The sequence below is a fragment of the Canis lupus genome, chromosome X (assembly GCF_048164855.1).
Source record: "Canis lupus baileyi chromosome X, mCanLup2.hap1, whole genome shotgun sequence".
NCBI classification, from domain to species: Eukaryota; Metazoa; Chordata; class Mammalia; order Carnivora; family Canidae; genus Canis; species Canis lupus.
This window is the reverse complement of record NC_132876.1, coordinates 106,325,242-106,397,330: the sequence shown is the minus strand read 5'-3', so window position 1 is coordinate 106,397,330 and position 72,089 is coordinate 106,325,242. Positions and strand designations below refer to the sequence as shown.

General features: G+C 39.3%; 1 protein-coding gene across 1 annotated transcript; it reads left to right on the top strand.

Moving 5' to 3' along the window:
* Positions 1-41,077: 41,077 nt before the first annotated feature.
* On the top strand, positions 41,078-43,297 carry DDX53 (DEAD-box helicase 53). Its single transcript, XM_072815822.1, is given in 1 exon segment — positions 41,078-43,297. A coding segment is annotated over 1 exon segment (1,917 nt). The 5' UTR covers positions 41,078-41,218; the 3' UTR covers positions 43,136-43,297.
* The last annotated feature ends 28,792 nt before the right edge of the window (positions 43,298-72,089 follow it).

Genomic DNA, 72,089 nt, shown 5'->3' with positions numbered 1-72,089 from the left:
AGAACAAAACAATCTACTATTTCCTCAAGTTTAACAGCCCCTTGATAAGATGTACCATCTTACACAACTGTGGGACCCAGGAAATTGAACAAAATCCCCTACCCCTGGACAAGCAGAGCAGGACTGACTCTATTTTGGGCTGCACCCGCCTTGTGCTGACCTGCTTATTACTTAGGGCACTGCCCTGCCCTAGTCAAAGACCAGGGCACACCTTAACCGGAAATCTGGCTCAGCAGACCAGCATGACTGTGCAACTTTCTGCATATCCCATTGGCCACTGGCCCCTATAAAGTTGCTAAGCCTCCTAGTCTTGGGGTCCAAGTCCCTGCTCCACTGTGTCGGGTATACTTCGACCCAGGCTTGAGCTTGTAAATAAACCCTCGTGTGTTTGCATCAGTGTCGGCTCCTTGGCGGTTTCTCGGATTCGCGATCTTGGGCACAACAATAACAATATCCATTCTTTAAAATATTCAAAAAAAAACCCCAGATATTCCCAAGATACAAAAACTGCTCCTAATGAGAACAAAAAGATGGAGAGCTACCCAGTTCGTTTTGTGAATGTTATACTTAAACCTGACAAAAGCAACACAAAAAGAAAATTATAGCCCAATCCAACTTAGGAAAATCATCACAAAAACTGTGAAGTACTAGCAAAAACTTCAGTAAAAACTTTAATGAATACACAATATAACATGCAACATTTTCACTAGAATGAATTATGATGTAAAACAAATATTTAAAATATATCACATCAAGAAGTCAAAGGAAAAGCTATATATGTCAGAGAGGCACTTAATAAAATTCAGCATCTATTTCTGAGCTATTTCTTGTTAAATAAAAATGAGAAGAATCTGACCTCATTTAAATTATCAAAGAACACAAACTGTCCCATTTATTCTTAAATAAAACTGTCTCTTTTAATCATATTCTCACTTTTATCAATGATCTAGAATTGTTGTACAAGGCAATAACACAGGAAAAACCACAATCATATTTAGAAGAGACAAAAATTTCCTTATAAAATTTAAGATACTCCCCTAAAAAGTTCTTTAAAAACAATGAAAATTCAGTGAAGTCACAAAAGGCAGAATACAGAAAATATAAAATATTATATTTATCTAAAAGTAATAGCTATATGATGATAACAACAAAATACATAAATACCTCAGGTAACCTTTGGTATATGTACTTTGGAGAGCCAGAAAAGATTATTTGCAAATATGGAAATACATATTATGATCTATCTATAAAGGGTGAATCATGAAAATAAAGCAACTGCTTTAACTTAATGAGTAAATATAAGTAATCACAATATAGACTATATTATTACCAAAATAAAGCTCAAATGGAAGACTATCCTAATAAGTAATTGAATACCTAATTTTTTTTAAATTTTTACTTATTTATGATAGTCACAGAGAGAGAGAGAGGCAGAGACACAGGCAGAGGGAGGAGCAGGCTCCATGCACCGGGAGCCCGACGTGGGATTTGATCCCGGGTCTCCAGGATCACGCCCTGGGCCAAAGGCAGGCGCTAAACTGCTGTGCCACCCAGGGATCCCTGAATAGCTAATTTTTTAATGAAAGAATGCTTTGGAAAGCACTGAACTTGCCCTGTTAAACACATTATAAAACTACAATGGTGGGAGCACCTGGGTGGCTCAGTGGTTGCGTATCTGCCTTTAGCTCAAGTTGTGATCCCAGTGTCCTGGGATCAAGTCCTGAATCAGGCTCCCAGCAGGGAGCCAGCTTCTTCCTCTGCCTCTGTCTCTGTGTCTCTTGTAAATAAATAAATAAAATAAAAATAAAAATAAAACTACAATGGGGCGACTGGATTGCTCAGTCATTTGAACAACCAACACTTGGTTTTGGCTCAGGCATGATCTCAGGGTCATGGGATGGAGCCCTGGGTTAAGCTCTGTGCTCAGTGGGCAGTCTGCTTTGGATTCTATTACCCTCCTTTCTGCCCCTCACCCAACTCACACGGGCACACATACACTCTCTCTCTCTCAAACAAATAAATAAATCTTTGAAACTATAACTATTACAACTATGTATGCAACTATTAATAGGCATTCCATAATTTAAAAAAAACAAAACATGAATATGTGAATCAATATAATGGAAGAATTTGTTTTAAAACGGACTCTAAAGCATATGAAAATGCAGCATCTAATAAAAAGGAAAATTACCGGGCAGTGAAAAGGAATACATGTACAAAAGTTTGTGAAATATATCAATATGTATTTACATATATACAGTGGATATATAAAGCAAATATGAACAGAACAAAACTTATAGGAGACATAAAGAGCAATACACCAATTCCTGGAAACTTTAATACCTCACTCTCAACAATGGATAGATCATCCAAACAGAATCAATAAGGAAACAGGAGATTTGAACAACACTATAGACCAAACAGACATAGATGAAACATTCCATCCAACAGCAGGAATATACACATTCGTCTCAGGTACACATGGAACATTTTCTAGGACAGATCATATGTTAGGCCACTAATCAAGTCACAACAAATTCAAGAAGACAGAAATTATGTCAAGTATCTTTTCCAACCACAGTGGTATGAATTAGAAATCAGTAACAGGAGGAAAACTGGAAAATTCACAAATATGTGAAGTTAACTCAATCTGAGTAATAAGTAGGACCAGAAAGGCATCAAAAAGGAAATGAGGAAAAAAATAAAATTAAAAAAATAAAATAAAAAAAGGAAATGAAAAAATATCTTGAGGCAAATAAAAATGGAAACACAACATATCAAAACTTAGGGATACAGTGAAAGCAACATAGTTTATACCATAAATGCATATATAGAGAAAAATCTCAAATAAAAACCTAGCATTACATGTAAAGAAACTAGAAAAAAACCAACAAAGGGAAATGTTAACACAAGGAAGAAATAATAAAGATTAGAACAGAAATAAATGAAATAGAGAATAGACAATTAAAAATTAAAACCTAGAGTTGGTTCTTGGAAAAGACTAACAAAATTGAGAAATCTTTAGCCAGACTAATGAAAAAAAGAGAGGACTCACATAAAAAGATAAACTAAAGAGATGACATCACAACTGATACCACGGAAATACAAAGGATAATAAGACCATTATGAATAATTTTATGTCAACAGACTGAACAACCTAGAAGAAATGTGTAAATTCCTTGAAACATACAACTTATGAAGACTGAATCATGAAGAAACAGATCATCTGAACAGACCAATAATGAGTAAGGATATTGAATCAGTAATCCAAAAACTCCCAACAAATACAAGCACAAACCCAAATGGTTTCACAGGTGAATTCTACCAAATATTTAAAGAACTATAATACCAATAATTCTCAAACTCCTCCAAAAAAATAACAGAGGAAGGAACACTTCCAAAGTTATTTTATGAGATCTTTTTTTTTATAAATTTATTTTTATTGGTGTTCAATTTGCCAACATATAGCAAAACACCCAGTGCTCATCCCGTCAAGTGCCCACCTCATTGCCCGTCATCCAGTCACCCCCACCCCCTGCCTACCTCCCCTTCCACCACTCCTAGTTCGTTTCCCAGAGTTAGGAGTCTCTCATGTTCTGTCTCCCTTTCTGATATTTCCCACTCATTTTCTTGCCTTTCCCCTTTATTCCCTTTCACTATTTTTTATATTCCCCAAATGAATGAAACTATATAATGATTGTCCTTCTCCAATTGACTTACTTCACTCAGCATAATACCCTCCAGTTCCATCCACGTGGAAGCAAATGGTGGGTATTCGTCGTTTCTAATGGCTGAGGAATATCCCATTGTATACATAGACCACATCTGGTGTCCCGGCGTTTCATTCCATCTGAATCTTTGGGGTAAATCCCCAACAGTGCAATTGCTGGGTCGTAGGGCAGATCTATTTTTAACTCTTTGAGGAACCTCCACACAGTTTTCCAGAGTGGCTGCACCAGTTCACATTCCCACCAACAGTGCAAGAGGGTTCCCCTTTCTCCACATCCTCTCCAACATTTGTTGTTTCCTGCCTTGTTAATTTTCCCCATTCTCACTGGTGTGAGGTGGTATCTCATTGTGGTTTTGATTTGTATTTCCCTGATGGCAAGTGATGCGGAGCATTTTCTATGAGATCTTTCTTTATTAAAAACACCAATTCTCAAACTCTTCCAAAATTTAAAGAGGCGAGAATACTCTAAAACTCCTATTACAAGGCCAGCATTACTCTGGGAACAGCCAGGTAAGAACAAAACAAAACTACAGGCCACTATCCTTGATAAATATAGGTGCAAACAATCTCAACAGAATATTATTATTCTTTCTTAAAGATTTTATTTATTTGTTCATGAGAGACACAGAGAGAGAGGCAGAGGCATAGGCAGAGGGAGGGGCAGGCTCCTTGTGGGGAGCCCAATACAGGACTCAATGCCAGGACTCCGGGATCATGCCCTGAGCCAAAGGCAGACACTCAACCACTGAGCCACCCAGGTGTCCCTCAACAGAATATTATTAAATTGAGTTCAATAGAGGATAAAAAGGATGATACACCATCATCAAGTGGAATTCATCTTTGGGATACAAGAGTAGTTTAACATGTGCAAATCAATAAGAATGATACATCACATTAATAGCATGAAAGATAAATATCATATAATTATCTCAATAGATGTAGAAAAAGCATTTGACAAAATTCAGCATTTATTCATAATTAAAAACGCTCAACAAAATGGGTTTAGAAGAAATGTGGGTAGTCTGGGTGGCTCAGCAGTTTAGCGCTGCTTTCAGCCCAGGGTGTGATCCTGGAGTCCTGGGATTGAGTCCCACATTGGGCTCCCCTGCGAGGATCCTGCTTCTCCCTCTGCCTGTGTCTCTGCCTCTCTTTCTCTCTGTGTCTCTCATGAATAAATAAATTAAATCTTTAAAAAAAAAAGAAGAAATGTACCTCAATGTAATAAAGGCATTATTTGACAAGTTCATAGCTCATATCATACTCAATGGTAAAAGGCTGAAACAATTTCCTCTAAAATTAAGAACAATATGGGGTACCCACTGTCACCACCCCTATTCAGGATAATATCAGAAGTCCTAGCCAGAGACATCAGGCAAGAAAAATAATTAAAAGTATCTAAATTGGAAAGGAAGAAGTTAAATTTTGTTTGCTGATGATATATTTTGTATATAAAAAAACCCTAAAAACTCAACAAAAAATTGTTAGGAACCAGTGAAAAAAATTCAGTAAAGCTACAGGATACAAAATCAACATGTGAAAAGTCAATCACATTTCTACACAGTAATAACAAACTGAAAAAGAAAGAAAACAATCCCACTTACAATAGCACTTAGTAATACTTTAACCAAGGAAGAGATCTGTATACCAAAAACAGAAAGATTACTAATACAAGTAAATGAAAAAGATTCAAATAAATGGAAAAATATCCCGTGTTCATGCATCAGGAGAATTACTATTGTTAATATATCCACACTATCCAAAGCCATTTATAGGTTCAATGTAATCTCCATCAAGATTCCAACAGCATTTTTTGCAGAAACAGAAACAAAATTCTAAAATTTGCATGGAACAACAAAAACCTTGAATAGCCTAAGCAATCCTGGGAAAAAAAGTTGGAGTATCACACTTCCTGATTTTGAATTACACTACAAAGCTGTATAATCAAAACACTGTGGTATGGGCATAAAAAGAGACACAAACAGTATCAAGAGCTCAGAAATAAAGCCGTGCATACATGGTCGACTAATATTTGATAAGGGAGCCAGAACAGTTCATGGAAACAGATACTTGCCTCAACAAACTGTGTTGTAGGGAGAGGGGCTAAGATGGTCGTTCAGTAGTGATGAGGAGAAGGAAAGCAAGAGACATGTTGCTTAAATTCAATTTCCTTACAATCTGCAGCCCACTGCTAAGTACCTGAGACACGCAAAGTGTGCCATTCCTTACGGAACTCATGGTTGCCTTAATGCTGATGTTTTATTAGAAACTAAAAGCAACCTTATCTTGACAATAGCCAGACCTCCAAGGCCCTGTAGACCCTGCTTTCAGCATACAAAATTCCTTAAAAACTTACCTTGCCTTCCTTTCCTTCCTTTACAAACTTAAAAGTATATCATCAGTCACTCCTCACAATCACAAGTGCAGCTCTTTCTGCCCATTCGTCCTATCCCCGTGCTACAACCAAAACACCTTTTTGTACCATAAAATGTCTCAAGAATTCCTCCCTAACCATTGGGCTCTATGGTCCTGCAACAGGAGGAGGATCCTAGGCTCAACTCTAGATGACTAGGTAACTCTCAAATCATTCTGAATACCCAAGAAATCGACCTCAGTATTGACAGAACAAACTCCACAACTAAAGGGAGAGAAGAAGCCATGTCAAAGAAGATAGGAAGTGTGGAGATGTGGGTTGGGGGACAAACGGGACCATGGGTGCTGTGGAGGTGAGGAAGCCAGAGTTCCGGAGAAAGGAGAAAGCAGAGTGCAGCAGGGCACAAGAGAACGAGAGAGAACAAGAGAATGAGGAGCACACAGGGGAACACATAAGAACACTTTCCCAAAGGGAAACTCACTTTCATAGCTTTTGCAACCATCAGGCTTAATGACTGGAGTTTTAAAGGTTGGGGGGCTTGGCTGGGACGGGGCCCTGAAGGCACTACCCTACTCCTGAAGCGAAGGCAGGCAAACAACCTGGGAGCAGATGACAGTGTGGAGGCAGAGATCTGGGGAACATCTGGGGCACAGGGTGGAGATACTGTTCTCTCTTCTTGGAGAGCGTCACTGAAAGGTGGCATTCACAGAAAAGCCTCTCCAGGGAAAAGGGAGCTGGCGGATGCTGTTTCCATCCCCCATCCCTCGGCATAAACACCATAAACACAGAGCCACAGGCGGAAGGCCGCTCGGCCTCCACACCGGCTGCCTCGTCTGTTCGCACCGAGTCCCACCTCCGCGCACTCTGGTGGGACTGCCCTTCGCCATCAAGCCTCTCTCAGTCCCAGTGTGGCAAGACCTTCCCCGAGAACATCAGCACAGCCCCTTGCCCACACAACTCCAGGTTGCCTGGAGGCAGACAGTGTGGAAACTGTGACCTGAAAAATGCCTGAGGCACACAGTGGAGAGATTATTTGCTCTTCTGGGAGTGCTTCCTTGGGAGCAGCAAGCACAGAGACCCCTCTCTGGGGACAAAGGAGCTGGCTGGTACCATTTTCCTCCCCTGTCCCTCAGCATCAACATGGAGGCGCCCAGCTGTGGGAAGCAGCACACCCCTGTGCTCTGCTGGTACTTTTCTTCCCAGTCAGGTTTCCCTCAGTCTCAGCTGAATGGGCCCCTTTCCCAGGAGACTAGCGGAAGCCCCTGCCCACACCACGTCTCCTGACCAGAGAGCTCTGAAAGGCTTCAGTTCTAATGGAAGTAGTATCAGGTCTCATTTAACAAGCAGATAAGAGCACACCTGGTTAACTCCCCACGCTGTGGCTAACGGACCAAACACTGCCCACCGCGGGCAAGGGGAGCCTCTGCGGGTGACTGGCCTGACAGGGCAGCTAAAACACAGCAGCGGAGCCCATGCACCACACACCAGAGACACTTCCTGAAGGGTCAGGCCCTGGGCACCACGTGACCTCTTCTTCATAAAGCCATAGTCTCAGGAGCAAGAAACACAAAAGGCTTCTCTGACACAGAGAAGAAGGCAGAGACTTAGACAAAAAGCAAAGACAGAGGAATTCATCCCAAATGAAAGAACAAGATTAGGCCACAGCCAGAGATCTAAGCAAAATAGATGTTAAATAATATGACTGATGGAGAATTTAAAGCAACACTCCTAAGGATATTCGCTGGGCTTGAGAAAAGCATGGAGGATTTCAGGGAGGCAAAAAACAGAAATGAAAAATACAATGAGATTCGAAACAGACTGGATGCAATGAACACAAGGATGGAAGAAGCAGAAGAACAAATACGTGGATATAGAAGATACAATAATGGAAAATAATGAAACTGAACAAAAGAGAGAAAAAAGAACTACGGAATAGACTTAGGAAACTCAGTGCCTCCATCAAAAACATAATAAACTGTGTTGTGGAAACTGGATATTCACATGCAAAAGAATGAAACTGGACCCCTATCTTACAATACTTGCAAAAATAAACTTGAAAGGTGGATTAAAGACATGTATGTAACACGTGAAATCATAAACTTGAAAAAAACTGGGGGGGGGGGAAGCTCCTTGGCACTGGTCTTGGTAATGATTTTTTGGCTATGACAACCAAAAAGCACAAGCATGAAAAGCAAAAATCCAGCGGGACTACATCAAACAAAAAAGCTTCTGTACAGCAAAAAGATATGCTCAATGAAATGAAAAGGCACTTTATTTATTTTTTTAATGATAAATTTATTTTTTATTGGTGTTCAATTTGCCAACATACAGAATAACACCCAGTGCTCATCCCGTCAAGTGCCCCCCTTCAGTGCCCGTCACTTTAAAGAATGGGAGAAAGGGGCAGCCCGGGTGGCGCAGCGGTTTAGCGCCGCCTGCAGCCCGGGGTGTGATCCTGGAGACCTGCGATCGAGTCCCACGTGGGGCTTCCTGCATGGAGCCTGCTTCTTCCTCTGTGTCTCTGCCTCTCTCTCTCTGAATAAATAAATAAATAAATCTTAAAAAAAAAAAGAATGGGAGAAAATATTTGCCATCTATCTATCTAATAAGGAATTAATATCCATAACATATAAGGAACTCAGAGAACTCAACAGCAAAAAATTAAATAATCTGATTTAAAAAGTGGGCGGAGGACCTGAATAGACACTTTCCCAAATAATAGTTACCAACAGCCAACAGATACATGAAAAGGTGCTCATGACTAGTCAGCAGGAAAATGCAAATCAAAACCACAGTGAAATATATCCAATCTATTAGAATGGCTGTTAAAAGGGGCACCTGGATGGCTCAGTCAGTTACGAGTCTGCCTTCGGCTCAGGTCATGATCCCAGGGTCCTGGGATTGAGCCCCAGGTCCGGCTCCCTGCTCAGCACTGCGTCTGCTTCTCCCTCTGCCTCTGTCACTCCCCCTACTTGTGCTCTCTCTCTCTCCCCTCCCCCACTCTCTTTGTCAAATAATAAAACCTTAAAAAAAAGAATGGCTGTTTATAAAAAAGACAAGAGATAACAAGTGCTGATGAGGATGAGAAAAGGGAACTCTGTGGCACAGCTGGTAGGAACAGAAATTGATGCAGCCACTCTGGACAACAGTATGGAGGTTCCTCAAAAAATAAAATACAGAACCACCACAGGATCCAGCAATCTCACTTCTGGGTATATATATCTAAAGGAGATGAAATTCCCAACTGAAGGGATTTTTTTTAAAAGATTTTATTTATTTATTTGAGAGAGAGAGACAGAGACAGACACAGAGAATGCACAAGCAGGGGATGAGGCAGAGGGGGAGGGAGAAGCAGGCTCCCCACTGAGCAGAGAGCCGAGCAGGGCTCAATCCCAGGACCCTGGGATCATGACCTGAGCAGAAGGCAGATGCTTAACTGACTGAGCCACCCAGGCACCCTGAAGGGATATTTATATCCCCTGCTTATTAAAGCATTATTTATATAAGCCAAGACATGCAATCATGTCTGTCAACACATGAACAGATAAATTATACACACACACACACACACACACACACACACACACACACAGAGTAATATTATTTTTGCTGAGGACAATACTGTGTGATGAAGATACTAAGTAACTGCCCAAAGTCACACAGTTATTAGATAACTAAAAATGGTATAATGCCATTAGATGGGCTCCAAAATTTGCAGCTTTGTTGTGTGGTGACTGTAGAGAAAGAAGCTGGGGAGAGGGAAGGGGCAATTAAATGTCAAGACTGGTAAGCTTGGTGATCATTTCACTGGTTATTTTCTTCTTTATTCTTTTGTGTATGTCTAAAATTTTTAATTGATGCCTATCTACTTTAAGAATAAGAATGATTTTTAAAAATTCAAGTGTTACCAGCAAGTACTATATCAACTCATGTTGCAGAGTAAGATTTGACTTGTTTATAATTCTGCACTTATGCATAATTTATTGCGCATTATCTAAAGAAATGTTAGCTGTTCTATGGTTGCTCCTGGGAAAGGGGGAAAATATATCTCCCACTTCATTGTTAAGTTATGCTCCTGATTTTCTCATCAGAATGCTTGACAGATAATAACTGTGGCTATTCATAGACACATGCATTTACTACACTAATACCCAATGTCCTGAATGTAGGACATTTGTGGTGTAAGATGAATGACAAGTTAATGAGTTTTTCTCCTGTTTTGCTGGCATCAGGTCCAGTAAACATTATCTTCTTCTGCACAATGCAGAACACACAGTAGGCATAGGATACCTGAATGCTGAAGAAAAGAAATAAAGCCCTTCAAATTTCAACTGAAGATTTCTGTCACACTCCATAATTTTACAGTGGCAATACTGTTTCATTCCAGAAGTACTTTTGAGCAGAAGCTCTATGCCAAGGTTAGAGAAGCAATAGTGAAAGCAAGACAAGGTTTCTGCCCTCACAAGGCTTATCAGCAATACAAACCCTAGAGTAGGATTCAGTAAGCTATGGCAGACAGGCCATATCCAGCACCCTGTTTTTGAACATCCTGTTGAGCTAAGGATTTTTATGTGATTAGACTACTTGAAAAAGTATCAAAATAAAAAAGAGTTATTTTATGAAACTTGAAAAATATATGAAATTCAAATTGTTCCATAAATATTTTTTTGGAGCACAGACATACTAATTTGTTTATATATTGTCCATGACTGTTTTCACTCTATAAAGAGAGCACTGAGTAGTTGTGGCAAGGCCATGTGGCCCAGAAAGCCTCAAATATTTGGGATGTGGCCCTGCAGAGAAAAGGTAGGACTGTGACCCCTGATGCTATTTTAATTGAACACCCATGAGGACTGAGTTCTTTGTTTACCCAAGTAGCAAATGCAGGGCTAATCCTGCTTCTCAAACTTTGCTATATAATGAATCCCTGGGGGATCTTGTTAAAATGCAGATTCACAGGTAGTTGTGGCTGGAGCACAGGTTCACAGATACTTCATTTCTAACCAGATTCCAAATAGGAATTTCTACTAAGATTTCATTTAAATTCAAGTTAGTTAACATATAGTGTAGTATTAGTTTCAGGAGTACAATTTGGTCATTTATCACTTATATACAACACCCCAGGGCTCATCACAAGCGCCTTCCTTAATGCCCATCACCTATTTAGTGCATCCCCTTACCCACCTCCCATCCATCAACCCTTGACTATGTTCTCATAGTCAAGAATCTCTTATCATTTGCCTCTCTCTGTTTTTATCTTACTTTATTTTTCCTTCCCTTCCCCCATGTTCATCTGTTTTGTTTCTTAAATTCTACATATGAGTGAAATCATGTGGTATTTTGTCTTTCTGTGACTTATTGCACTTAACATCATACACTCTAGCTCCATCCACGTCATTGCAGATGGCAAGATTTCATTCTTTTTGATGGCTGAGTAATATTGCATTGTGTGTGTACACGCACCCCACATGTCCTTCATCCATCCATCAGTCAATGGACATCTGGGCTATTTCCATAATTCAGTTATTGTGGACAATACTACTATAAAGAAGGTGCATGCTCTCCTTTGAATCAGTATTTTTGAATCCTCTGGGTAAATACCTAGTAGTACAATTGCTGGATCGTGGGGGTAGTTTTATTTTTAACTTTTGAGGAATCCTCCACACTGTTTTCCAGAATAGTGGTACCAGTTCGCATTCCCACCAACAGTGTATGAGGGTTCCCCTTTCTCTGCATCCTTACCAACATCTGTTGTTTCCTGTATTGTTAATTTGAACCATTCTGACAGGTGTGAAATAGTATCTCATTGTAGTTCTGATTTATATTTCCCTGATGATGAATGATTTATAGCATTTTTTCCCACATGTCTGTTAGCCATTTGTACATTTCTCCTTTGGAGAAATGTCTGTTCATGTCCCAGGTAGGGATTTCTAGCTAAATCTAGAGACTGGGCTCTTTAAATCTCATCAGGAACTTAAAAAAAAATTCTCTTCAAGAACTTAAGTCAAAAAGATATCAAAGCAGGAAAATAAAAGTAGGTTTGAAACCTAGCTTAACGGAATTGTTTTTTTTCTGTCATAGGTTTATTGTTGTGACAAAGATAAATGATAGAGACATTAAAGTTAATTTCTCAATTGTCTTTTCACTGCACTTTCTTAGCAGAGCTAAGGTGAATTATTTTCCAGAGTAAAAAGGAATTGCAGCTGTTTGCTACTATTAGCTATCTGTTAAGTGAGTTTTGGGGAAAACTAATATTTGTGCACAAATTCTGTTCAGAGGACAGGGAAGAAGACAAACTCATAAAAACACTTAATTTCTGAAATAACTTCTTTGCATCTTTAATAAGAATGGAATAATAAAGTATCCAGTTTTATGTCCTCTGATTAAACATTATTAATAAAAAGATGAGTAAAGGCTCTCTGAAGATACTGGCCAAAATTTTGCAACTTGATTATTTCCTGTAAATACTGTGATTAAAAAACAAAAACAAAACCTATATGCTCAGTATCAAGCATTGGCAAGGACATGAAGCAAGTAGCATTCCCATGTACTTCTGGTGGGTGTGTGACTTGGTACAACCACTTTGGAAAACAGTATCTACCAAAGCTTAACATGTGCATTCCCGATGGCTAATTCTGCTCCCAGTATATACTCAACAAAAATGCATGCATATCGTATATCACAGGATTCTACAAGCATATTTATTGCAGCATTATTCTTAAGACATCAAAAACTAAAGTCAATCCTAAATGTTTATCAAGAGTAGAATGGAAAAAAAAATTGTGGTATATTCATTATAATGCAATATAGACAGCAGTGCAAGTGAAGAAAATGAAACTGCACTAAAAAATATGAATGAATCTCATCAGCATAATACTGGGCAAAACAATCTGGACACAAAGAAGAGCTAATTCTATAAAGCTGTTAAAAATCAGATAGTGGGGATGCCTGGGTGGCTCAGTGGTTGAGCGTCTGCCTTTGGCTCAGGTCATGATCCCGGGGGTCCTGGGATCGAATCCCACATCAGGCTCCCCATAGGGAGCCTGCTTCTCCCTCTGCCTATGTCTCTACCTCTTTCTTTGTGACTCTCATGAATAAATAAATAAAATCTTAAAAAAATTCGGATAGTAGTTATCTGGGGAGAGAGGATTAGTGACTGGAAGTGGGGAGGACAGGGGCTTCTGGGGTACTCATAATTATTTAGACTTACTTATCAGAGAAAACCTTTGCTACCTTGGAAAAAGGCAATGTATTTTAATGTATTTTAATACATTTATCTATACAACCATAAAGCCCTCACGTAGACACTTCCTGACGTCGTAAATGAAGTATATCTGTATGTAAGGACTTCTCCTCCCCAAACCCACCTTATAAACTGAGGAAGGTGTGGAGTACTTGAGTAGTGCAGTCAGTGAAACCTCCAACTCTCAGTTTCAGCTTAGGTCATGATCTCAGGGATCCAGCCCCTCGTCAGTCAGCTCCGTGCTGAGTGTAGGACTCTGCTTCCTCTCTCTCTCCCTCTTCCTCTTCCTCTGCCCTTCCTGGCCCACTCTCACTCACTCTCTAAAATAAACAAATTAATCTTTAAACTGAGGAAGACTTGGGTTAAAAGGGCAACTCTCTTTGAACAGGAATTTTGGAAGAAGGAGTGGTATTACCATCACAACATTAAGATTAGAAAGAACCTTGGTTATTCCTCGATGTGGAGTTTTTCCTGCCCACTGTTATCAGAAAGTTAGCATGGCCTCTCTCTGGGTTATTTCTGTTTACAGTGAAGTTTAAGAACAGGTCAGCACCAAACTGAGAACTTTGAGGACCTTAGAAGTACTGATGTATTTCTCCGTATGCACGAGCATTTATGTGAAGGCATCTAAATCACAAACAATGCTTGCCTCAAGCTTGATGGCACAATCAATGAGACATCACTGAGAACCTCTAATCCCAATACTTGAGACTGCATCCTAACGTCCCCATCATCAAGAAAGCTGGAGTCGGCTCAGTTCCATTTGCATCTGTAACTTCAGCATCTAGTGAAGTGCCAAACACACAGCAAATGGCTAAGAAAGATGGGCATTTTGTCCATTAGAGAAATTATGCTTTTAGAAACGAATGATATAGGGAAAATACAACATAAAGTTATGTGGAACAAATCAAGGTACAAATATTCCTATTTCATGGTGTCACTGTTATTAAAATCCACAAAAGTATATGCAAATACCCAAGAAGAAAAACAGAAACAACAAATCTTAAAATTTTAGAAATGACTGGTGGTTTGTTTACTTGTTTTCATGCATCCATATTTAGCCAATTTTTAATATTTAAAACAGATTACTTTTAAAAATAGTTAAAAAAAGATCAAAGTGTAAAAGTTTGAAGGGTTCATGGAAACACCAACTGTAAAAAAGAATAAAAAGTGAAACACTTCAGGGATCTGATACATGTACTAACTCAACAGTGATCTTTGAGCCACCATCCCGTGTTCCTCCTCTCTCGTGGATACAAGCTCTTTTTCTCCTCTATTTGAGCCAACAGCCTGAAGCTAGGTCTCCATCTGGACATCCACTTCTTTTCTCTCCCATTCTAGAAGAGCAGGCAGGTCACAGGTACCCTCTTCCTCCCATGTTGGAGGCCATGAGTTAGCCCCCTGGTAGACTCCCAGGGCACTGTGTTACCTACTCGCTTACAAGACTACATATATATTCTTTTTGTCTCTTCACTTTATGTTTTGGAAGCTCAATTTACCATGTGAGGACAAGTGGTCAAGCCTCAGAATGACTCTAGTTTGGGGCCTTTGCTGAATCCATGTAGTCAGCCTCCTTTGTACCTTCCAGAGCAACAGGCCTCTGCTTAGATCTTCTCTGCCTCAAGTTCCCTTCTCTTCTGTAACTGACTTCTGAGCACTAGCTCCTTGGGCTGTATGTCTCACCCCACTGTTAACCAACTCAGCCAGTCTCTACCAAATGATTCTGATACATGATTTGAAGATGCTAGAATTATTCCACATTAAATAAATTCTCCCTCCCCTCCATATCACAGATTAAGGATGATTAAGAGATGTTTCATGCCCTCAGAAAGGCTATGTTGTATAATGGAAAACAATGGACTGGGGTGGGTTTATGGCAGGCCTTAGAGAAGCAAAGAAGGGTGAAAAAGGAGAGATGAAAAGCCACCAAAGAGAACATTTGTAGTTTTACAGTCTGAGAGGTCCTGCAGCGCGACAACTCAAAGATTGTTAGATCTTAGAAGCTGGTGAGGTCAGTGACACACTTGCTTCACTCAAAAGGGTTTAATGGATTTCCTCACAGATGTGTAGCCAGCAATCACAAAAATATCTATATACTTTCTATGTCTTGCATCTTCCATGACAACTGTATTCCAAGACTTTTGGATTTTCACAGACAGGTTCAATTCTAAAAAAGAAAATTGCTTGTCGCTGGGAATATTATATGGTTGCCAACCTATCATTCGTGGAGTAATTTTATTTTTAAAAAGGAGAGGGGAAAAAACCCCAAATACCATGTACTGCAACCATCATTTTATAAAAGACATAACCTCAGAGAAAAGAACGTTCATTTAAATTGTCAAAGTGGGGACTATAGAGGAGTTGGGGAACCACCAGCTGTCTGTATTTTGCCCTAGTTTATCAATGAATTGCTATGCATTATGGGTTCTATCTGAATACTAAGACCTAGGTATACTGCTTCTACCTCTATGGGCACATCTTAATATCCAGTAGCAAATTATATTGACTATTCATGTCTGTTTCTCGTGTCTTAATTTAGGTTCCCCAAAAGCAAGGATATGCTTGGATATGAATATAAATAATTTATTTGGGAGGTGAACCCAGAGAGCACTGGTAGCTGAGTGGGTAGATAAAGTAAGGAAGGGAAATAAGCAACTACAGTGTGTACTGTGGCCAACTGGGCTCAAGAAGGAACTGCTGGGGACTTCTAGGCAATATCTCAGATATGTATACATCAACTCTTTACCTATAGATGGCTCACAGAAGCATTAAGTCCCTAGCAATATTGTTCTCCTCTTACCACTGATTCAGACTGCTTCTGTAACCAGAGAAGTCCTCAAGCAGAGAGATCCAGGCACCAATAGCAGCTTCCACACCAGTTTATTAAGGGTTCTCAAGCATACTGGTTAATTACCTTCACATTGAGACTATTTCTTTTTTTAATGTTGTTGTTTTGGGGGGTTTTTTGAGACTATTTCTTTATTTAATGCTGGAATTAAAGCAATATAAAAGAGAATTTAGGTTTCAAACTAAGAGCATTTACTGTATTCTCTGGAGTTTCCAAAAGGCACTCTGGACACTTTGTGATCTCTTTTTTAGTAAGGGATTGATATATCCAGGAGAAGACAAGATTAAGAACTAAGGAGGCTTCTAGAACACAGAAGGTGATAGGATAGACTTATGTCAGCTTTTGCCTCTTCAGGCAGTTAGGTAATAGGAAAAAATTAGTACATGAGAGATTTAGGGCCTATTACAGTTTGTAAAAAAAAAAAAAAGTGAAATTTATTTCGTCTTCTCAATAGCTAAAATAGTCACCACTGAATAAGTCACAAAAGTCACTAGAAGCCCTTTCCAGAAGCTTGCCAAGATATGATTTGTGTTTTAACTTTGGATTCTGATTTGCTTACAACATGGCTTTACCCATGTTGTCTTTTTATATAGCCATCTATAACTATACAGAGGGCTGTATTAAAACATAAGGAACAAGAGGGTCACGATGTAATTATTCTCTCACTCCAAAGATATTTACTGAACCTCTAGGATGTCTGACACAGAGTATAGGCTCAAGATTCAAAGATCAAGAAGATGTTTTCCTCTCCTCAAGGACTTCACAGTGAACTAGTCATAAGATCTGGATACAACATAGAAGGAAGAACTAGAGTACCCAGTGTTGCCAAATCAAACCAAAGGTGTGGGAACTAGAAATCTAACTTAGTCATTGGAAGAGACTTATAAGTCTTGATGTCCAAGGAAAGAACTTGGGTAAAGTTAGATAACAACAAGCATTGATGAGAGTATGGGAGTGACCCTCCAACCAGGCCAGATATTAGGCCCTTGTCTTCACCAGTCTTCATTAATGTTTTTCTCTTGGAAATCACTCCCCTTACCAGGTCCTAAACAGACTCCACATGCATCAGTCAAAAACATCAGTCTCACCATTTGGTCTTAAATTTAGTCCTACTGGGGACTTGATAGCAGGCATGCATGACGTGAGTCTTGAGTACCCAACTATCTCATCCTCACTCTTGCAATGTTTGTTCATCAGGATTAAGTTTGTACCTCAGTACCATGGTGGTATTGAGCAACCTCAGCCCACATGATCAGAGCCTGAATTCATTTCCCGAAGTCTAAGTATCTCCTTCTTCCCTAGATAGACAGATTATCTTGCCACACATCTCCCTCTATGTGTCCCACAACCTCTGTCAACGTTCCTGGATCCTTTCCTGATTAATCATCTTACCTGCACTTTGATGACTTTGAGTACCAAACACTGCCTGCCTGCTCCTGCGCCCCATCTAACATCCTGGACATATTGGGATATTAGCATTGGCAAGAATAAGAATGATATCAACTGACATTAATTTCCAGGTAGTGGATTACACACTATCTCATTTAAACCTCAACCTATGAGAAAAGTACTCTTATTATCCCCATTTTGCATAAGAGGAAATAAATCTTAGAGGACTTGAACTGACAGCTCAGAAGGGGAATAACCAAGTTTAGGATCCAGTCCCGCTGAAGCCCCTCATCAGGCTCTAAGCTGTTAACCCCCGCTATGGTGAGTCCTATCCAGGCACTGTGGGCAGGGATGTTAACCTCCTTGGTGATATATCCCTTAAGAACTACCAGCTCCCCAGGCCCAGGTTCACAAGGCCCCTGCTTTCTCTTTCCTTCCTTAAATCTGTGTACTATTAAAGTCCCAGAAGCCTCACAGCAGAACTCCACTGATGTATGACATTGGACTTAACTGCTAGGTTGTTTCTTCCCAACTACATAGGAAGTGCTTTCAGGATATTACAATATGGGGGCCTACTTGTATATGAGAAATTAAAACAGTTGACTACAAGAAGGGTAAAGGAGGTGGTGGCTGCAGAAGTGCCTCCATAAAGAGAAAGATAAATCTCTACAAGAAAGAAAAAACCGCTTTCTCAGGAATTTGACTAAGGACTGACACTCACTTACTTGAAGTTAAAATAACCAAAGGTGCTAAGTTTTCTATCTTCTGGTAGTTCTATTATTAGTGATTTTTCAAAAAGATTTTATTTATCCATGAGAGACACAGAAAGCAAGGCAGACACACAAGTAGAGGGAAAAGCAGGCTCCCTGCAGAGAGCCCAATGTGGGACTCGATCCCAGGACCCCGGGATCACTACCTGAGCCAAAGGTAGATGCTCAACTACTGAGCCACCCAGGTGGCCCTATTATTAGTGATTTTAAACAAACATCCAATATTGACACTGGGCATGCTTTGAATTTAGGTCACAATATATCTTTGAGCAGCACAAATCATTGGCAAGAACAAGCGCAAAGCTCACAGTTCAGGTTGTCGCCAGCTCTACCACTTTCTCCCCAGTCACCTTCTAGCAGAAGTGACAGAGAATAGATGGAATCTATAGAGTTTTGGGAGCTATTGACAGACAAATGCCATGTTATTATTTTGAAACTTTAGCTGCGGATCCACAGCACTATAAATCTAAGACAGTCCTCCTGGATCAGCTGGCTGCATTGCCTTGAAGCCTGCTGGTAGGGCATTAGTGGGATTTGCTGCTCCTAGGATTTTCCGAGTGCTATACAATCTCCTTCATCCCAAATGACCCATCTTAGTTTCCCATCCCTGGTTTTATCAATAAATAAGATTTGGCACCACTGTCCATTATAAAGGATGATGGACAAACAGAAACTCCATCTAAAGTTTAAGTGAAAACACTGGTACTTCCCAGGATCATGATCTGAATCATCAGACCAGAATTTTTTCTAGGCTTTCTTGCTATTGATCTTGTGTCTTATTCTTAAATTGTAACCTTTCTTTCTGAAAAATAAGTAGCATGAAGTAGTAACTAAAATCCTGATATTGATACTCCAAGCTCTAAATACAACCGTCAAAGATAATTTATACAATTACTCTCGATTATTCAGTGTGGGATGATGAAATTGGTGTATGCAATAATCTGCATAATTCTATTCTGCTAATACTTTCCTCTTCCCTGGGTCTTATAATCCTCTGCCTCTAAAAAGATGAGAGCAACTCATCCTTCCCAGCACAACAGGGGAAAACAGCAACACACAAAGTAAACCACCACTAGATTCTGGGAGCTAAGGAAAGTAACAGGAAATGGAAAAACAAGCATTTGAACATGAGGGCAAGATGACTTTGCTTTGTGATGCATATGTATCCTCTGCCCATCTCCCTTCCCCAGCCCCCTGCACAAACACACACTCTGAAAACACCTGTCAGAGCAGATTTTAGGGCAAAATCCTACTTCCCTACAGGGAAATACAGAGAACAAAGTGATTTTCTGTTCTTACCTAACTGCAAAGACAACACTTAGATTATAGTGCAGATCTCAACCCTGTTGCTACATATGTTTCAACTTATAATTTAATAACACAAACAAGATTGTGTTTCCTTTTCATCACTAATCGTTCTCAGCTCCAAGCAAGTTAAAAGCATTAAAAGAAGTGTACCACCCTTCCAGTGAATACCTAACATTTTAATTTTTAAATCCTTTTAAAATGACTTCCCTACAATTTCTCCTTCACATGTTATTGATACATGACATGTATAAACATACATATTCATCCATTCCCATCCCCTTGAACACACACACACACACACACACACACACACACAAACAGTAAATACACACACACTCACAGCTACCCTCTTCCCTGCCCCCCTACTCAAATACAATGTACTTGGAGGCAAGGAAGGGAGTCCCAGAGAAGCAGCAGTTTATCTGATAGAATCTGATCTTTTTAAGCTTTGGATTCTCAACAGTATCAGAAAGAAAATGTGATTTAGTAAGTAAAGGAGTGTTTAGAACTAAGGAAATACTACTGTAAAAATTAGATATGTGCATATGTTTTAGTTGGGGCTCCCCCAAAAGCAGTATTTGAGCTAAGGATTCAAACGGAGGTAGTAGATGTGGGAAGAAAACAGAGATGAGTGGGGAAGGGAAGATATCCAATAAAGAGTATGTGAATAAGCAGGTTTATCCCATAAGAAACTGGAGCTTGAGCTCTCTGGAAAAACTGGGGAGTTGGTGCAGGATGGGCAACTCAGAATTCTCACCCTTAACCCCAGAGTGAAGGAGCTGGGTATTTATACACCAACTTCCTTCAGTCACTGAATAAGGGTTAGGGACAAGGAGTGAATTATTCTATGACACTTTTTAAATAACCTGCTGCGGGTGAGCAGTAAGACCCTAGGGGCCAGAGAGAACCCTCAGGCCAACAGATGTGGTTGCTGGCACGTTACACAAAATGGTGAGGGACACGAATGCTATCTACTATAGAAAAAATTTCGTATGTTCTAGTGTGTGTGCTTTAGTATGTAGCTATGTGAGGAAAAAGGCTTCTATAAATGTGGCACAAGACACACGGTGCCACAGGAAAAAAACAGTTGGCCAACAGTGAAGTGAAAAAGACTCTCCAAATGGCAAGGGGAAAACCTATTGCAAAGAAAAACAGAGTGACTAAAACTGTACAGCATGTACACCAGGTGTTGGCTTAAAAATGCCACAATGATAAAATGCTTCTGCAGCAGACAGAAATAGCATTAGTTCGTTCCAACCAGGAAAATTATGAAGAAAAACGTGTGCCAGAGTCACCTAAAAGTGACACTTATCCGAATCTAAAATATCTTACATGTTTCAAAATTAATCTACATAAAAAGCAGGGTAAAACAATATCAGAGCAATCGGTGACACCCAGCAGTTTTATGGAGAGACAGAAACTTCCAGAGCATAGTATAAAAAGTCTGTACTAGATAATACTCAAATGGAGGAAAACAGTTTACTGGCTGCTCTAGAAATCGGCATGTGGCTCAATAAAAGAGAGACCGTCGGATTAGACACGGAAGAACAAAGCACTATGGCAGATTGCAAAGAGAGCCCCAAATCTTCCCTTCCCATCACTATGCTCTCGCGGTCCAGGTGTCTTTGTATGTTCACCTAGCAAGGGGTAGAATTGAGTTCTCCATCACTAGAACCTGGGCCGGTTCTTGGAGTCTTGCCCAGAACCTGACAGGATGAAGAGCAGTACGGAACCCAGGTCCCTTTCCACTTGTCCCCTTTCTCCAAACTGCCGGCAAACTGCCAGACATGGCACACGTATGCCCCAGGCCCAAGAGATGCTGAGCCTGACCCAGCCCAAAGGGACTGCCTGGCAGATGATTGATGATTTGGGATAGGTTTGTCACGTAGCAAAGGGTTATCATCACCACTGGCTCAGTGGTTGAGCATCTGCCTTCAGCTCAGGGCATGATCCCCGGGGTCCTGGGATCGAGTCCCACATCAGGCTCTCTGCAGGGAGCTCTCCCTCTTCCTATGTCTCTTCTCTGCCTCTCTCTCTGTATTTCCCATGACTAAATAAATAAAATCTTAAAAAAAAAAGACCCTGACAGACCTTCAAGATCATCATGTGATTCACGCTTTACAAATATCTGCTGAAGTGCTTACCATGGCCCATCACTGTTCTGGGTTTAGGGAATACATACATGATTTCAAAAAGAGTCAAAGCATCCACTTTCATGAAGTTTATATTCAGATGTGAAGAAATATGTAAGCAAATAATAAGCAGAGAACATGCCAGATAGGAGCAGTGCTGAAGGAAAGTAAAGGGGGTGAGAGAGTTAGCCAGTGACAGAGGTTGGGGATGCTGTTTTGGATAAGAAATGGGAACACCTCCCTGTGTACCTGGCATTTGCTCTGGCCTCTAGCTACCTTCCCACTTCACCCTGACCTCTCTCTCCCTGCAGCTCCCCTCACTTTAGTCACAAAGGCCTTCTAGTGTAACCAGCCAGGTATATATACTGTTGCCTCAGGGCCTCTGTACTCAGTACTGCCTCTACTTCATTTATGGAGGTATCTTCAAGAAGAACTTCAGGAAAGGAAGCAACAGAGAGTGGAGTTGCTATTACCTGAAATGGGAAAACTAGGAGGAGTCACACTAAAAATGGTTTCCATTGTTCTTTCCTCCAGACTCTAAGCTAAAAGGCTCTGGCAAGCATGGGGAATGATTCCACAGAGACACTCAACACTGAAGAACAATTGAGTAGCATCCACCTCGCCCCACAGGGAATAAAGATGCCATGAAATGATTCTATTTCTGAACGTGAATGTAGGGATGCTTCTCAAAATAAAGGAACCTTGAACCAGGAATAGATTCTCTTGATCAAAGGAATCTGATCTGCAATATATATTATGCATCTGGGCTCTATTTAAACAAAGGAAAAGAATTCTCCCTTCTCAAGGAAAGACAGGCTGCACTGTGGCCTAATTTCAACAGAATATGCATTCCAATTAGTCAAGGAACTCCACAAAGAGGGATCATTACTGAGGTAAGCCTAGGAGGAAAAACCTCTGTTATCCCTTTTGCTAGATGCTCCTTCACATTTTCATAGAGGTATTACACTATGTTAGAGATCAGAATATTAGACAGTATTCATCATGTGATGGGCTCATTTTTTTTTTCACTTGAGTCTCAGTGAAAACAAAACTTGGAAAATATTAAATCCCCATGAGGCATTTTTGGTTTGACACGGTCACATACAAACTTATTTCTAGAGCAACACATTTTTAGGTTCCTTTAAAATATTTTGGCCATTAAATTTTGATTACCTCCTGTGCAGCAACACAATTAAAAATTATTGGGCCATTACAGCACCAGGTAGGAAGGTTCAATGCATAGTACATACAGTTTCATGTTCAAACGCTGATGGCTCCTTCATGGCCCATAATATCAGAGGCCACCACCATGGCAGGCTAGTTGGAAGAAGGCTTATCGAGTTAACGTAATATAAACCTTCAACAGCCAGGTTTTCCTCAAACTGTTCAGTTAGATGCTTTCTTTTATGACAGAGATGGCAAACACGTGACATCATCATGTCATTGTGCTGCCTCCCTTTACCAATGTAATTAATCCTTCTCAGTTAGACTCTGTTGGCAAACATGACCAATTGACCAATATGGCCAGCAAGATGAAATCAGCAGATCTCTGACTGTTTTGGTAGTACGATCCAGTATCTAGATATTTCCCACCACACAATTTAGACTCACTTCCAAGCCACATGTGCTCAGTTCTTAAAGTCAAAAAGTAACCGGTACATATGATCCTCAAATGTGTCATCCAGTTAGGAAAACGTGAACTAAGAACTGAAAAGGTCTGGAGCAATGTACTCAGCTTCAGAGTTAGCTCATCAACTCCAAAACATCCAAAAAGCCACAGCCTCACAACTTATAGGGGAAAAGTTCTCCTTGGACCAAGAACATAACTTGCTCTAGCACAAGCCTAAGCACATAACCAACATAATGTTCTTTAGTGAGTGAGTCATGGATACAAACAATTCATCCTGAAATTTCAGTGGCAAAGCATGCTGCCTTTCCATAAAGCAAGTGACTGAGACTTAACCTCATCCTACACTGGGGTATATAATATAGCTAAAAATTGCCAAAATCTTCGTAATTTTACTTGCGTCCCTCTCTAAAATAGAAAGAAAAATCTAATGTGGTCCCCTGTGCTCCTTGAATGAGATGCACTTAGATTTACATCATCTCCTTATCCTTAGCAGTCTTAACCTCGAGACTTCAAGCAGCTGGTCAGGATGATTTACAAAGGAGCTCTGCTCACCCAGCATACCTCAGAAATCTACTCTGCTTTAGTTCCCATTGCTACTTATTAGCCAATGTTGTTGAGAAGCAGGCAAATATGCAGAGAAAATTATATCCTTCTGGACACCTTTCTCCCCCCATTTCTGTCCAAAAGTTTTTATTTGCAGTGCCATGTTATCAAATAAAAAACTGTTTATCTGTCTAACCTTCTACAGTTTTCAATTTTCTCCCATGGACATGGTCAAAACGAGTAAGTCCTAACCTTTTCAGGCAATCTGACCAGTCCAGCCAACCAAATGATGGTGTGTAACCTTTTGTTTCTCATTTCAGGAACGACACTTCCCATGGCAGACTTAACTTGCAATTATTACACCATCTCAGATATCCTTGCTTCCCTTGGAAATTTCATTGCCCATTTCTGACATCATTTATGCTCTTAACAATTCAGGTGGAAAAAAAAAAAAACCAATTCACGTGAGAATCTTCTTGTGTGGTTCCTGAAAAAAATGGCTCCAAGCTTTAGAACACAGAAACACAAGGTGAATAGGGATTTCCTAATATGTAAAGAATTACAGGCTTTTGCTACTCCTCCACTTTGCCTGCAACCACACCTATTGCTGATGCAATGTAGTCTGATATGTGGCATATCAAAATAGAATATAGGTAGTCTAGATATCATTCTAGAGGGGGGGCAATTATCACTTGGTTTAATCATTCAAGGAATCGGAACTTCAGTTGTCAGCGGTGCCAGAACAAGGCATGGAGCTACCTTTCCTCTCGTTTGTAGTGCGATTACAGAGGGATAATTTAAGAAATGCCTGATACTACTACTTTTCTGATCTCAGTGGGGACAGAGATCTACTGGGATAGGCACATACCTCTTACCTCTTGTCACAGGTTAGAGGGTACAGTCTGGATGGCTGCCATCTGAAGAGGGTCAGTCAGGTAATAAAGCCAGAAGTGATAATCAATAAGTGGTCAGAAAAATCATGATGCAGATCCAAGTAGAATCGAGGAAGTCAGTGTATACTAAGAAGAGCTATAATTACAGCATAGGAGACACATAGATCTAGATTTCTTCCACACAGAGCCTGGGATTGAAAGTAATTTTTCTGAATTTGTAAGCTCACATTTCAAGGGATAAGCTAGATGTGCTGAAAAGCAAAGGATGACATCAATAATAATGGACTGTGCAATTAACAGTGTCTGATTTATACAAATAACTGATGCAAGTAAATGCATACACACAACTAATAAATAATCCACATGGGAAATATGGGATCAACCCTAATTGCTCCTCAAAAAGGAAAGTGGAAAACCTCACCTAGTGCTATGTTAGCCCTCCTCTCGTCCTACTGCTGGGGTCTATGATTCATTACTCTAGCTGTATGTTCTTTGCTTATCTACATAGCATTTGGAATGCCCTCACTGTTGTAAAATGAACAATTAAACAACTACAAAACTCCCAGTCTGTCATCAATGGTCTCACATTCTCTAGGTCTTGCCATTTCCAATTAGCTCCCACCCGGCTCTGTGCTCTAAGCAGGTACTCTCTTCCAGTGTATTACTGTAAGCAACCTCATGGTTATCTCGGAATGGCTGCTCTCTCTGAGCAGTAGTGTGTGAAATGGAGTTCCCACTCTGGCTGCTTTAATTTCTGCAGAAAGGTAGAACACGGTCTAGCGTGTGTGTTATTCTAAAGAATTGCCCAACAGAAGTCATTGCCCTTAATTTTCCTGTCACAAAATCTAACATTTGATCTGGCTGCACTGAAATTCCCTGTGCACTCATTTCGTACCAGATCATGTGCAGCCCAGAGTAGTATCAATTTTACTTTGCCAGAAAAGAAGATAAAGACAGAAAATTTTGTCCTTGCATTCTTTCTCCTCTCCAGGAAGAGAGAATTCTGAGCCCTTAACGTCATCTTGTCAGTCACTCAATTCACAGCCTAGGGAGCACCCACCATGGGATTTCTCTGGATCACTTTATGGGGGCTGCAAAGGGAGAGCGACAGAGAAACTGGGAAGGTTCTCCTGAGTCATTTCTCATCTCAGTGGACAGAAAGGCCCAGCGAACCTGAAGAGCTTGTCCCAAAAGAGCACAAAAGCACTCTGGGTTATTCATTCTTTCTCTCTCAGCTCCCACCTGCTCTGCTCTTCCCTGCCTGGCCTGTGGTGTGGGGGCTGGGACGCTGCAATGCACACTTCTGCTTTGCTGGCTGGAGCCCTATTAGCTCTAGAGGGGACTGCAGGGCTAGAGGAAGGAGGAGGGACCTGCTCCTTCCTGTCTGCTTCCTGGGAGGATTTCTCCAACACTTCTCCACTGCAGTGGCAGTGCCATCCCGTGACAGCAGCTGAATGCGGTTTGCAGATTTTTCAACCCTTGCGCAAGCAAGCTTCATTACTCTCCCGTCAGCAACACCAGAACAAGTCAGCCTCAGGGATCTGGGTTTCACTCCAGGGACACCCTCCCCTGAACTGCTAAGTTTTAAAAATCAGTTTTAAGAATTCCAGTCTCTTCTTTTAGTTTCCCTGGCCCCAGAAGTGGATGCTGTTTCCTGCAGTTTCTCCTCCTCTGATTGCTTAGTGTTTTCTTTTTCCCTGTGTAATGTCTTAGTTAACAACGTCATACCTTGTTAACAATTCTTCATACCTAGGTACACATTTTTCCTGTTAAAACCACTTAAGACGTTTCTACCTCCTCACTGGACCATGACTGATACACAATCCCAAGAGTAATCAGCTTTTACAGTTCAACAGGTTTTTGGAAACCCTCTCAACAATCAGACTGCTACAAAAGCCCACTGAGCACTCACACGGGTGAATTTCCCTTTTTCTCACAAAATAGCTTCCTCAGCAATCTCTGAATGAATAGGCGAAGTCATGAAATTTAAAATATGTATGGTAACTTAGAGCATCTAGACGTGTACCAAAATTATGTGCATGAATCCAGGACTTTGTGCCAGCCAGTCCCTACCTGATACTCCTGGGCCCCACGGTGGACCTAAAAGCCTTGCAATCTGCCTTCCATGAGAACATGCCTGATGGTGGTAGTAGGAGCCTCCTGGCGCCGCAGCTGTCGCCTGGCTCCCACTGATGTACCCATTCCCTAATTCCTAGGCTTCAACTCCAGGGCTGAGTTTGCTCCACCTTGGCTTGGGGCACCAGGTCCCTTGCCAGATTCCTTTCCTGAAGAGCTGGGACCTGGTCATTCCACTTGCTCAGGCTCTGCCTCAATCTCAATCAACTCCCCTGGAAAGAAAATTACAACCCAGAGATTCCCAATACCAAGACACCAGCCCACTGCCTGAAACCTTGGGATACAATGGCAATCCAACTCTTTTTTTTTTTAAGATTTTATTTATTTATTTATGGGGGGGGGGGCAGAGACGCAGGCAGAGAGAGAAGCAGGCCCCATGCAGGGAGCCCGACATGGGACTCAATCCCGGAACTCCAGGATCACGCTCTGGACTGAAGGCGGCGCTAAACCATGGAGCCACCCAGGGATCCCGGCAATCAAACTCTTAATATAAATTTACTGAAGCCTAAGACACTGATTCTACAGTGGGGTCAATTTTCCTGGTGGCTGCAGGTCTCTACTTATGCCTCTGTCCTTCCTTGCTCAAAACAAAAGGCTCTGCGGGGTACCTGGGTGGCTCAGTGGTTGAGCGGCTGTTTGCCTTCAGCTCAGGTCACGATCCCGGGGTCCTGGGATCGAGTCCTGCATCAGGTTCCCCTCTGCCTATATCTCTGCCTCTCTCTCTGTGTGTCTCTCATGAATAAATAATCTTTAAAAAAAATTTAAAAAAAACAAAAGGCCCTGTGAGCCTGCTAACTAGAAACACACCATTTATGCCAATACACTCCACTGCTCAGTTCCCCTTTAAACCAAGACTAATATTTAGAGCCACTGGGTGTGGCCACAGAAAAATCAACCATTTGTGAGCTACGTTGTTTAAGACTGTCTCCAGGGAATATGCTGTGACTCTGGCAAGTGTTGCACAGAGTGGACTAGGGCTAGGAAGGCTCTATGCATAAGCCAACACTAAATGAGGAGACACTGCCCCAGGAAGAGACCCACTCCTAAGCACAACCTTGGTGTTAAATGAGAAGCAATATTCATTTCATCCAAAAGATGTACCTTCCTCCTCACCTTACACTTCTCAGCTCCAACAGACGGCCAATGATACAATCATTTCTGCTTCCTTCCTAGGTCCCCAAACACCCTGAGAAAAGGGCTCCTACTGAACTCCAAGATCTGCCTCAAATTTGTCTTTTGTTTCCTTATAATCTGACCTATCATGCCATCTGTTTTGTGTGCTTGTGTGTGGTGTGTGTTTTGAACACATGCCCATTTGCTTACTTGTCTATAGCTGCTTTCTCACTAAAAGGGCAGAGTTGAGTAGTCACAAGAGAGACTGTGTAGCCCACAGAGCCAAAAACAATCACCATCTACCCCTTACTGAAAAAGCTTGCCATCTCATATTTACAATAACTTTGGGGTATATACTAACTATGCACGGTGATGGATGTGTTAACTAACTTGATTGTAGTAATCGTTTCATAATATATACGCGTAACAAATCATCACATTGTATACCTTAAATATGTAGAGGTTAGTCAATTCTACTTAATAAAGCTAGGGGGCGGGGAGGCAGAAAAAGGAATGACTTAGCCTCATTCACTGAAGCTCTGTTGCTATCCATTTTAGGATCATGTTGAAGGACTTAGAAAGCCAAAGGCCTAGCAATAGCTGGCCATATCTAAAGCCCTGAAAATTACTTATTATTACTTCCTAGCAATCACACATTGCATTGCCCATGCGCTGTTGGAGTACCATTAAGAACTCTGATATGTTATTTCATAGGCTCTTTCTAATCCTAACACATTAATTACTCTCTTTTTACAGATGGAGAGATAGACTCTGAGAGGTTAACTAATTTGAATAAGTTTATATAGCTAATAAGCAGGATACACATCTTAAAGTAAACCATCACACAGGTCCTCTCAAATCTTCATGTGTGCAGGATTTTTCCGGTGGACCTAATGAAAACACAGATTCTGATTCAGGAGGATTGGTATGGAGCCCAAGATTCTGCTGCTTCTTTTAACAAATTCTCAGGTGATGCTGTTGGGTTTGCAGACCGTACTGAGTAGCAAGGCATTCTATCATAATGCGCCAGGAAGAGCTGCTTTAATTGAAAACATTCCGTCTTTCTTGTGAGATATGCATTTGGAGTGCACAGTTTCATTTTAGGCTTACAGTCACCCTAGGAGATAAATTCATTTAACCCCAAGAGGAAACCAAGGCATGGAGTAGTTAAGTAACTTACCCAAAGTCATACAAATAGCAAGCAGAAGATGTGAAACTCAAATTTCCATCTATATGATAGTCTCTGCTCACCATCACCACACTCAGCGGCATCTTACTGCGTGTGAGTGCTTAGGGAACAGTGATGATCTCGGATGCCATCCGTGAGTGCATGTAAGCCCACAATTCTGAGACACTTCTACCTGGATGCACCAAAGGTGGCTTCTCCACAAAGCCTGATCATGACACGAATTTTACCAGCAAATTTGGCCCATCTTCCAATGGAGCTAGAATCAACTTTGCTGTCACTGACATAGTATCAAGCGCACCTCATGAGCTCTGCCTCACATAAACCCCCCATGTTGAAACAAGCATTCATCCTCTTCCCTTCTGCCCAACACTCCCATATTCCAGTGACAACAAAATCCCACCCTCAATGACAGCCTGCTTGTGTGCTGTTCTGACACCTCACTAATTATTTGTTCCTGAAAGTTGGATAATCCCAAAGGCTCTCTGACTGGCAAACTGCCCGGAACTACAGTAGCCTCTTATACCAGACATCTTGTACTGCCAGCTGTGTGAATTACAGCTGTGTATAGGATTAGAACACCTTTATCCACCATGTAACTGGACATGGTCTAAGATAAACATGCTTTTTGGACATTGCATACCAGAAATAGAACAGCTATCTTTTGAGGTCAACCTCAATAGGCAAACTAGCTTCCCTCACCTCCACCCCCCTTTCCCTCAGCTGCTTCCTCTCCCCACTGACCCACCCTTGAGGACCCCAGTGTGTGAGCTGGGACATTCAAACTTCAGAAATTTCCAGGTTTTAATTCATGGCTGCCATCCACGAAATCCATGTCATTGCAAGAAAAAAATATTCAGATCAAAGTCAGACAGCCTAGAAAATACCACTTGATGTTCTCCCTGAATGATCTTTAAATAGCCACACACATTAATTAATTTTCTGCCATACTTCACTGGGGTTGCAATCTTTTTCAGCAAATTGAGACAGAGACTCCATAATGAGAACAAAACTATATCAAACACCATTTCAGCAAAAATTGAAAAATCAAAAGTGATAATATTTCTCAAGTAATGGCCATGTTGAAAAGAGTAAATGGCATCAAATGCATCTTTTTTCCTGTCAAGTGCTATAATAAGCCTGACAGAAAAACAACATGCCAAATTAATCCACCTTTAAAGGCTGTTACCTTTTCTTCTATCAATTTTCTACTCCTATCATTTACGAATATCAATAAACTCCCAAAGAGAAGATTCGGCAGTTGTTAACATTGTCATTTGTGTTTCTCTTCCCCTACAATGATTCTTACTGAAGAGTAAAGTCACCTGCTATATCCCTCAGTAGTAATGTGCACTGCAAAGAATTGAGTATAAGCCCTTGTCCTAAATCCTTACTCTGAATGGCTTTATCAACTACAAGCAGTTTCGAAGCCCCTGAGGAAGGCAATAAAAACTTCTGTCATACCGGATTGCCTTTTTTTATCCCAGATTATCACAACCGAATATGTTTATTGGAAATGGTTTCCTTTCCTTGCCTTGCCCCATCTTTCCCCAGCCTATTGTTAATCACCTCTGTGTAGAGCCAGGAAATCTGTTTGAGTTTGCTTTGTGGAGCTCAGGAGTTAGCTGTGTGACCTTGGAAAATAATACATTATTTCTGCCTCAGTTTTCTCATTTGTCAACCGTATTGCTTTTAGAGCGGAAAATTAGAGCATGCACTTAATTCACATATAAGAAAGGGGGCAAAGTGCTCAGAAACCTAAGCTTCATATGGGTCCATATATTATTTAACAATTTATTGATATACAGTTCACATACCATGCAATTCGTGTGTTTAGAGTGAACGATTCACTGGGTTGTTTTGTTTTTGTTTTTGTTGGTATACTTACAGAGTTTTGAAATAGTCACCATGAATTAATTTCATCACCCAAAACCAAACTCTAACAGTCACTACACATTACCCCTCTCGCCTCACTTTGAAGCCCACCTCACCTCCCCCATCTGTCCTCAGCCCAGGGAAACCACTCATTTAGTTTCTCTACTTGCCTACACTAGACATTACATGCCAATGGAAATAATAAGGTACGTGGTCTTTTACGACCGGCTTCTTTCACCTCACAGAATGTTTTCAAGTATCAGCTACGCTAGCATTCACCAATATCACGTTCCTTTTTATTGAACAGTATTCCACTGTATGTATACAACACGTTTTGTTTATCCATTCCTCAGGTGCTTGACATTTGGATTATTTTTGGCTTTTTGACCACTATAAATAATGCTATTTACATCTACGTACAAGTTTTATGTGAACATGTTTGTACTTCTCTTGGGTAGATACCAAAGAGTGGAATTGCTGAGTCATACGGTAACCTTATTTCCTTATTTATTTTTATAATAACTTTATATTTGACATTTTGAAAAACTGCCAAAATGTTTTCCAAAACGGATGCAATATTATATATATCTAGTAACAGAGTATGAGGGTTCAATTTCTTCTTCACATCCTCACCACTTATTTTTGTCTTTTTATTACAGCTGTTATAGTTGGTATGAGGTGCTATTTCATTGTGAATTTGATTACCATTACCTTTATGACTAATAATTTTTTTTAAAGATTTTATTTATTTATTCATAAGACACAGACAGAGAGAGGCAGAGACACAGGCAGAGGGAGAAGCAGGGAGCCTGATGTGGGACTCCATCCCGGGACCATGCCCTGAGCCAAAGGCAGATGCTCAACAACTGAGCCACCCAGGTGTCCCATGACTAATAATTTTGAGCATGTATTGATGCGCGTGTTTCCTGCGGGTTAGCTGAAAATTCTTAGAATTTCATTTTAATTTACGTGAGCTGCTTTTGAGTGTATGTATTTATATGGCATTTTAGTGGTTCCTCCAGGTATTGTATTATTTATCTACAACTGAACACAGTCTATGGTAGCATTATTTTACAGTACGATCAAGTATAGAAGCCCTTTCTCTTTATGTCCCTTTAGTCTTCCCAATTGTCATATACTTGTCTTAAATATCTCCTCTAAAACACTTAAAATGATATCATATATTGCTATAATTTTGCTTTAAATGTCAAACATTATTTATAAAATTCAAGAAGAGGACACTCTACTGTATTTAACCTATATTTTCACTTATTGTTTCCTTTCCTTCTTTTATCCTTACCTTTTCATGTAGAAAATGTGCATCAGCCACTATTTTACCTTAGGTCGGCTGGCAACAAATTCTCTTAGCCTTCCTTCACTTGAAAATATCTTGAGCTTATCTCCATTTCTGAAGTTATCCCCTCTGTATATGGAATTCTGGATTGATTGTTCCTGTCTCTCAGCATTTCAAAAAAATCTTATGCCAGCTTCTTCTGGCCTCCATGGTTTCTGGTGACAACTCTGCAATCATTTGAACAGGTGTTCCCCCTATTGGTAATGTGTCTTTTCTATCTGCTTTTAAGAGTTTTTCATCTTTAGATTACATAAATTTGATTATGCTTTGTCTTGGCATGGATTTCCTTGGCTTTCTTGAATTTGTAGGTTTATGTTTTTTAGGAAATTGGGAAATTTTCAGTCTTCATTCTGTTGAGTACTTTTCCATATCCATGTTCTTTCTCATCTTCTGCAATTCCAAGGAACATCAGAGTTTGTATTATTGTCCACAGGCCTCTGAAGCACTGCTATTTTTTTTTCAGTCTTTTTTCTCCCTGTTATTAAAATTGGGTAATTCCCAATGTTCTACCTTTAAGACTACTTCATTCCTCTTTCATTTCCATTCCTTTCTTAAGCCCATGAAGGGAGTTTTGATTATTGTATTTTTCAGTCCTAAAGTTTTCTTCTTTGCATCTTTGACTTGTTGCTAAGACTTCTTTTTTCATTTGTTTCAAGTCTGTTGATAAATGCTCACTGAAGCTTCTTTTAAAAAATGGTGGTTGCCTTTAAATCTTTTTCAGATAATTTCAATGCTTATTTTTTCTCACAGTTGGCATCTATTCATGCTTTTCCCTTCATTCATCCTAATTCTTGTTATGATGGGTGATTTTTAATTCTGTCTTAGATGCTTTATGTACTATGTACATAAATGTATTTATGTACTAAAATGTACAATATTATTTAAATCTCCAATTTTGAGGGACACCTGGGTGGCTCAGCGGTTGAACATGTACCTTCGGCTCAGGGCATGATTCTGGGATCAAGTCCCACATCGGGCTCCCTGCGAGGAGCCTGCTTCTCCCTCTGCCTATGTCTCTGCCTCTGTGTCTCTTGTGAATAAATAAATCTTTTAAAAAATAAATCTCTGATTTTAAAAGCCTCCACTGATACCATACTAGTATGGGAAGGTGGACCCTGCCTCCTTACTGCCAAGCAGATGTGGAAGTCCAGGCTCTTCACTCAGATATCACATACATAGTGAAAAAAATAAGGTATACCAAATTACTGCTAGGTGAGGGGTGAAACTCCAGACTCCCCACATGGTTTCTATTGACCTAATGATGGGAGGAGGACATAGGTGTGGAGAGAGCATCTCATCACCCACCTATGCACAGTGCTATACATAGTCATGAAGACTTGGTCTCATTGGACATCGCCATAGCAGGGAGAGGTAGGAGTGACTCGCTACCAATGGATGTGGACAGAAATCTAGGTTCTGCACTTGGCCTTTGTTGATAGGGGCAGGGGAAGTGCACTGTGGTGTCATTTTTTACTGCAATAAGTGAGCAGGGGAGTTATTAACAGATTTCTTTCTTGATAGGTTGGGCCTTCCTTGGTCCTTTGGCTTAAAAGAACAGGTTTTCCGGGCACATGGGTGCCTCAGTGGTTGAGCATCTGCCTTTGGCTCAGGGTGTGATCCCGGGGTCCTGGAATGGAGTCCTGTATCAGGCTCCATCCAGGGAGCCTGCTTCTCCCTCTGCCTATGTCTCTCATGAATAAATAAATAAAATCTTTAAAAAAAAAAAAAAGAACAGGTTTTCCTTGGGACTTTTTTTCTTGCCTGTGGGTGTTTCTGAGTTGCAGGCTTCTCCAGCACCCAATCTAGGATATAAGGGAGGGAAAAACAAACAAAAAGAAACTACCTACAGAACTCACCATTTCGTCATTCCTTTAGTTTTTGGTTAATTTAATCCTTAAGTCAAGGATTTTGGAATCCTTAGCTGGTCTGCATTCTTCTCTCCAGATTTCAGAGTCTTGTTTTATATATAAAATAAATAAGCAGAAGAAACAGGGAGAAATGTGACTATACCATCTTGTCCAGAATCAGAAGTCTCTCACTTTTATTATTCTTTTTAATGTGGCCACTAAAAAATATAAAATTGTATGTGTGACTCACATCATGTCTCCACTGGACAAAGCTGCTGTAGATGTTAGATTTCTCACTTGCAAAGAAGAAGGTTAGAAAAGATGCTTTTCCAAGTCATTCCTCACCTCTAGATTCCCATGATTTTAAGGACTGTTGTTTGGCTTCTGTATATAATGCAAATGATGTAGATAACTGTTGTTCTTTCTACTTACCTACACTGTAACTATCAGAAATGCAGTGGTCCTGGAAAGCCCTTGAAATGACTCAAAATAGAGCCAAGGGATAACTGAAGCTTATTATTTTTAAAACTCATGCCAATATGTTAAAATTTCCATAGGAAGTAGTTGGTAAGCAACAATTTCTCCAGTAGTGCTTATTGCAGGTGCTAATCAGCTTACAGTTTTGTTTTGTTTTTACTGTTTGTACTGAAAGGAGATTTAATTATCTCAATAGCCTCACTTCTTCATATATGTAACTAATGCACTCCCTCACTTTGTGGAGAATAAACTAAATTTGATAGAGAAAGGTTCAGTGGGTAACTAAAAATATCACTGTAGTCTCCTTGAAAGAACTCCCAGTACTCCCTATTCCTCCTTTTATGAAGACTCTCCTTTTCTGAAACTGCTAATGAATGGTTCTTGTTTCCTTGGGCTTCTCTCCCTCATTCTACCCTTCCATGTATTTTGAAAGACTATTAAAGTTCATTTCCTTCCAATATTCATAGTAAGTAATCTTACTGAAATCCAATGGGTCCTTAACAGAACAATCCCAGTAACTGCCCATGAAATCTCGGTTTCCTAGAATCCTTGTTTTAAAATTAAGACACTGGAACACCTGGGTGGCTCAGTGGTTGAGCGGCTGCCTTTGGCTCAGGGCGTGGTCCCAGAGTCCCAGGATGGAGTCCCACATCGGGCTCCCTGCGAGGAGACTGCTTCTCCCTCTGCCTGTGTCTCTGCCTTGCTCTCGTCTCTCTCATGGATAAATAAATACAATCTTTAAAAAAAATTAAGACACTGCCTTTCAGCTTTTGGTACAAGCTGTTAAGTTCTCTCCCCAGCACTGCATGGTTCCCCAGTGGTCCAGTTGTCTCTCTTCCCAATTGCTTCCCTAGCAATAAGTGTTTTTCTATCATGCTACAAAAGTTCATTGCTAATTGCCTTCTCCTACCTTCAGCAGTTTATTTACTCCTTGTCCTCCATGAAGTATTTTATATTATTTAGCAGGTCTTCTCAGCCTGTTCTCTTGCCTTATTTCCTATTATAATGCTCTCTTCTTATTCTCTTGAATTTTTCTTATTTCCTCACCTGGTTCCCTGTCCTTCCCTCCTCATTATCTAATCATATGGCTTCTCTGACTCCTAAAGATATTCTCAAACCTGTTTGCCACTACTCTCTATTTTGCGGGAAGAATATTGATTTTCTCTGTTTCAACTCTACTTTCTACACTGATTATTCTATTTTTCCTCCTGTCTTCTTATCTGAACTACAGTCCCAAATCTCCAGTCCTGCTTCACATTTCTACTTGCATTTCCCCAAACCACCACAAACTAGACACATCTGAAACCAAAATCTTCTTTTTGCACTATAAATGACTTCCTCTCCAACTTCCCTGCCAAACAGCTCCTAGATTCTTGGCTGCTTGGGAGTCCCCAACCTATCAGTTTGAGTCTTTTTTTTTTTTCTTTTTGTGAGCAAGGCAAGTTTATTTGGAAAAAGCTCTTATTTACTTACATTCTGAGAGATGTTAAAATTATATTAAGAGTTACTCTATTTATTCAGTAGATCAATCCAAGACCAAAAGTTAGATTTATGTACTTTCCGTTTAGCTTAAGAAAATGTTGGGAATACAGTCATTCAGCATTAGATCCAGGCACTTCGACATACTAGAGAATAACAGTTCTGAAGGGACTTGCTTCAACATAGCTTTTAAAACTTACATGCTGTGACTGGCAGCTGAACTTTATCTTTCTACTCTGAAAAAAACTATGTATAACTTTTATAGAGTAGCTAGGGTATATCAGAAATGAAAACAAAACAAAACAAAAACTGGAAGGACGCATAGTCTTCTCTTAGAAATGAACTGTCAAATTTTAAGTCATTATCCCAAAAGCAAAGAATTTCATCACAGAAACATTTCTAGCGGTTGTGGACAAAGAACCAAATGTTTTTGTTTTTAATGACAAATGTGAATTTCTCTCAAATATCTTGGTACTTGTCTTTTATTATATGCTGATTTTTGTCTTGTAAAGATAATTCTTGCCTCTTTGGAGTCATCCTCATTCTGAAAAGACTAGAATGAGAACTGAACAAGTCCTAGATATACCACTAACTTGTTGAATAAACCTGAGCAAAATCACCAGGACCACTTTTTAAGTTTCACTTGCCACCTTGAAATGGAGTAGCTTTGAAACTCTTAAGGTGGTAACACCTTGGAAATTATGAGCAGTACATAGATAAAAAGTTTTATGTACTTCTGCACATTACATGATGCCAATTCAATGTTAGACTAATAGGTGTTGACCCCATTATAGAAGTAAAGAGTACTATTTAAAATAACAGTTAAGTTCATTTTCCAATTTGGCTTATTATTTCCTTTTTTAAAAAAAATTATTATTATCTTAAAAATTTTATTCGACCTTCTTTCTCCAGGTAAGACACAGAACTTGTTCTCTTCTCTTAGGGATTTATTGGTCTCCGTGGAACCTGAGAAGGCAACAACACTCATGGCCAAAGAATGACAACCCTCATTTCAGTCTTGTAGTATCCTCAGGACTGAAGGCTCTCAATGTCCATTTGTCCAGAACATCCCTAAGTTCCATGCTCGTTCTGCTATCCTGGGGACATGGATTGAAGATGATGAATTCACTGGTAGTACTTTCAATCGACATGGAAGGCCTTCCCTTTGGGGTCTGTTAGGATGACTACACCCCAACAAGCAATGCTGATACCAACAACCATCTGCGCAATAGTGCCCGCACTGGGGCGTCACCCAGGACACCCTCCCGCCCGACCCCCCAGCCCGACCCGGACAGCACTCGGCAGCTCCAGCAGTTACTAAACAGAGGGGCTTCCGCTGGAGAGGCCCGTGCTCCACGTGCGGCAAGGGGCGGGGGCTCGGTGGAGTTGGTGCCTCCGGAAGCGGAAGCGCAGGGACCTTGATGGGCTCCTAGGTTGGGAAACCAGAGACCCGACAGTCCCAGAGCTCTGCTTCAGCTGAGAGAGTCTTCCAACCCAACTGATGTAGTTTGAGTCATCTTTGATTAAACACTCCTTTCATTCCATCTCTACAGGGAGGCACTAAATCACACGTTTTCCTCTACCTATGGGAGTGTAGTGGAGGGAGAAAGGCCTTGAAGCGAATCAGACCCGTGTCTAAATTTATCTAAGTTATTTACCATACCTTTGCATGAACTTGGATATACTACGTGACAACTAGGAGTTTCAATGTTTTCACGGGGGAAAGGAGGAAAACACCTATTACAGAGGTGCTATGATCATTAAATTGAAACAATGCATTTTGACATGTTTGGCATATAGTAGGATTAAAAATATTAGTTGCTACTTGGGTCTCTTCTTTTTAGTTGTTCCCTTCTTGAATTAGCACTGCCACATTCTGTTCCAGTCTCTCAGTTCAATATACTTAAAATATCACAGACACAGCCCCTATTCTTTGCTTCATTGCATCCTGCTTTCCCCATATGGCCCTGTTTCCCTAATTAATACTGACAGTGTCAAAGAACTCCTTCACTCTAGATTCACTCCTTCCCCCTCCTATTTTCTTTTTTTTTTACCATAGTAATTTGAAACATCTTTGATTGTCTTTTTGATTCTGGAAAGTTCTCTTTTCCAACTTCTCTGACCTAAACTATTTTCCTCCATTTCCCCTTTCTCCTTAACCTAAATCTTCTGTCCTAGTCCTCCAGGCTGCCCTCAACCCTTCCCCAAAGCCACATTTGTTTCTTCCCCTAAAACTTTAATATCCTCCTATCTGGAAATTCACACCTCCTAGTGATAGAACAGACCTACATCCCTTAAAGAGCCTTGCTTCAACTTTCCAGCCTCCTAGGCCTTTTGGCCTGCCATCATGATAAATACCTAATAGCATTCTGAATTATGTTTATTTGCTAATGTCCTAGTTGAGTGCTTACAATTTCTTGGGTTTCAATACAAGTAACATTTCAAAGCCAAATCTAGTTACTGGCATTAGTTTTACCCTTTTTTTTTTTTTGCCATAGTAGAGATCTTTAAAAATCATTTATGATCCTCATTTCACTTTCTAAAGCATATTTTACAAAAAAGGAGGATATGCTGTTAGAACTTAAAAATTTAAATGAATTAATTTAGATTTATGAGCAAATTTTTATTACTCTTATTTTCATTTTGATGTGGACAGAGGAAATTCTATCAGGAGAATTCTTGGACAGGCATTCAGGAACTTCCCTAATTGTCTCTACACACCTACTGTTTCTGTAACACGGTTTATTGAGATTTGGAGACTCCTACTATGAACTAAGGAGTGTAACTGTGTGTGTCTCTGTGTATATAAGTATTACTGTGTCATTCCACAGGTAGCAGAGCCAAAGCATAAGAAACTCAGAATTTGCTCAAGGACTCACAGCTAGTAAATGATAGAACTTAGAGCAGAATCCAGTTATTTAGACTCTTGTGTTCTTGACCACTACCACATGCTGCTGCCACTTCTTTAGTCTCTACATAATGGAATATGGTTCTGAGCACAAAATAAATACACCAAAGTATGCAATGATGATGGCAGCCTTTGCCATAATATATTGTACCTGCAGAACAGAATAATGGCCAGATACTTAGCATCCAAGTAGACCATTTCTACAGGTATTTATAAACTATAAAGTACTGTACATATGTAAAATCAACTATAATTATTATAACTATCCATGCCAACTGGAATTCCACAAGACTAGGTTGCTTTAGATTACCAAGGAAAATTAAAATACTATCGAGATGGTTTCTAAGGAAGTCTCACCTACAAGAATGCTTTAGGACATCAACATTAATTTATCTACATGAAAATTCTGTGGAAATTAAAGTGATTTAAAATTACCTCACTTCACTGCCTGTAATATTTCACTCTTTTATTGTTACCTATCATGTATTAGAGACCACCCTATGCAAAATGGTGAAGAATGCCTTAAGTACACTCTTATTACCTTTCTTTAGATATACTTTATCAGAAACTCCAACCCTTCCTTTTTTGCCTCCCTCTGTTCTATAAGAACCTCTGAGCCCGCTGCTCCCCTAGAATCCATCCAATTGACGACTTTATACTTTTGTATTCCGATTTTTTGCTTTGTTTTTCTTTTTTAGAAAACCTACAGGGTAATTATCTAATGGGAACATTTCAGAAAGGAGATTAAACTGTTGCAGAGATTTCTGAAACAAAGAGTATCGCACTGGTGGCCCTTAATTTAGGCGACAATCAGTTTCTCCAATGGTAGGGAATGACCCTGAAGGCACAATATCTCTCAGTACCTATAATACCTACAAAAGTCTCCTTTCCCAATAATTCACTACAGTGAGTTCCACCACTAAGTACACTGCTTTTGTGCACGGCTACCCTTCTCCCCACTCTGACTTTCTTTCACTTCATTATCATGGCTTCTTCTGTTCCTCTGTATCACTCATATGAAACAACAGGAGCAAAAACAAGTCATTTTACAGTAAAGGAATGAGAGCCCCTGTCTATACGTCAAGTAATGGTTCTCAATTTACACTCTCTAGGATTTGCTGAGGACTCCTAGGCAAGGCCTTAAGGATATCAGTGCCTCAACTTCATTCTGTCTTTAATGAAGGAAAAAAAACCAAAATGACCCTAGCATACCCAACACCTCTAGAATCCTGCGGTTCTGTGACACACAGTATCATTCAAGGTAAAGATGAAGACGAAGACAGGGAAATATTGTATACTCTTAAGTAAAAGCTACATTTGACTGAACGAATTTCCCTTTTTAATAGTTCCCGAACTAAAAGGTACTGCGAATGCTTTCAAACTCTTAGTGTAATTCACAAAAGAGTGTGGAGGGCTTGTGTTTCTTCAGGGTAAGTCTTAACTGAATGAAAAAAAAAAAAGTCATTCGATAATCAATATTCATCCAGAGCAGCGTTTTCCAAATTGTGCCACAAAGAACATTACTGTTTCTATAAAATGTTAGAAAGAATTGAATTTAAATAGGAAGTGACCCTTTGAGGGTTAGCTAGTCTTAGCGAATTGCTTCCAAAGAACAGAATAATCATAATTATCTATTAGTACTGTAATGGAAAGGGAGAAATAATTTTACAGCGCGGAAACCCTGGGTAACACTACCCAACCGAGTGACCAAGAGTATCACCGGTGCGTCACATTACAGCGTCACTTTAAATTTTGTGTCACAGGGGCCTGCCTACCTTATGCAAATATCGAGGCCTGTGATTGGTCAGGCCCATAAAGCCCCTGCCACCACGGCACAGAACGAGACCCTTCCAAACGGTGGCCCAGCTACTCACCAGTGCCATGGCCCGCCCCGCTGGTCTCGCGCCTCAAGAGGAAGAGCCCTCGCACCACATCTTCCCACTCTAGGTAGGCGAGTGGCCGACACCCGCGTCACCCTCCTCAGCCATGGCCTGGGCCCCAGAGCAGAGAAAGGCAGAGCCTCAGCCGCGAGATCACAGGGCCTGCCGGGAGCGCGGGGGCGGTGGCGGCGGCAGCAGCGGAAGTGGGGGCGGAAGTGGCCGAGGCTGGAGCGGCCCCTCGGGCTACGTGGACCTTAGGGCCTCGGGCTCCAGAGAACCACCTCTCTGCTTTAGATTAAGGAACAATACGATCGGTGTGGTGATTGGTCGTGGGGGAGCAAAGATAAAAGACATCCAGGCTACGACAAACACCAAGATACAGATCATAAAAGGTGACTCTGAAGCCGAGGTAAAAATTTTTGGCGCCAGGGACATGAAAGCCAAGGCCAAAGCGGCTATAGAAGCCCTTGTTGAGAAACAAGAACGCAGCTCCAGTTCAGAGCCCCGGGCTGAAAGTGCCGCACCTCAGCCCTCTGCCACAAGGGAGTTTCGTGCGGAGAGCACTGGTGGTAGACAAGCTCAGCCACTGATAGACTGGGATAAAATCAGGGCAGAAGTTGTGCGGTGGGAAAAAAGAAAATGGGCAGATTTACCACCCATTACGAAAAACTTCTACGTAGAATCTAAAGCCACAAGCTCGTTGTCTAAAGTTCAAGTAGACCTCTGGAGAAAGGAAAATTTTGATGTAATGTGTGACGACCTGAAAGATGGTAAAAAGCGCCCCATCCCAAATCCTACCTGTACATTTCAGGATGCTTTCCAACCTTATCCTGAACTTATAAGGAACATTAAAAAAGCAGGTTTTCAAAAGCCAATGCCAATTCAGTCACAGGCGTGGCCAATTATTTTACAAGGAATAGATCTTATTGGAGTTGCCCAAACTGGAACAGGCAAAACTTTGGCCTATTTAATGCCTGGCTTTATTCATCTCAATAATCAACCAATACCGAGAGAGGAAAGGAATGGACCTGGCATGCTAGTCCTTACACCCACTAGAGAATTAGCTCTTCAGGTAGAAGCTGAATGTTCTAAGTATTCATACAAAGGTCTTAAAAGTATTTGTATATATGGTGCCGGAAATAGAGAACAACAAATACAAGACCTTACCAAAGGCATAGATATCATTATTGCAACTCCCGGACGACTGAATGATCTGCAAATGAATAACTTAGTCAACTTACGAAGTATAACATACTTAGTCTTAGATGAAGCAGATAAAATGCTAGATCTGGGCTTTGAACACCAGATAATGAAGATCTTACTAGATGTGCGCCCAGATCGGCAGACTGTTATGACAAGTGCAACTTGGCCAGATACCATTCATTGACTTGCTCGATCTTATTTGAAACAGCCTATGATGGTGTATGTTGGTACTCTGGATCTAGCTGCTGTTAATACCGTGAAGCAAAATGTAATTGTTACCACAGAAGAAGAAAAACGATCTCTTATCCGAGATTTCCTACACAGCCTGTCACCCCAAGACAAAGTCATCGTGTTTGTGAGCAGAAAACTTGTTGCTGATGACTTATCAAGTGATTTAAGCATCCAGGGCATACCAGTGCAATCACTGCATGGTAACAGAGAACAGTATGATCGTGAGTATGCTCTGGAGGACTTTAAAACTGGAAAAGTGAAAATATTGATTGCTACTGATTTAGCATCCAGAGGTCTTGATGTTAATGATGTCACACATGTATATAATTATGACTTCCCATGCAATATTGAAGAATATGTACATAGAGTTGGGCGTACTGGAAGAGCAGGAAAGACGGGTGTATCAATTACCCTCATAACTCAAAATGATTGGAAAATCGCTAGCAAATTGATTAAGATTCTAAAACGAGCAAATCAGAGTGTCCCGGAAGATCTTATAGCAATGGCTGAGCGATATAAAATGCATAAACAAAAAAAGGACACAAGAAAAGAATCAAAATCGCATGGAAAAGCCACGGAATTTTATTGATACCAACACTGAAGAGTTTTACTACACTACTCTAAGATTGAAGATCTATTAAAGATTCGTAGTTTTCAAGATACATAAGTATTAGAAACACTTTAAAGCAGTTTAAAGACATCATTTACCAATTCTTAAATACAAAGCTTTCAATATTGTGTATGTTCCCTAATGAAGTCAAAAGTGTTTGAAAAATAATTAAATGTTATGCTTTTTTTTAGACAGAGAATGCATGAGTGGAGAGGAGGAAGGTGGGGGAGGAAGGGGGGTGAAGTGGCAACAGAAAGGAGGAGAGGGAGGGGAGCAGATACTGAGAGGAAGGGGGAGGCAAAGGGGGAGAGGAAGGCTGAGAGGGAGGGGAGAAGGGAGGCAGGGAGAGGAAGGCAGAGGGGGAGGGATAGGCAGATAGGGAGAGGAGGGAGGGGAGAGAGGGAAAGGAAGAGGGAGAGAATCTCAAGCAAGCTCCATGCCCAGTGCAAACCCAATGCTGGGCTCCATCTCACAACCTGAGGTCATGACCTGAGTCAAAACCAAAATTCAGACATTTAACAGACTGAGGCACCCAAGCACCCCTTATTTGTGGGTTAAAGTCTAGTTTCTTTTATAGCCTGCCATATCCATCTATGTTGTCTCTAAAAGATTGGTAGCAAATAATAATGGTGCTTTTCTTGCTTTAAAAAGTCACACTGAATTGAAATAACTTTCATCAACTTTATCCTAGACAAAATATTCTATTTTCCCCTAACAGTGCCACAACAATCCCTAAAAATACCTCCATTAACATTCCCTAATTTGAAAAAATTCATTTGAAAATAAATGGTCAACCTTCTAGAACATTCCACGATTCCATTTTTTCAGATAGATGTGACTAGCTGAGCATGGTGTCTGACTCACTGGGAATCAGATCTTCATACCAACTCTATCACTTATCACTGGTTAAAAATTCTGAGGAGGAAAAAAAATTCTGAGGAGGTCACTTATCTTCTGTAGGCCTCACTTTAAGAAATTGGGATGGTAAAAAAATAAAATTAAAAGAAATTGGGATGGTTATATTAGAAAATTTTAGGATCCCCTTCACCATTAAATTCTATATTGTAACCAAAAATTGTGTAACCCAGCCGTTACTAACACTCTTTTCTATTTTTCTGTTTTTTAACACCTTATTTTCTAATGTAAGAAGAAAATCACATTCTCATTTAACAAATTGAACAATGAAACCCTTTTTAATGAGCAGAATAGTACTTCCTGCATTTTTATTGATTTTTGAAATGTGACTCACAGATTGTCTTTATTTTCTCTTCTTGTATTTTATTTTTCGATCTGTCTGGAAAAGGCCCAAACTTCATATACACATAATGAAAAAAATTAATGTGAAAGTAAAATATATCTTATATACTGGGAAAAACATTAAAAACTCGACCAAATGACACTTTTGGCAGAGGAACCAATTCTAGTTGAAGTCTTAATTTCTAATTCTGTCTCGAATGCTTTATTTAGAAGCAATATGAAACTTCTCAAATTGCAAGAGGTCCTTCTAATGACACTAAAGTTTAAAATTCAATGTTTATAAGAATATTATCAAGCCTTACAATCTCAGGCAAATGTAAAAAACTAATGTAACCATCTTTTTTCCTAGCATACCCAGCTGTGACCACAGTCAGTAAAATTAAGTGAAATAAAGAGGTAAATAGGTATAGGTGTTTGAGGTTAAAGTCTGGCTTACAGGCTCTTAATATAGGCTCAATATCTTGATAAAATTCTTGATAAAAATGGTTAGCATTTTTGAGTGTCTAATATATAAAAAGGTGCTTTGTCTAATAATCTATAATCTTTATAAAAAACCCATTCAGAAGGAAATCTTACCCCTATTTTTCAGAAAATGAAACAGGGTCAGAGGAACTAACTTGCTTAAGATACTAAATCTGGTTAACAAGGAGTTAAGTGATACTTTAACCCAGATGTGCCTGATTCCAATATTTACATTCTTTTCATTTTAATACAGTTAATATGTACAAGACAATATTAACCAGGGGCATTTTTGCCCCTCCTCCAGTAGACATCTAACCATACGTGGAGATAGCATTGGTTTTTTATTGGAGAGGGTGGGAAGGTGCTACTGGCAGCTAGTGGGTAGAGGTCAGGTATACTGCTGAACACCTGAAAATCTACAGGACAGCCCCACACAACACAGAATCTTTTGGCACAAAATTTTATTGGCGCGGAGATGGACAATCCCTGAAAAACCATAAACAAAACCACAAAAACCAGTTGCATAGTAATGAAGAAAGGACTTCAGAGGAGAAAAGAGGGTTTATAAATGAGATCTTACAGGTTGTGAAGAATAAAATCCCCACAACCTTCCTATTCTTGGTATAATCTGCATCAGTGGTTCTCCATCAGAGCCAATTTGACAATGTTAAGAGACAGATTTGGTTGTCACAACTCAGGGGCAGTGTATTAGCATCTCCTTGGTCAAGACCAGGGGTACTGCTAAACATCCCACAATGCACAGGACAACTCCCCAAAACAAAGAATCATGTAGCCCAAATGTCAGTAGTGCTATAGCTGAGAAACCTTGCAATAGATTAAGCAAAACGCCACTCCTCAAACTCAACTGCGGAGAAACCAAGAAGGGAGTGAAAACAAAGAAAAGGTATTTCTTACTTTTGCACTGTTTAACATAAAACCCTCCACCGACCTTTCTGTCTTTGGTATCACTCATGTCAGTGATTCTCAGAGTTGACTTGTCCCCTTGGGGACATTTGGAATGTCTAGAGACATTTTTGGTTTGTCCCTCTTAGGTGGCAAGATTGTTATCGGCATCTAGTGTGTACAAGGCAGGGATAAACATCCTATAATGGACAACACAGGGCAGCACCAAAATGATGGACTTTCCAGCCCAAAATGTCTATGGTATTTGATGTCAAGAAACTGTGGTTTACATTGATTAACAAAAGTTTTGTGAGTGAATTGGGTTTTTGTTTGTTTTTTAGAAACTCAAAGAAATACTGATTTCTGCATCCAAACTATAACAGAGCAAAAGCAGGTCACTGAGCATGAATTGAGACAGGAAACAGTATGAGGATTCAGCTAACCTCAGTTATTCCTGTACAATCCTTAACATGGTGATTCACACTCAATATGTACTTGACAAATATTAGATCCCTTGTGCTCTGCTTCTCCCATCACCCATAATATAATGCTTATTCACTACAATTCTGGGTGTTATTACTCACACCATTGGGTATTGTTTCCCCCATCTGGCAAACCTTTTCTCCTCCTTCTATGCTAGGTCAAATGAGACTCATCATTCTGTGCCTAGCCCAAGTGTTACATCTTCCCCAAGATCCTATGTGCTCTCCTCCATTTTGAAACTTCTATAGTTCTTATTATCTATCAATAACGTTGATATTTGTACTACACTAGTTTGCACCCCCGCAAAGACAATTTTGAAAAATTCAAATTAAGAGCAATTACACAAATATTTAAATACACTATAAAAACATAACAGTTACAACAGTTTTATCCTGCATGATTGGCAAATCATGAGAGAACTGTCCAGAGCTAAATCTCCACCTTTATTAGAATCTTTAAGTTAGTAAAGAACGGAAAGTCTATTCCAAAAGAAATTTTAAAAATTCAAAAATACAGGTACTCCTGGAGGGCTCAGCAGTTGAACGTCTACCTGGCTCAGAGCATGGTCCCAGAGTCCTGGGATAGAGTCCCACATCCGGCTCCCTTTGAGGAGCCTGCTTCTCCATCTGCCTATGTCTCTGCCTCTCTCTCTGTCTCTCATGAGTAAATAAATAAAAACTTTAATAAAAAAATACATGACAAAAAATACATAACATATACACATACCAGGACAACTGAGCAACAAACTCCTACTATGAAAAAAAAATCCCTACTAGCTTCTTGTTTTTTTTTAAAGATTTTTATTTATTTATTCATGACAGACACAGAGAGAGAGAGAGAGGCAGAGACACAGGCAGAGGGAGAAGCAGGCTCCATGCAGGGAGCCCAATGTGTGACTTGATCCTGAGTCTCCAGGATCACACCCCAGGCTGAAGGCAGCACTAAACCACTGGGCCACTGGGGATGCCCTAGCTTCTTTTTTTTTATAAAAAATAAAAGAACCTGAAGCTCACTCAGTTTCAGGAAAATAATTTCTGATATGAAAATGGAAAAATAATTAAACATAAAAGCAACCACAGAAAATTAAAGGTAAATGTTAACATGGGGTTTAACAATGTAAAAATGAAATTTCAAAAATACCCTAGTAAAGGGAAAAGGAAACAGAAAAATAAAATATATAAAATAGCATAGCTATTGATATTTAATATACAAAGATTTTTACCAAAAAAAAATATAAAGGATGAAGCCCAAAACAGATATATGGGCAGAAATGTAAAAGGCAATTCACCAAACAGACAAGTGAGCAGTAAATGTGTAAAACTGCTTAACTTCTTTCTAATCAAATGAATGAAAGTTAAACCAATGACCTAAATTTTTCTCTAAAAAATCGGGCTAGGATGAAAAAAATAAGCCTGGAAATACCTAATACTAGTAAGGACACAGGTAAATAAGTGTTGATAAATTATAATTTGGTAAAATTATATTCCTTGGAGGGATAGCTGGCATTATGCATAAAATCAGTACATGTTTAATACACTCTGACCCAGTAATAACCATATCCAGACATTGACCTTAAGGACATAATCACTTACACATACCAAGATGTGTATACAAGCTATTTATCACAGGGTTACTTCAAAGAACTAAACTTCAGAAAACAGCCCTGAAAGTCCAGTGACAGGATACTAGTTAAACAAACTGCAGCATACCTATTTCTGACTTAGAATAGGAGAAATCATGTTTTTAAAGAACACTTAAGAGCAAAAGGGGAAGTTTATAAACACATCTGTTTTTTAGAAAATCACAATGGCCCATAGTATCTAGAAAGAAAAAACAAGTCGTATAGACAAAGACACATTAATGACATAGTTTGCTATATTAAGAAATTACAGGTTTTAATATTTTTATAAAATTTCTACATCACTATTATAATAAAAATATTGTATATAATTTTTAAATAACTGCTTCAAACATAACTTAATGAATAATTAAATGACTAAAGAAATTAAGAGGCATTGTAGTTGAAAGTATTCAAAATACAAGCATTTCTTTTGTTTTCCCCATTAAAATCTGGCATATTACTCAGCCATTAGAAACGACAAATATCCACCATTTGCTTCAACATGGAGGGACCTGGAGGGTATTATGCTGAGTGAAATAAGTCAATGGGAGGACAAACATTATATGGTCTCATTCATTTGGGGAATATAAAAAAATAGTGAAAGAGATTAGAGGGAAAAGGAGAGAAAATGAGTGAAAATATCAGTGAGGGTGACAAAACATGAGAGACACCTAACTCTGGGAAATGAACAAGGGGTAGTGGAAGGGGAGGTGGGCGGGGGGTTGGGGTGACTGGGTGATGGGCACTGAAGGGGGCATTTGGCGGGATGAGCACTGGGTGTTATGCTATATGTTGGCAAATTGAACTCCCAATAAAAAAATTAAAAATAACTCCCATTTAAAAATAAATAAATAAAATAAAATGTGGCATTGATGGGAAACTTCTGTCTTTCCCACCACTGCATCTTAAGCTGAAAACAATGCCTGTGGAATATAGTAGGAGCACAATAAATATCTGAGCAAATTTGTGAAGGAATGAATAAATAAGTACAATATTTTATCTTCAGAAGAGCCAAAGTAAGCTTCTCTATTTCTGTTCCTTGTTTTGTCTGGTAACATCTATTGGCCTGTACCTCATCTTATGTTTAATAAGAATAACGTTAAGTGTTCTGACCACAAAACCAAACCGAATAACACAGGGCAACTTTAGGAAGTGTTGGATATGTTTACTTCCTTGATTGTGGGGATGGTATCACGGGTGTTTACGCATGCCCAAAGTCATCAGACCATACACATTAAAGAAGTGCAATTCTTTGTATATAAATAATACCTCAGTGAAGTGAATTTTTTTAAAAAGGAAGAAATGGAGATGGCTCCTAACTTATGTGGAACAGAGACCTGTTGTCTTTTTCCATGTGACCTTTGGGAACTCTAGTTCTGTTTGTTTTGTTAGTACATAATTACATCTATTTCAAGTCGGGTTTTCTAACTCTTACATATCTAAATAAAGTCACAAGTGATGAGATGACATTTGTTAAACAATGACACTGCAGTACTGATCAACAGGATTCCAGTTTTCCTTAAAACTATGATAGCCATATGTAAATTATACTCATGCATGTTTGTCAGAGCTTAGAGACACGATTTGTTGTGATACTTTCTTTTAAAGATTTATTTTTATTTATTTATGATAGACATAGAGAGAGAGAGAGAGAGAGAGAGAGAGAGAGAGAGAGAGAGAGGCAGAGACACAGGCAGAGGGAGAAGCAGGCTCCATGCTGGGAGCCCGACGTGGGACTCGATCCGGGGACTCCAGGACGGCGCCCTGGGCCAAAGGCAGGTGCAAAACCGTTAAGCCACCCAGGGATCCCCCAATAAAAATACTTTGTTTGAATACCAAAGACAGTATGTATGTCATCAGGGCTAAGTCTAAGACTCGAGCATTTGAAGTTCTTTCTAAAGGAAGCAGACTGCAGAATCTGAAAGTAATCTACTCTTGTGCAGAAATAAAATTTGGGGGTTATGATTTTACTTGAAAAATTTGGAATTATTTTCATTTTAGGAAGAAGCAAAAATTGTGTGAAAAATCAGAAAGAGAAAGAAAGACACAGATTATATTATGAATTCTGTCCATGTAATAATATTTTCTAATGCTACAAAATAAATGAGCAAGAGGAAGAGGAGGCACCCACAAGAAGGGGCATCTTCATCTCATTTTATAGATGCCCTGAGAGGTCACATAACTTTCCCACAGGAGGTGAATAGTAGAGCTGACTAGCTCTGGGCTTGAAATTATAAATTCAGTAAAACAGCAATGGTGTAGGGCAGCACCGGTGGCAGTGGTTTAGCACCGCCTTCAGCCCAGGGTGTGATCCTGGAGACCCGGGATCGAGTCCCATGTCAGGCTCCCTGCATGGAGCCTGCTTCTCCCTCTCCCTGTGTCTCTGCCTCTCTCTCTCTCTCTGTCTGTCGTAAATAAATAAAATCTTAAAAAAAAAAAACAGCAATGGTGTAGAGTGTACAGAAACACAGAAGAGATGAGAAAGACATTAGGGGAAGCATATGGATACCTCCCTTTGTACCAAAAAAGTACCCTGTACAGGTATTTTCACACTTAGCAATTTTTCACACTTCACATTTTTTCTCCCCTAGGCCCTGGGGAGAAGAGTCGAAAAGTGTCTGTAGCTTTCTAGCACTGGAGAAACGTGGATAGTAAACTAAAAGTTTAAAATGACGGAACTACAAACATCGATCAATGCAATCGGACTTCTCAGAAGTCCTTTTATAAAAGATCGGTCTCAACAATATGGTGGGGGATCTGTTCACTTAGACATTAGGTAAACTGTGGACCATAACAATAATAAAATAAAAGGAACGTGCTCCTACTATGTTCCACACGTACGTAAAAATATCTATTTAAAACACATTTATCAGAGAAGGACAAACATTATATGGTCTCATTCATTTGGGGAATATAAAAAATAGTGAAAGGGAATAAAGGGAAAAGGAGAGAAAATGAGTGGGAAATATTAGTATGGGAGACAGAACATGAGAGACTCCTAACTCTGGGAAATGAACAAGGGGTGGTGGAAAGGGAGGTGGGCGGGGGGGGGTGGGGGTGACTGGGTGACGGGCACTGGGGGGGGGGCATTTGGCGGGATGAGCACTGGGTGTTATGCTATATGTTGGCAAATCGAACTCCAAGAAAAAAAAATAAACAAACAAAAAAAAAACCCCACATTTATGAAAGACTGCAACGAAGCATTCATATTCTCAGCTGGGGGGAGGGATGGGAATGCAAAATAAGCAAAATAACCTGCCAGTGTAACAAGTCATAAATCCAGTCATCAATTTACGGCCTCTATTGTCTGAATTTCTGGGAATAAAGTTAGGAAGTGCTACCTTAGCAATATTGAGGGTGGCAGACACTGGTGGGTCACCTACTCAGTAGCCACGCCCACCACTTCCCTCCCATTTGCTGGCATAACCGACTCCCCAAGATGTGGTTCAAAAAGCCAGAAAAAGAAAAAGTCCAGCCTCTTCTCCCTGGCAGCTACAGCAGAGGCCTGGGACTCAAACCTGGCCTAAGGGACGGACAGGAAAATGGGTTTGGCAACTTTAGAGAAAGCTCGTCCTCCTAAGAGAACAGAGGCAGGCAAGGATCCGCTCCCCTTTCTGCTTTTGTACAGAGCTGTGTGAAGACAGGAGTGTTTCACAGTCATTTCAGACAATGACGAAGTCCATCTGAAGACCACCAGTATGTGAGGCAGGACAGAAAACAGATGTGGAAACGCCTGGATGTGGGTGGCTTAACTGTGCTGCGGAATTAGAGCCGGTGCGGCAGCCCTGGAGGGGTGGCCCTCGGCCCTCGGGCCCTCTGGCCCAGGAGCTACCGTTACTGACCTGACCCGTTGCAAGGAGCGCAGGTAGCTTACAGCCCCCAGCTGCGAGCAATCCAAGGCAGCAACTGAGCGCAGGTCAAGCTCTTCAGGAAGGGCTCGCCAGCCACTGAGCTCAGTGGACGCCAGGACTCGGTCACGGCTGCCCCACACGGGACTCCGCTATGGACTGTCTTTTTAGTAGAGTCCCTGGTGGGCCGGTTCTGGGTTTCTCGGAGCCTCAGAACAGTCTTGTGCTCTTGCTACCTAATCCTTCTTCCCTTGCCCCTCCTTTCACAGGTATCGGATGTCAGCTGTGGGTAGAAAGATGTCTCTGACTACTCCTGATCTTTTCCCTCTGTACCTTTCAGAGGTGCTACTGCCAATTAACACTGGACCCAGCAAATACACCCAGGATCCCCCCCCCACCTCTGAACTTCGCATTTTATGAAATAAATGTCTCTATTATTTAAGTCTTTATTAATTACATTACCAGCAGCCCAATTCACCTTAATTTTTTTTCTTTTTTTTTCTTTTTCCAAATCACCTTAATTGATAAACTGGGAAAACAATAGTGCAGTACCTTGTGTTGAGGCAGTGAATTTTTTATTATTTCGAAGAGGCTCCAATGTGGGATGCTTTATTAGGATGAGAATTGACTAGAATAAGCAAACTAAACTCCCCTCCTCTGGATATTTATTTAGTGGGGACATTAACAAACACAGGATTCTATAGAAAACTGATATAATTGTGTAAAATATTGGAAGCACATCGAACAAGTCCAGGTTTTGAACAGTCAGGAGCAATTAGAGAAAGAAGTGAGAAACCAGCAGAGTAGAAAACTTGAGCAGCAGTCATGAAAAGACCCAATATCAAGGTCATGTGCACCAATAGCTCTAACAGCATTCACACTTGGCTGCACCTGGAGTACATGGCTGGCTCTGACAGACCTGAAATGTAGCCGACCAGAGAATTTCTTGCAATCAACAACACAGAGGGGCTCATGGTGAATAATTCTACCTAATGGAGATACATAGTCAAAAGCAATAGGCATCTTCTCTTGAACACAAGGAATTCAAAAAATTTTTTCTCACACAGAAGGGGAAAAAGGAGAGTGGAACCGATGGGCCATCTTTGTTTTTCCACCTGAGCTTAAAAATCCAGTTTTTTTTTAAAAGCCAAGAGCAAGTACTTCCTAATAGAATATTGAGAAAGTCAGCAAAAACATCTCTCTCCCTCTCCCCTCCCTTCCTGTAACCCAAGTGCCCTTCCCTTAATAAAAAAATGGTAATTCAGGATTTCTTGGTGTATTGATTGGAAAAAATCTATAATTAAGTGGAAAGATGGAAGAACTCTTTATGCTGACTCATCCATTTTGCTTCCCAAATTCTGCTGAAGCTGTTCAATGTCATTCAAGTCCCTAAAACTACCATAGTCTTTGACACGTCCTCATCTAGCACACAAACAGTAGTAAAAGCTGTTACGGCTTACACCACATGTTAATGTCACCCTTTGGTCCCTCCTCTTACCACAAACTTCTGTTTCCTTTGAGCACTTCCGATAGGGTAAAATGCCTGCAATGACTGCAGCTTAAATAAAGTCCATCCAATCATCCAAAGCTTGCAATTTGTGATGAACTTTCAGCAGTAAGTGTACTGATGTGTTTTGGGGTCCTAATGAAAATTTCAGTTGGAACCCATTTTTCATATTCAGTAAAATCCTTCTGAAGCCTGAACTAATTGCTTTTTAGGATTGTGTTCTGTGAGGACCCATATGTTGTTTTACATAAGTGTTTTAATTTTCTCTGGAATCAAGAAACGTGGCCTTCTCATGCGTCTGTATGTGTTTCTGTCTTTGTTCTGTGTGTAGGCCTTCCCCATGAAAAACATCCAGGTTCACAGTGACTTCCCTGGAGGTGCCATCTAACAAGCCATTTCAACTGGACTCTCTCATGGAGGAGAGTATAAAAGGATGTGAACTACAGAGAGTATGAGTTTTCTACTTCTGGAAGAGTCTCCTCCTTACCCATCCCCTAACTTCTATGGTACATACTTATGTACGTGTGTGTATGTTTCCAGTTTTGCTGAGAACACATAGCCTGTACCAGACCAGCAGGTCCTCAAGACCTCACTGTCATTTAGAGCTCAGAACATGGTAAATACTCAGAGTAAGCTTAGCTTTCTGTTCCTGTAGGTGAGGGACAAAGATCTATCCCCCCACCCCTTTTTGGAAGATGTTGCTTGCTTCTCCCATATTCTAGTTAAGGGGGAAGCCTTAAGAGTCAGAAAGACCTGCAGAGGGGTCTCAGTTCAGCTGCTTGTGATCAATTATGAGAATCTGGGGAAGTCATATTAAGTACTATTAAGATCCCAAATCTCAGTTTCATCAGCTTTTAAAAGATGATGATTTTAATTTCTACTCCATGAAGATTAAGTGATATACATATAGAGCACCCAGGAGAAAAGAATGTTATACTGAAGAGTCTTTAAAAACAAGATAGTTTGGGGGATCCCTGGGTGGCACAGCAGTTTGGCGCCTGCCTTTGGCCCAGGGTGCGATCCTGGAGACCCGGGATCGAATCCCATGTCAGGCTCCCAGTGCATGGAGCCTGCTTCTCTCTCTGCCTGTGTCTCTGCCTCTTTCTCTCTGTGTGACTATCATAAATAAATAAAAATTTAAAAAAAACAAGATAGTTTGGGAAGATGATGGTAACACTCAGGCCAATTCAACCTATCCCTTTCCCAAATTATACACTTAAGTAGGAAAGAATTCCCCAACTATGATAGTCTTATGGGGGGAGAAGTTTCCACTGAGAGGACACTTGTTAGCTCTCTCTCCTTGTGGAACATGCATGTTCTCGATCTCTTTGTATGTCTGCTCTATGCTCCTCCCTCCACAGACTGCCTTTCGCTATTTCTCCACACACACAGAGGAAGACAGGGGATCCCACAGCATTCTGGTTTATAAGACATCTGTTCATAAGAGCATTTTAGATTGAGCTAGACTCCAGGTTTATTTCTCCGTAGGAGAAGATCTGATTGGTCCAATTTGGATCAGGTGTTCACTCATGGCCCAGTCAAGAGTTGTGGTGGGAGGGCTCGTGGTAACAGGGACCTCTAACAAAAACATAGCTGCCAGGACCCTATCCCTGTGTTTGAGGGGAGGCAAACTTCAGAGAAAAGGGACCTGAGTGACTACAGTATTAAATTGTTTTTCTTATAAAGAAAGCTTTTATGGATCTATCATTTTACAGATCTAGCTAGCAGCTCTAATTGTCACACAGAGACCACCAAAGCTCTTTTTAGGCATTTCTTTAAAATATGAGCATTTTCCTATTACCTAGAGAATCAACTCATTGGCATATCCACTGTTATTTATCACTTATTTTACCTATCTCATTTCTGCAAACTTTGATAAAATCATCTGATGAGCAGTATCTACTTCTAATGAATTTTAATAACCATTTTTTCTAAGGACAGTACTCACACTAATATTTATATCATAACTTCCCAAGCCTGTTCTTCACAAAATCTGAAACTGTTCAATTAATAAACATCATGTCTAAAATAAGACAACTCCTATTACTTAAATTTATCTGCCCTTTCACATGAAACTTAGTTTCATTATATTATCATATTTGGATGTTAACATGTTAGCATTAAAAATATCTGTTCAGTGTTACACTTGTGATTTAGGTAAGACAAAGTATTTCTCAGCACTACTTTTCATATCATTCTAAACCACAAGGAAATTGATTTAGGGTAACTCTCAAATACAACATAGATTTTTTTTCTCATTTACCACAAATCTAATTCATTATCATATCTCATTCATTTATTATTGATGTGTTATCTCAATGTATCAGTTTGCTACGCAGAGATTTAAGTAATCCACATAGGAAACTGAATAAATATTAATCACATTGGCTGCTTCAGAAAATATCTTAGAGTACAACATTGGATTGCCAGAAAAAATAAATCTTAAGATTGTACAAAGTATCCCTTGAGGTCAAAGAACCTTAAAAAGAAAGAAAATAAACTGTGTGGTTAAATGTGGACTAAACTATTGAGGGAATGATGTTTCAAATTGGTGGGTTGAGAGGCATGGTTTCATGGAATTTTTCTTGCCAAATATGTTCTTTGCTATCATGAAGACAGCTCTTTTATATTTTTGAGATAGTCAATCATGCCAGGTATTATACAGGGCTAGGATTGAATGTTTTTTTCCCTAACTTTATTGAGATTTAGTTGACATATAACATTGTATAATTTTAAAGTGGACAATGGGATGACCTCATACATTTATATGTTACAAAATAATCAGCACCATAGGATAGCTCACACTTCTATCGTGTCACATAATTACCATTTTTTTTTACAATTTTATTTTTTTATTCATGAGAGACACACAGAGAGGCAGAGACATAGACAGAGGGAGAAGCAGGCTCTTTGTGGGGAGCCTGATGCAGGACTCGATCTCAGGACCCCAGGATCATGCCCTGAGCTAAGGGCAGACAATCGACCACTGAGCCACCCAGGCATCCCACATAATTATCAATTCTTTCTTGCAGTAAGACCATTTAAGATTCACTCTTAGTAACTTTCAAATATATGATGCATTAATAACTGTAACTGCCATGCTGTACATTAATTAGATCCTCATCATTTATCTTTTAACTGTGAAGTTGTACCCTTTGACCAACATCTCCTCGTTTCTCCCACACTGAGGGGTTTATATACATCCTGTCAATCCCTACTCTAAACCCCAGAGCCCCCAAACTCCACCATAATTTTGTGTAAAGAAAAGAAGAAATGGCCCAGGCCACTGGTTTTTCCTGCTTTGACTGCTAGTGCAAATGATCTCCATCATTGGCATCAGGGCCTGCTGTTTATTTAGAAACCTTAATCTGTAGGTTTTCATGGCAAATGCTGGTGTCTCCTGAGCTTGCCGCCATGAGCTGGTGGAGAAACCCCAGACCAAAATAAAATGCTTGTGCTCCCGTGCAAAATCTAACAGAGGCAGGGACAGAGCAACTAGCTGGACTTCACAAGATGACTCCAAGCCCTCCATCCTCTTGCCTTACACAGCACTAGCACAGGGAGGAAATGTGCATGCACAAGGCCTTGTGTTTATAACTGATGACAAAACTTCTCAAATATAGATCTCTGGCAAGTATACACATCGCCATCTAGCACCTGTACCCTAATTAATCTCTGGAGCGTGCCAAGAAAACATTCATTATTTTGCCAGCAATCCCACCATTTGACTGCTATACTCCTCGAGTATCACATCATGCGGCCTAAGATAGATCAGGGGTCTCCAGGGCTATGATCACTAAACAAATAACCATCGTGACCCTGGAGTCTAACCATGCTGCTGACAGTATTGGTAAAAGAAAGCTCCATCTGTGAAGTAGGGCTAGAGACTCTTCTGGAGCTTAGCTAATGAAAAACTCTGTGGCTTCAAAAGCAAACAGATCTGTGTCCAATACAAGTTCCATCACATTACTTACATTCCTTATTTAAAACTAATGAAATATACATGCAAAATTTTTAAAAAGTAATAGACATCTACACCTAAATTTAGCAAATTTTAATATTTTGCCACATTAATTATGTTAAGAAATGAAAGATTATACAAAATGGTCAACTTCACTTACCATAATCTACTTCCCTTCCTTGCACTTCAGGGATACACTCTTGAAGTTGGAGCATGTCCTTCCCATGCATATTTTATATGTTTACTACTTATACATGTGCCCATAAAAATATATAATATTATTTCAAGTGCTTTAAATTTTACAGAAGCAGTATCATGCCATATGAATTCTTTTGATTTTTCTCATTATGTAGTGAAATTTAACAAAGCTGATTTATGTAGATATGGTTCATTCATTTAAATTGCTGAATAGCATGCCATTCTACGATTATGTGAAAAGTTATTTTCAGTGTTTTTTTTTCTTTTTGTATCACAAACATCGCTTTAATGAATATGCTTACACATGTCTCCATGCATGTGTGTAGGAGTTTCTTTAAGGCATATACAGGACTGATGTTCAAAAGAAATATACTGGGGTGCCTGGCTCAGTTGTTTGAGCATCTGCCTTCAGCTCAGGTCATAATCCTGGGGTCCTGGGATCGAGCCCCACATCAGGCTCCCTGCTTCTCCCTCTTCCTCTGCCTGTGGCTCCTCCCTGCTTGTGTTCTCTGTCAAATAAATAAAATCTTTGAAAACAAAAAGAAATATGCCAATATGACTAAGCCAGTCATTTGCAATATGTTTATTCTTATTGGTTGCTACTCTCATAGCAGTTATTAAATATTTTGAATATTACCCTGGATACATCCCTAGAGGAGCAATCACTGGTCATCAAGTATGCACAGTTTCACCATCACTATGTATGACCACATCAGTCTTCAGTGGTTAAATCAATTTATACTCCCATAGTTTAATATGGGCATTCCCGTTTCCCCACAATTGATATTGTTAGACTTTCTAACTTTCACTGTTCTGATGAGTGTGAAATGGTATTTTGTTTTAATTTGCAGTTTCCTGATGGCTTGTCAGGTGAAACATCACCTTTTATCAGCTATTTAGAACGCTTGTAAATTGCCTGTTCATAGCCTTCACTCCATTTTCTATGGGGCCGTATATCTTTTGCTAGTTGGTTTATAAGTGTTCTGTATCGATTCTGCATATTAATCCTTTGTCCATTATAAGGGTTGCTAACATCTTCTTGCCATCTATGCCTTATGTTTCACTTTCTTTATGGTGTCACTTACTCCATAGAATACCATTTTTTTTCCCCTATGTGTTCGGATAAACAATTTAAACTCTCAAGTTTTCCATTTACTCATTTATAAAATGAAGACATTAATGCCTTCTTCACAAGACTGCTGTGAATACAAATAATGAGTTAATAAGTGTACAGGCCAATACTCAAGAAAGAGGAACTGTCTTCCTGTGGCCGTACCCTCAAACAGTAGGGGAAACAAGAGCCCACTACTGTGCAAATACTCTTCACTGAACTACAATGTGTCAAAAAAGAGATCATTTGAACACTTAAACAGAATGATGAGTTGACTGAATTACATAACTCACTCAATAAATATTTACTGAACCCTTTCTACGTGCTAGGCATAGAATTACAATGGGATGCAAAACAGATCACGCTTGTCTAGTGGGGGAGAGAGAGAGACAATAAGCAAAACAAGCATTATTTACTACTGTGTCAGTATGAATAAAACAGTTTTAAAGGGTTTACAAAAATAGAGGGCACAATTTCACACTATGTGGCCACAGAAGTCCCTTCACGTGGGCAGCTCAAGCAGAAATCTAGAAGAACTGAGGAAGGAAGCCATGTGAAGGAAGCATGTGCAAAGACCTTGAGTCTCTAGCACACCGTCAGTCAAGGGCAACAAGGGCAGGGTGAGGGAAGGATATAGAGCAAGAGTGATAGCAGAAGTGACCAGGGACTAAGTAATGACCTTGGAGGTCACAATAAGGATTCTGAAACGTGTTCTATGTGGGATGGAAAGTCTGTGGAGGGGCTTTGAGCAGAAGGATGACATGTTATAACTGAGGTCTTAAAAGGATCCACCTAACTACAGGCTGAAGAAAGGGCTACAGGAGCACAGAAGTCAGGAGACAGTAAGAGGAGGTCTTTGTTGCATGGAAGCTTTGTGAAGCTATTCCCGATAATCTCTCAGGACTCAAAAATAAGCTACTGTGAAATGAAATCTCCAATGCTGCAAATGGTGTGATTTCTATTAACTACTATTGCACGATCCACATGTAACCTTTACCCCAGAGTCCAGCAGAATATAAGGAAGAGTGGCAAAAACAGTGCTGAGCTTGTTTACCTCTCATTTGCACTGGCCAGTTTGTGCATTTTTCTTTGGTTCAAAGAAATCAAGGCCTATTTAGGACAGCTATGATCTCTGGATTAAAAAGTATCAAGTGTCTTGGGTAAAAGCTGTCGTTTCCCCATGATTATTTTTTGAGCATTATTACTTGGTGACATGGAGAGGTCATATCTAAGTTTCCCGGTCAGGACAGGTTGGGAATCTGATAATAAATTTTCCCAATACTGTCTCACTCTCCAAGGTGTTCTAATTGATTTTTCTCCCTGTTGTTTAGAATCCAAGGCTATTTAATTAATGGGTTTCTTTTATACAAATAGAAAAACTCAGCATGACCAAAGTCAGAGTGGTCAATGGCTGAGAGCTTTTCTGCCTCCCAGCTCTAACACCTTATTAGCTTCGGTCGCTCCAGCCTGCCTGCCAACCCACTGTTACTTAATATTGTGTGCTTCAAGAAGTTTCTGCATTTTTGCATTGACGGAACCAGTCTTATTTGTTAAGAAATTATTCCTAGAGCAGAACTCCTCAAACTTTGATGTGGAAATGAAGAACCTGGAGATCTTGTTAAAATGCAGATTTGAATTTAGGAGATCTGGGGCAAGGCCCAGGATTGTTCATTTCCCAGGTGATGTTGATACTTTATTAACAAGGTTCTACAGGGAAGGCAACCACAGCTTTACATGTTATTAAAATACATATGGATAGATATATTTTTTGTATATATTTCCTTATATGTAAAATATATGTACATGTACCTTTATGACAAATGATATATGCAAAATATATGTATAGAGTATATTTAGAATGGTTACTACTTATGGATAAAGAAGTGTCAAATGGCATGGGTGGAAAGTATTGCAACATTTCTTTAAAAGCGTCATTATTTGATGATAGGAAAGGGTCAAGTCTCAACTTTCAAGGTGAAGATATGAAAACATACCTGAGTACAGTATGCATAATAATAATTTACCACCTTGCATTAGTAACCTAAAAAGCTACTTCACCTACCAATAAGATGCTTTTCAAAAAAGAAGAATTTATGATTCATCATTGGTGGAATTCCTTCAAGGTCAAAAGCTTGCAATGCTCAAAGTCTAAAACCCATCACCCTGGTTCTCAAACTATACTTCCAAGACCAGCAGCACCAGAATCACCTGGAAACTTCTTAAGATTCCAAATTTCAGACTCTACCCCAAGCCTACTGGATCAGAAATGCTGTTCATCGGGCCAAGCTCTCTGTGTTGGAAAAACCCTGCAGTGACTCTGAATTTTGAGAACTACTGCTCTACAGGACTAGTTGCAATATTTCCACTTCTACATAAATAACATTTATATGATTTTCTTAAATGCGTAGGACTGGTAAGAAAAAAATACACAACCCCCATAAACTTCATCTTAATAGTGTCTGTACATACAAATGAATTAGTAAATACAAACCTGGCACAAGAGGGGAAATTAGTACAATTTTGCCCACAATTTACAATACTCTTTCCTTCTTTCTTAATGCAACTATTAGCTATTCATTGCATGAAGGAGGAAACCCAAAAAGTAACACAGACATTAACATTTTAAATTTTAGGCAATTTATAGCAAGCAGTAAGCTCTCTGGAGGCCAGCTTGATATTGCTTTGAGGGTCACTTCTCAATTTCTTATACAAAGAATATCTAGGCATTGTTCTTTTCTCATCTCCAAGTTTATTCCTCCTGGGGAGAAGCCATTTGAACCATCCCTTCTATATAATTGACTATTTATATGCAGCTATTACTGGCGAACTTTACCCTCTTGAGGGCCACTAACCATGCCTGGGCCTGATTCTAGGATACATTTATGATGAAATGTCATGAGGAGATGAGAATCTAACTATGGAACATCTTCAGGCTGGTTTTTCTTAAGGTTTCTCTGGAAAAATGTCATCAGGTGTCACACACGGGTCCACTTCAGTCCTGGGCCCTACGAAAAAAATACTCCCCAGAAGTAATTGCTAGATTCTAATATGAGTGTCCATCATCACATTTAGTGCTGGCAGCATCCCTGGAAAGTGTTAGAAATAGTTTCATGTCATCATTTAGGATTAGAATCTGTAACGTTTCAACATAAAATGCACTTCATAAATCACAAATATCTCTGCATTGCATTCTCAGTTCGACTTTTGGAAAAGTTCTATTTGCTCACTTTTACATTATATGCTTTCCATATTTAACCAATATGGAGTTACGCATTTAAAAAACATTTTGAGGGCAGCCCGGGTGGCTCGGTGGTTTAGTGCCACCTTTGGCCGGGGACGTGATCCCTGAGTCCCAGGATCGAGTCCCGCATCGGGCTCCCTGTATGAAGCCTGCTTCTCCCTCTGCCTGTGTCTCTGCCTCTCTGTTTCTCATGAATAAATGAATAAAATCTTTAAAAAGATAAATAAATAAAAATAAAAAATATTTTGAATCTCTTGAGAATTGACATTAAATAAACAAAGGGTTAAAAAATTAACAGCTTTTATGAGAACATAAATAATATTAATGAACACTTTAAGGAAAATTATCAATAAACTTTTGATGGTTAATTTTGTGTGTGTGTCAACTTGGTTGGGCCACGGCACCCTTTCTGTGTGTGTTTTTTTTTTTTGATCAGATTGACATTTAAATCAATGGACTCTGAAAAAATTAAAAGGTGAGTGGGCCTCATCCACTAAGTTGAGGGGCTTAACAGAACAAAGACCCAATCACCCCCAAGCAAGAAGGAATTCAGGCAGCCCAGTTCCTCTGGACTCAACCGCAACTCTCTCCTGAGTCTCTGGCCCACCGATCTATTCCATCAGATTTCAGATTTGCCAGGCCTCTTCAGTTCCATGAGCCAGTATCTTGAAATCAATCAGGCCATCTCTCTAGGTATAAAATCAACGCCATACATACATGTACATATATGATATTAGCAGGGAATTATAATAAGTACAGCCCTGTCTTTTCTTTTGTCATTTTGTGAAAATCGATGTGACACACTGATTTTTCTCAAACTGGTAGAATTTCCAAGGAGAAAAACATTCCCTTCTCCAGCAGCCACCGGAGTGTGCTTTTTTACTGAAACAGGGGCAATGCTCCTCCCATGTAGAAATTCTTCCTGAGAAAAGAAATAGGCATTTAAAAATAAGATAAGCTCTTATCTGTCTGGCATAGACTCAGCACGGGACAGTCTGAAGAGAGGAAGATGAATACACTAAATAGATCTGTAAGGATTTCCCCTCCCCTTCGGCGTGGTGATACTTAATTTTGTGCTCTAGTACCGACGGCTGCCAAGAAGAAGGTCCCCCCCGCTCCTTCCTTGGCAATGAAAGACATGCCCATAAGTTCATTCAAGACTTTGTTCCAGCTACGGAAGATGGGAAAATATAACTTTATCTTCTTGACACATGTTGTTTTAGTGCTTAGTGAAATAAATGGTTTCTATATTGCACATCATTATTCATATACTAAAACTTTTTTGGGAAACATCTGAAAAAAATCTGAAAATCTGAAAAAGATTTGCAATTTGGATCTCCTCTTCACATTCTGATTTTTCTTCAGCTATGTTTAGGGAGTTCCATGTATTAAAAAAATCATAAATATTCAGCATTAAGTCTGCAAGGAGAGAAGAGAAAAAAACCTAATATTCTGTCCCCGAAAAGTTCAAGTGAGAGAATCAGTGTGCTGTTTTCACCCCAGGTAGCAATTTAAAGAGATGAGTATCAATTAAAATTTAAAAATCAACTGTCCTTCAACCAAACTTCAATAATAAGAATTTAAAAATTAATTGTCCCGCAAACCCATCCAATATCCTTAGAAACATTCAATTCAGGCTTTTGTTTACAACTGAAAATGTGTGGGCTTTAATTTTGTGTTCTTTAAACTTGCAAGAGAATACCTTGGTTATTATGTACAATCTCAGGTCAGATATCTAATAAAATTTCAAGTCTTGTCCAGGACTGTACAATGGAAGAGGGAACTGGGGAATCATCAGAGTTCAGAAAGTAGAATGGCAATGGTGGAAACAATGATGCAAAAGAACATTTCTCCACAGTGAAAAACTGACAATTTAACATCTAACTTCAGTTGTTAAAAATGATGACGAGCAGCTAAGGAATAATGACACCATTTGCAATATGAACCATGCTCAACTAATTGAGTAAAATTACACACAAATCAAGGTAGACACAAAAATAATTTACTCTGCAAAAGAAAGATTAAAAACATTAACATATATTGTAAAAAATGATCAAAGTTTTTCTATCAATTCAGTGACTCCATTCATCCAGAAAATTTGCCCTCACTGGCGGGCCTTCCCTACACATCTCCCCCTCCCTGTTGCTTACTCTGCTCCTGTAATACCAGCCTTCCTGCTCTGCCCTAAACCTCCAGACATACTTCTACTTCAGAACTCTGCACTTGCCATAACCTCTGCCTGAAAATCTCTTCCTGCAAGGAGACACTTGGGTCGTTTTTTCTCTTCCTTCAGACATTTACTCCAAAACCACTCACTCAGAGAAGCCTTACCTGGCCACCCTACCTTTGAATAGCTTCCATCACCCTTCCCTGAAATCATTTACCCTCCTTAGGTAAGTGTCTGTCTGTCTGTCTCTCTCTCTCTCTCTCACCCTCTCTCTCTCCAGCTTTGAGGAAACAAGTTGCCTTGTTGGAGATGCCCATATGGTAAAGAACAGATGACAGACTACAAGCAAAAACTACAAAGGACAGGTGCCTGGGTGGCTCAGTTCATTAAGCACCTCCCCTTCAGCTCAGGTCAGATCTCAGGGTCCTGGGATCGAGCCCCACACTGGGCTCCCTGCTCAGCAGGAAGCCTGCTTCTCCCTCTCGCTCTGCCACTCCCCCCTGCTGTGGTGCTCGCTTGTGCACTCTCTCTCTCTGTCAAATAAATACATAAAATCTTTAAAAAAGAACTACAAAGGAGCTGAGGCCCTTAGTCTGTGAGCCCATTAGGAACAGAATCCTGTTAACCACCACATGAACTTGGAAGGAGATCCTTCCTCAGTCAAGACTTCAGAGGACAGGCCCAGCCTATAACTCGACTGCAGCCTCTGACAGATCAGTAAAACAGGAGCCATATAACTTGTGTCCAGATTCTGGACTCATATAAACTGTGAGATAATAAATGCATACTGTTCCAAGTTACTACATTTGGGACAATTTGGTATACAGCAACAGATAACCAATGCATATACAAAAAATTCCTGCTGGAATTTTGACTGAGGTTCTGCTAAATGTATAGATCAATATAGGGTAAATTGCAATTTTTGCTATATTGAATCTATGAACACAGTGTATCTCTCCAGTTATTTAGGTCTTTGATTTCCCCGATCAGCATTTTACAGTTTTCAGCATACATTTCCTTTACATGCTTCATTAGATTTATACTTTTACACTTTGTTTTCTGGAACTATTAAATTTTTTTTTCTATTTCAGTTTCCTATTGTCCATTGGTAGTACATAGAAATATTTTTTATTTTTTTGTGTTTTTATCTAGTATCTTGTGACCTCAAACTCATTTATTAGTTCCAGGAAGTTTCTGTGGATACTGGGATATTCTCCATGGACAATCAGGTTGTTTGGGAATAGAGATGGTTTTATTTATCCCCTTTTCAATTTAATTTTTTTCTTTAATCTACCATCCAGAACTGTCAGTACAGTGCTGAACAATAGTGGTAATGGACATCATTGCCTTACTTCTGATATTAGGGAGAAAATGCTGAGCCATCAGTAGGTGATGTTATCTCTCGATGTTTTGCAGTTGCCTTTCACCAGATGTCCCCTGTATTTCTAATTTGCTGAGAGTTTTCTCATGATGGATGTTGAATTTTGTCAGTTAATATAATCACGTTTTTTAAATTTAGATTGTTAATATGATGGAATTCACTGATTGATTTTCAATTTTTTAAAAGATTTTATTTATTTATTCATGAGACACACACACACACACACAGAGAGAGAGAGAGAGAGGGAGAGAGAGAGGCAGAGACACAGGCAGAGGGAGAGGCAGGCTCCACGCAGGGAACCCAAAGTGGGACTCGATCCCAGGTCTCCAGGATCACACCCCAGATCACACCCCAGGCTGCAGGCGGCACCAAACCACTGTGCCACTGGGGCTGCCCTGATTTTCAAATGTTAAAGCAGCCCTGCACACCTGAAAGGCAACCCCACTTGATTGTGTATTATTCTTTTCATGTATTAGTGGTTTTTTTTTTTTGCTACTATATTGTCATGTTTCAGGTCTCTGCTCATGATGGATAATGGACTGCAGTTTTATTTTTGTGTGTGTGTTTTTGTACAGTTTTGAAATCACAGTATTGGTGGTCTCATAAAATGAGTTTGTAAATGTTCCCTCCTCTTCAATTTTCTGGAGACTATTATGTAGAATTAGTGTTATTTCTTCCTTAAATGTTTGGTAGAGTTTAACAGCGGAACCATCTTGGCGCGTACATTTCCTTTTTTAAAGAATTTAACTATAACTTTAATCTCTTTAGTAGTTATGGGATTATTCAGGTAATCTATTTCTTCTCCAGCAAATACTGATAGTTTGTGAGTTTTTGAGAATTCTCTCCATTTAAATTACTGAAATTATGTTTGGAGAACTGTTCATAGTATTGTTATTGTTTGTTTTTCAGCTTTACTGAGGTATAGTTGACAAATAAAGTTCTAAGATATACAAAGTACACAGCATAGTAATTTGCTATATATGATATACATTTGAAAGGATTCCCATAATCGAGTTAACACATCCATCATTTCACATATTTGATTTTTTTGGGGGGGGGTATTTACTTTTTCTTTTTTTGGTGGAAACATTTAAGTTCCATTCTCAGAAAATTTCAATTAGAGGCACCTGGGTGGCTCAGTGGTTGAGTGTCTGCCTTTGGCTCAGGTTGTGATCCTGGGGTCCTGGGACTGAGTCCCACATCAGGCTCACTGCAGTAAGCCTGATTCTCCCTCTGCCTGTCTCTGCCTCTCTCTGTGTGTCTCATGAATAAATATTTTTTTAAAAAAATAAAATATCCTTACACAAAATGGTGTTACCAACTACAGTCACCATGTTATACATTAGATACTCAGAACTTACTCATAACTGAATGTTTATGCCCTTTTACCTACCTCTCCCTGTTTTCCCTAGCCCCCAGAAATGACTTTATACTATGTTTCAATGAGATTTAACTTTTTTTTTGAAAAAAAGATTCCATATCTAAAGGCTATTATGCAGTATTTATCTTTTTCTGTCTGGCTTATTTCACTTAGCATAATGATTTTGTTTTCTTCAGATATATACCCAGAGGTGGGATTGCTGGATCATATGGTAGTCTTATATTTTATTCAGGAATCTCTATACCATTTTCTATAGTGAATGCACCAATTTACATTACCACCAAAAGTACTCAAGGGTTTCTTTTTCTACCACATCCTTACCAGCATCTGTGATCTCACCTTTTTGATAATAGACATACCAACAAGTGAAGGCAATGTCTCATGGTGGTTTTGATTGCAATTTCCCTGAAGATTACTGATGCTGAACCTTTTCTTGAATCTGTTGGCCATTTGTATGTCTTCTTCAGAAAAACAATGGTTCAGGTCTTTTGCTAGTTTTTTTTTTTTTTTTTTAAGTTGGGTTACTTTGTTTTTTGCTATTGAGTTGTAGTTCAATTGGCATTTTGGATATTAACACTTCATTAGATGCATGATTTACAAATATTTCATAGGTAGCCTTTACATTTTGTTATTGATTTGCTCTGCTGTACAAAAGGTCTTTAGCATGATATAGTCCCAATTCTTTGATTTTGCTTTCATCGCTTGTACTTTGGGTTCCAAGTTAAAAAAAAAAAAACATTACCAAGAGCAATGTCAAGGAGCTTGCCCACTATGTAGCCTACTAAGAGCTTTATGGTTTTAGGACTTTTGTTCTTTAATCCATTTTGAGTTGCTTTTTGTGTTTAAGATGGGTATCCAGTTTTCCTAACACCATTTATTGAAAACTCTGTCTTTCCCCCCATTGTATATTCTTGACTCTTTTATTCTAAATTAATTGAATTTATATGTATAGGTTTATTTCTCAGCTTTCAATTCCGTTCCATTGATCTATTATGTCTATTTTTAGACCAATAACATCCTTTTTTGATTACTATAGCTTTGTAAAATAGTTCGAAATCAGAATGGATGTTATTTCCAGCTTTCTTCTTCTTTGACAAGACTGCTTTGGTTATTCAAAATCTTTTGTGGTTTCATACAAATCTGAAGATTAGTTTTTCTATCCCTGTAGAAAAATGTCATTGGAATGTTAATAGGAATTGCACTGGAATCTGTAACTGCTCTGGGTAATACAGAAATTTTAACAATGTTAATTCTTCCAAACTATGCCCATGGAATATCTCCATGTGTATTTATTTCTTCTTCAGTCTCCTTCATCAATATCTTCTAGTTTTCAGTGTACAGACCTTTTGATCATATCCTTGATTAAATTTATACCTATTTTATTTTTTGATGCTATTGTAAATGGAACTATTAATTTCTCCTTTTGATAATTCATTGTTGGTGTATAAAAATACAGCTGATTTTTATATTGATTTTGTATCATGTATCCTGAAACTTCACTGAATTACTTTAATAGTTCTAATAGTTCTTTTGGTAGAGTCTTTAGGGGGTTTTATAAATAATACCATTTCATTTGCAAATCCAGACAATTTAACACATTTTTGTCTAATTTGGATGGCTTTTACTTCATCTTTTTTGCCAAATTTTCCCGACTAGGACTTCTAGCAAACACAAGTAGTAACAGTGGGTGTCCTGGTCTTGTTCCTCATCTTAGAGGAAAAGCTTTCAGCTTTTCACTGTTAAATATGATGTTAATTGTGGCTTGTCATATATGAACTTTATTATGTTGAAATATGTTCCCTCTACATCCATCTTGTTGAGAGTTTTTTATTATGAAATGATGTTAAATTTTGTTAAATGCTTTTTCTGCATCAATAGGGATCGATCTAGGATTTTTACCCTATGCTAATGTGGTTGTTCACACTTACTGATTCGCATATGTTGAACAATCCTTGCATACCCAGAATAAATCCCACTTGATCATGTGTACATTATCCTTTAATGTATGTGGAATAGTCTATAGTTAGAACCTTTTCCATTCATGGTGTTGGTAATATATGTCTTTTACTCTTTTACTCTTAGTCAGCCTGCAGTTTAACTGCAGTTTAACAATTTTATTGATTTTTTAAAAATATCATTTATTTGATTTTCTTTATTTCTTAATTTTTTCTTTTTTTAAGATTTTATTTATTTATTCATAGAGACACAGAGAGAGAATGAGAGGCAGAGACACAGGCAGAGGGAGAAGCAGGCTCCATACAGAGAGCCTGACATGGGACTTGATCCAGGGTCTCCAGGATCACGCCCTGGGCTGCAGGCGGCCCCAAACCGCTGCACTACCAGGGCTGCCCTATTGTTTCTTAATTTTATTGATCCTTCCTCTTAGTGTTATTATTTATTTCCTTCTCATTGCTTTGGGTTTACTTTGCTCTTCTTTGTCCAGTTTCTTAAGATTCAAGTCCTTAGGTCACTGATTTCAGGTTTTCCTCTTTTATAAGTATGTAAATGCTGTAAATTTCCATCAAAGCATTGCTTCAACCCATCTGCACAAATAAGATAGGTTGTATTATCATCTAGGTTCTATCCAAGTATTTTCTAACTTCTCTAGAGACTTCCTTTTGACCACAGATTACTTAGAAATACATTGCTTTAATTCAAAATGACCAAAGATTTTCCTATCTTACTGTTACTTATTTTTAATTCTTTAATTATCATAGAACATACTAACAAATTTTTATGGTTTAAATTCTTTTAAATTTCTTTTGTTTTATATGCCCTATGGTATAGTCCATTTTGGTGAATGTTCCATGTGCATTTGAGAAAAATGTGTATTTAGCTGTTGATAGGTAGAATGTTCTATAAATATTAATATCTAGTTTATTGATCATACTACACATTCTATTTTTTTCTGATTTTCTGTTTATCAGTTCTATCAATTACTGAGAGAAGAATATTAAGGTCTCCAAATATAAAAGCAGTTGGTTTTCAGCTTTTCCCTTTCTTTTTCATTCCTCTGCTCTCTTTTCTGCCTTTAGATTATTTGAACATTTTCTTCTTCTTCTTTTTTTTTTTTTGGAATGTTTGCTCTAGGAAGTATGCCTACTAAACTTTTACTGTATACATAGAATCCATATTTTATTACTTCAAGTGGTATGAAAAAAATCTTCTACCATATATATCCCTTTACCCACTCCCTTTAGGCTGTAATTGTCTTATGTGTAACACTAAATGTTATTAAAAACCCATCAGACAACATTGTATCTTTTTCTTTTAACCAAATATTTAAATAACTCAAGGGAGAAGATTAATTTATTGTATTAAGCTAGATATTTACCATTTAGGTTTCTTTTCATTCCTGACACTTTGAGTTTCCTTCTGATATCATGTCCCTCCTTTTCTGATCATCTTCCCTTAGAAATTCTTTCACAGCAGGTCTGCTGGCAGCAAATTCTCTTAGTTTTCCTTTATCTGAGATTGTCTTTATTTCACCTTTACTGCTAAAGAATTATTTTTGCTAAATAATTCTTTCCTGCTAAAGAATTCTGGATTGAACAGATGTTTTATCACTTGAAAAATGTTGTAATTCCTTCTTCCATCCACCGTCTCTGATGAGAAATCAGCTCTCAACTGAATCACTGTTCTCCATTAAACAATGTGATGAGTTTCTCTGTTTGTTTTCATGATTCCTTTTTTGACTTTAGTTTTCAGTAGTTTGATTATGATGTGTCTGGGTTTGGACTTGTTTTGAGTTTGCTGAACTTCTTGAATCTGTAGTAGGTTCATATCATTCACAAATCTATGAAGTTTCTGGCCATTATTTCCTCAAACATTTTTCTGCAAGTCATTTCCTCTTCTTGGATTCATATAACACAAACTTTTTTTTTTTTATCTCACAGATCTGCGGGCTCTGTTCATTTATCTTTTTTTACAAGTGTTCAAAAATTGGATATTTTTACTCATCTACCTACAAATTCATGGATTCTTTCCTCTTTCACCTTCATGCTGCTATTAAACTCTTCCAATTATTTTATATTTCAATTCTTCTGTATAGTTTCTTTGATGATGCCTTCTTTGTTTTTTAAGAGTGTTTAAGAGTCTCTACTTACTAAAGCAGCAAAAACTTAAAAAAATAAAATTAAAAAAAAGTCTTTGTCCTGGGCAAAGGTGATTAATACTGAATTAAGATACAAAATAAAAAATGTCATGGTACTGCATTTGTGAAAGAGGCTAAATATTTGGTGACTAACATGCTTGACCACAAATCAGTATTTGGGGTCTAGTGTAAAATCTGCTAGTTACTTTTGTCATTTACCTTCCCGAAGCCGTTTTTTTTTTTTTTCATTTTGCAACTGAAACTAAGCTAATATTTTTTATTAGGAAATTCATTACTTCACAAATAATGGCGACAACTTATAGAACTCAGGTTTCTCAGTTTCCATGTCTTCAGTTTAATTTATTTATATATGGTTCCTAAATCTTGATTTAAGACATGTGCTTTGTAATAATAAAAGTTATAAAAGCTATTAAAGAATGGTTTAGGGCAGCCCGGGTGGCTCAGTGGTTTAGCGCCGTCTTCAGCCAAGGGCCTGATTCTGGAGACCCAGGATTGAGTCCCACGTCGAGCTCCCTGCATGGAGCCTGCTCCTCCCTCTGCCTGTGTCTCTGCCTCTCTCTCTCTCTCTCTCTCTCTCGCTCTCTCTGTCTCTCATGAATAAATAAATAAAATCTTAAAAAAAAAGAATGGTTTATTAAATGCCAAAGCATTCATTACTATACAAGTGATCATATGCATATGATTGCATATATATGGTTGTACATAAATGTGTATACATGTGTATGCATCTTAAATGAATAAGGAAAAATGAGATTCATTTGTAAAATAAGTGTTTTATGATAAATGTTTTTTTAAAATGCTCCAGAAATCCAGTGATCCATCTCTGATATGCACAGGGTTGGTATCCTGGCTGTTGATGCTAAATGTTTTATTGCACTCTTTGTTGGATTCTGCAGACCAATAGTTTTATGCATGTGTTAGCACACCCACAAGGTGGGGAAGCAGAAAAGTGGTTATATATGGTTGCCCAACACACAGGTGACTCATGTCTGGGACCATTCTTCTTCTTTTGGTTAATCTTGTCCGTGTCCCCCATCTACAATGGTAATCTAGGTATTGAAAAGTTTTGCTGACTTTCTCTTCCTTGCAACTCATGGTATTTTTCTTCCTGAGGAGTTACTCTCAGGATCTGTTCTATTATACTCGATTGTCATACAATTTTTGGGTCCTAAACTGAAATCACCAACTTTTTATTTAGTCTGAAATCCTCTCTTACCTAAGGTCCATTTTCATCATGCAATTTAAGCAAAGAAGACTAGGAAGAAATTTAGGACAACTGTTTAATACTAAGAGTCAAG